At 38.9% G+C, this 72,089-nt stretch overlaps 2 protein-coding genes and 2 pseudogenes across 4 annotated transcripts in view; 2 read left to right on the top strand and 2 right to left on the bottom strand.

Annotated features, from left to right (window-relative positions):
* Window positions 1-24,389: 24,389 nt before the first annotated feature.
* Window positions 24,390-26,251, bottom strand: LOC141825162 (uncharacterized; annotated as a pseudogene).
* A 20,079-nt stretch (window positions 26,252-46,330) lies between these two features.
* Window positions 46,331-62,864, top strand: LOC141823812 (uncharacterized; annotated as a pseudogene).
* LOC141822905 (nudix hydrolase 16, mitochondrial-like) lies at window positions 51,770-55,913 on the bottom strand. Its single transcript, XM_074710206.1, has 4 exons — window positions 55,843-55,913; window positions 54,103-54,214; window positions 52,353-52,436; window positions 51,770-52,087 (listed from the first exon to the last, which is right to left on the bottom strand). Exons 1-4 carry the CDS (start codon window positions 55,911-55,913, stop codon window positions 51,770-51,772), a joined length of 585 nt encoding a protein of 194 aa, XP_074566307.1.
* Window positions 62,865-66,081: 3,217 nt separating the features above from the next.
* LOC141825260 (uncharacterized) overlaps window positions 66,082-72,089 on the top strand; it is an 8,319-nt gene continuing 2,311 nt past the window's right edge. Inside the window, exons 1-7 of one of the 3 annotated variants that reach the window (XM_074712647.1) lie at window positions 66,082-66,201; window positions 66,365-66,506; window positions 67,290-67,378; window positions 67,478-67,616; window positions 71,138-71,212; window positions 71,296-71,417; window positions 71,485-71,560. In XM_074712647.1, coding sequence (XP_074568748.1) covers window positions 66,429-66,506; window positions 67,290-67,378; window positions 67,478-67,616; window positions 71,138-71,212; window positions 71,296-71,417; window positions 71,485-71,560 — 579 coding nt within the window. In that variant the 5' untranslated portion in view covers window positions 66,082-66,201; window positions 66,365-66,428. Of the gene's footprint in view, window positions 66,202-66,312; window positions 66,507-67,289; window positions 67,379-67,477; window positions 67,617-71,137; window positions 71,213-71,295; window positions 71,418-71,484; window positions 71,561-72,089 lie in introns of all 3 variants that reach the window. The other 2 variants (XM_074712646.1, XM_074712648.1) reach the window with 2 other exon arrangements.

Here is a 72,089-nt window from a genome sequence, read left to right as displayed (position 1 = left end):
CATCATTATTTCCCTTGCATGCATGCTGCTAACTGAGGAAGTTTTCTTTGGATTTGTAGGAATACAAATACAAAAACTACTGTGAATTTCGAGACCAACATAATTGCTACAGACCAAGATAGGGAGCACAATTAATCTTAACATTAACTTCCAAGTGGTCTCTGGAGTTTAGACCTTGTTAACGTCTCACGTATTGGCCTCCCATCGAGAATGATGACCATAGATGATCACAACTAAGCTTTCTGTTTTCTTAATTGCCTAGGCAACAGCCACAAGCTAAGATTCTTTATCCCATTATACCTAACACCTTATGCTACTGAATAATGATATTCAGGATGTCAACCTGTACATGCCACCCAAGGGTGTCAATACTGATAATCCATAAGATCGAAGGGTTGGAATCCTCGATGGGGAGAATGGTGCCTCATGCAACCCATGATCAACCCTCTGAGTAGTCGAGGCACGCCGACGTGTACGACCACGACCTCGATTACTACCATCATCAGTACTACAGATGTGGCTATGGGCACGGCTACTGCCCCAACCACTATCATGGGTAAGTCCGCCTCGTGGCATCGCTTATAAAATCAAATAAAAACTTCAACAATCAATTATAATCGAGATATTTAAATACATAAAGGACCTCAAAATCTTATAGCTCAGAGACACAACTTGACTCAAGCAGAAAACAGAATCAAAATCCCTAAAATAGAGTTGAAACCCACAGACAGAAATCGCAAACTTCGCTCTGATACCAATAAAATTGTCACGACCCGGAGGTGTCGTTCCCGCCCATCGGGAGGTACCTCACTCGGTGACGATATAATAAAGGAACCAGTACAAGAACAGAGACATAACATAAAAGAGTCATCCATAATTTTATTAGACAGAATAACAAAAAAGGAGTTTGTACAACCATTTATTAAGTCTCATAGACAACTATCTGGACATATAAAGGAAAAGAAAACAACATAAACCATCAAACTAAAGTAAACCAAACCGAAACGCAGCACATCAAGGTCTCTGAGCAACTCTAAAGAAAACTAAACCAAGGTAGTATTAAATCTATGCCTGCAAATTTGGAAGCCAAAGAATATAGATAGTTAGTCAAAGGCTAAGTGGGTAATCAGAAAAGATGTGCATGAATTTAATCTTAATTAAGAAGCCAAGAAATTAGAGTGGATCATAATTTTATATTGTCACTTTAAATTCTTGTATAGTTCTCCATTGGTACATAATATATATATGTATATATATATTTATCATTCTCTTCATTTATTATTATCTGAAATCAAGTAATCTTATTATTATTTATCATCACCAGTATTATCTCAATATGGTCAAATGTTATAAACAATATCAACAGTTATATACTTAATTAAAAAGTGCACAACAGAAGTCAATATCATTAGAGTGTAGTAATATCTCATATATATATATATATATATAGGCTAACAGCCTCCTCAGAATATATCAATCGCATACGTTATCTAACGTACGAGCTAACAACCCTCACCGGTGGAAGACAGGATAAACACTGACCGTGACCTCTGCTCTACCACAATAATATGTGGGTGGTCAGTGCTCTGGACCGAGGGCTACATCACGCCACCACTCCTCAGGTGTACGGTCCAGTACTCTGGTAAAACTCTGGTATAAAAACTAGGCTCATAGTTAACACCTTTTAATATTTATCATTTTCTTTTATCTCATTTCACATTATATCTTTTCATCAATTATCATCATTATTACATTCTCAGTATGTATCTTCTCGATTTGGTCTAAACGACCAACTCAAATCAAATTAAATCTTATTTATTTCTTAAGGTATCACCATAAAAGTTTACATGTAAAGGCTAAGTATCAACAGGATGAAATATCAACAATATGAGAAATAAAAGATCAAGCAGTATAAAGACATGTATCAACAGGTAGAGTAAATGAGAATATCAGTTTAAATTTTGAAAACACCCTTTCCCATTTTAATTACCCCCAAATGGACCCCATGTGTGAACAGGAAATAAAATCAATTCTTTACCCTTTAGTGATTTAATCATTTTAACCCTGTTTCAATATTTTAAGAGTCATTTTAATCCCCTTTTGAAAATAATTATAACACATATAAATATATCTATTTATTTAATTTTTTATTTATTCATGCACAAAAAAATATACGAGTCAAAGGATAGAATGTACCCACATTTGTGTCTACCAAGCTCCGAGTGTCAGCAGATCAGTGTGCTCCACTCTAACCTGTATCTATACATAATATTAAAATACTTCAAATAATCAGAATATTATCCAATAACACAATCTAAACATTATAAATACCCTAAGTCGAATAATCATTTTTTTTTCGCTTCCTCATAGTATTTCTCATTCTTACTACCTTTATCCTATAATCTAATTATTTATCTATACTAACTACACATCAATTAACAAAAAGTATACCTGCAATTTCCTTTTAAACTATCCCTATTGTTGGAAATGAGCCAAAGTAAGGAAAAGGGTTTCGGGTTTACCGCTGTTGGAAGAAGAAAACGGCGAAAAGCAGAGAGGAGATCGGCGGACACTGAAAAGGACCCGAACTAGCTGCTGCTCGGTCGTTGCTCGAAAAGAGGGTGGAAGGGGTGCCGGAGACGGAGGGTTGATGTTGTTCAACGGAGAAGAATGATCGGCCTCTAAATCGCAAGCCCTAGAAGAGGAAATCGCCGGTTCACGACGAGCTTCGATCGCCCTCACGAAGACGACGCGTCGCACGCCTGTCTCTCCCCCTCGCAGCCGAAACAGGAGCCTCGCTCGTGGTTGGCAGGCAGCGATCGACGGCAACGATCACAGGCATAGAGCTGAAGGCGATGGCGTTGCGTTAGGGCAGAAGAGGGGTGGCGTCGGCTGTGGGACGAGGCAGCTAGTTCCGCTCAATCCCCCTTTTAAACAGCATCTCTCGCGATCTCTTCTCCGAGGAAAGTGGAGATTGTGATCAAGTGTGCGTTCTACTATTTTTTTTCCAATTCTAACAATATAACCTTTCTCGTAGGTATGAACACACTCTCTCGATTCCAGCTACTTCATGCACTTCTTCTTCTTCTTCTCTTTTACTGACTTGAGCGTCGGAGTAGTTTGACGGGAATCCCTAACACCCTACTAATCCGTTCGTTCAGCTTCCCTCTTCAGGTTCTTTCGCCGGCAGGATCAACATCGAATGAGGTGGTAGGTTCTTGACTAGTGGCTTAATCGTCCACGGCATCTAACCAGAACAAATTGGCACCGTCTGTGGGAATACTGAACTAGACACCGCGATGGTTAACACCAGACGCATCACCGACAACCGTGATCTCGTTGAAGAGAGATACCACGAGGAAACTGTCACATTGACAAGGGAAGACCTTAACCAACTCATTCTACCTGCCTAACCCGACCTTGATCGTCAAATGGTTCTTCTTCGAGGACAAACTCAGAGTACTATTCATTGAGGACACGAGGAAGTCTTAAAATATTTCTTTTATAGATTTCTTAGCATTACAACCAGAACAAACAAGAGATAAAAACTGTTTCATTCCGTGGCCGCGTCTGGTTGCTCGGCCTCCGTAGGGGCCTCAAGTTGCCCGACTATAGGAAAGTCTCCCTTCTCGATGTCGGGAAGGTCGTTCCACACCTTTCTAAGATCTAGGAAGCTGAGGTTAACCCCCTGAGTGACGATTCTGGCCTTCATAAATTGGAGGATGGTGCCCTTGAAGCTGTACTCCATCATCTTCCCCGAGTGTTGCGCCAACAGGTTGAAGAAGTCCTGCGATGCCAAGAAGGACCATTGGTGCTCCGCCAGTCTGGCTTCCCCCTGCGCCTAGAAGTCGGCCAACTTGGCACGAGCCACCTCCAGAGCTATCCGAGCTGCCTCCAACTCAGGGCCAAGCTAAGCTTCCCTAGCTCGGACTTTGGTTAGTTGCCGGCTCAACCACTCCTTGTCCTGGCGCGAGTCAGACCTCAGCTGTAGGAGTTGTGCCTCGACTGTAGCCATTTCTACCTCTCAGCAAGCCACGACGTGCTCTTCTTGAAGTTAGGCCTTGCGGGCCTACTTCTCCACCTGGAAGGAATCCTCGACCGTAGCCTTGGCCCGAGCGAGCTCTTGCTCTAACTCTTGAATGTGGGTCGAATGACCCTGGGCCTTCAGACGCCACTCTTTGGCCATGACCTCTGCCTTCTTCTAGGCTTAGAGGGCTATCATCTGCTCGACTTTAGCCGAGCAGATGATAGCCCGATCGACTGCCAGCAGAGCTTCCAACAGCCCACCCTCGATCGGTTGTAGCCCGTTGCACCAACTGCTCCCGGAGATGGGCGAGCTGACTCTCCATCTGGGCATGATGCTTCCCAACTCAGATCAGATGTCAATGGAGGGCCTTCTTCTCCATCTCGGCCTATGAACAAAGAAAATATGTCAAGATAAAAAGTGACAAAAAGGAAATCAATAAAAAGAAAATGCATGCTCAACCTTGACATGAGACTCACATAAGTTCTCACTCAGGTTGATCATCTCGAGCTGGGGGATGACCTCCTCTTGATAGGCGCCAAGGCATTCACCGATAGTCTCGGTAGGTTCTTGAAGCCTCTCATCACCGCGGAAGAAGCCCGATTGGCTAGCTCCGGAGTGTTAGAGGGAGGTCTCTGTCAGAGTCGAGAGGCGTTGGAGGGATGCCTTGCTTCGACCCGACAGTTGGGCATCACTTGGTGGGCCTCCGGTAGCCCCTGAAGAACGAGAAACCCTGGATCCTTCACTGACCCTCCCCTTGCCTTTATCTTGGGGTCCTTGAGGGCGCACAAGCATAGTCTGCGCGGGGGTCGGCCTCTCCGCAGAAGCAAGGCGCTTCCTCTTCTTCGAGTGTTTGGCATTCGTGGTCCCACCTCAGGAAGAGCCTTTCTTATGCTTGTGGACCTCCTTCATAGGTCGGGTCCAGGCCGAGCCCTTAGCACTTGACGTTCCCTTGGCTTCTGCCGTCCTCGACGGCTTGTGGGTCAGTTGCTGACTGGAACCAGCTCCCTTTGTCTTCGGCTGGGAAGTGCCTCCACCGACAGATGGACCCGTTGTGGGCAGTTGGGTTGGTGGCAACGCTCCAGCATCTTCAACAACATCCCCCTCAACCCAAAGACCTTCCACGGAGGCCAAATCCCATTTCAAGGCTTTGTTCATCGAAGCATTCAGCATGATTCAACCTGCAAAATAAAACAGAGCTATACAGTGAAGGGGAAAAACATTAGACTTACGTAAGACTTACTCAAGTGGTCCTCTAAGCGAATGGCGTTGGGACTCAATCCTGCTCGATACAACAGGGCCTCATTGTCGACTAAACTATTGACATTAAATTTGAGGTCGCTCAAAATTTCAATGGCCTCCTGGACAACTTGGGATGAATGATACTGGCCGATCGGGGGTGTAGAAGGTAGATTGGGAGTTCAATGAGTCAGCCAGGTATAAGGGTGTGGAGGCTTATATAAAAAGAAATGTCCCTTCCAACCCTTGTGTGAGGTTGGGTATTCACTTAAGAAGGTATACCCGTGCCGAGCAGTGAAGTAAAACACTCCGCACTCGGCACGCCTCATGCTAAAGAAGGTATTGAAAAGGGAGGCATTCAATGGGATCTGGTATAATCGACATACGACGACTGTCCCGCAGATCAACCGGAACGAGTTTAGGTTCAACTGATAACAAGCAGCCAAGTCCTGAATGAAAGAAGGGATTGGAAACCTTAGACCACTAGTTATTTGGCTGAGAAAATAAGTGATATGGCCAGAGAACGATTTGTGGGGGTGGTGCTCGGGCATGGATATGTAGATAGAGTGATCGACTGGGATGTTATATTGTAGGCAAAGAAGTCGGGCAGCGTCTCTGTCATAGACAGAGCGCTGATGTTCGTACCAAGGTGAGTCGGAAGCCATAAGAAAAACTAAGGGAATTGGAACTTACGTCAGAAAGATGAACGACAGCAGGAATAGATGACGACATGAGAAGGATGAAAACGAAAGGAAAGCAGGAAGTAAGGGTAATTGAGAATATGAACGTGATGGAATATGAAGACGCCGATGAAGTCCCTTTTATACTCTGATCGAGGACACTGTAGGGCTGACGTGTTGGCATTGGCGACTATTGGATCAAGGCGGTTATTTCTTTGCAGTTAGATCCACACGTTCGACTAATCCGATTGGCTCAACCTCTCTCCGTCTCTTCGTCTCAGCCTTAATCCTCCCTTAATCCGCACCGAGCCCTCCACCCTCGCCATTGGGAGTCTAACAAAGACACGTGGCCACCTGACGACAGATCTGATCGTACGAATCTCGTCATCAATATCGCACGCTAACATCATTAATGCAAAGATACACACACGGTCTCAAGGCAAATCGCGTATCCGGTGTAGGGTCTCCAAGGATGTTTGTATCTCCGCAATGGCATGATATTGTCCACTTTGGGTCTAAGCCCTCATGGTTTTGTTTTTGGGCTCTCCCCAAAAGGCCTCATACCAATGGAGATATCTTCCATCCTTTTAAACCCATGATCTTTTCTATGTGTTTTAGATGTGAGACTATGTTTGCACCTTTGCAACCCAACAATCCCCCCCCCCCTCAAACAAAGGACCATAGGCCCCCCCTCAAACGGAAAGCCTTCTTTTGATGTCCGAATCCTCGACCCACCAGGACTTCCTGCCCCTCGGTCCACCCTGACCTACTAGGACTTCCTGCCCAGTCGCAACCAGGACTTCCTGCCCCTCGGTCCACCCTGACCTACTAGGACTTCCTGCCCAGCCGCAACCAGGACTTCCTGCCCCTCGATCCACTCGACCTACTAGGACTTCCTGCCCAGCCGCAATCAGGACTTCCTGCCCCTCGGTCCACTCGACCTACTAGGACTTCCTGCCTAGCCGCAACTATGACTTCCTGCCCCTCGGTCTACCCGACCTACTAGGACTTCCTGCCTGGTGTCTGGTCCTCTTGATTCAAACACGGGAGCCCCACTTCCTTTGTTTTTAAGGTTCAACCCACATGGTTAGATCCGGATCATGGCTCATCCGACGGTTAGTCCAGTGAAGAGCGGCCTCGCTCTGATACCAATTGTAGGGTCCCCAAGGATGTTTGTATCTCCACAATGACATGATATTGTCCACTTTGGGCCTAAGCCCTCATGGCTTTACTCTTGAGCTCTCCCCAAAAGGCCTCATTCCAATGGAGATATCTTTCATCCTTTTTAAACCCATGATCTTTTCCATGTGTTTTAGATGTGGGACTATATTTGCATCCCTTGCAACCCAACAAGCCCCCCTCAAACAAAGGACCACTGGAAGCTCCCCTACCATTTCTCATGATCCGGCTGTCATATCCTCATGGTCCGGCTGCCATGTCCCTCATGGTCCGAGCCTCCCCTACTTCCTTTATTTTTTTCCGAGGGTCCCCACATGGTTAGATCTGGATCATGGCTCATCCGGCGGTTAGTCCGGTGAAGAGGCTATGACCTAGGGCCAAATTATCTTTGGACTTAACATAGTCGTTTGAAATTATTTTATTCGAGATCAACTGCCTAATGGTATTGTGTCTACGACATATATGTCGTGACTTACCATTATACATACTACTCTGCGCCCTTCCAATCGTCGATTGACTATCACAATGTATAAGTACAACGAGCATAAGTTTCGTCCAGCTCGGAATATATTCTAAGAAATTTCGCAGCCATTTAGCTTCTTAAGCTATTTTGTCTAGTGCTATAAACTTGGATTCCATAGTTGACTGAGCAATGCATGTCTGCTTAGTGGATTTTCAAGATACCGCTCCTCCACCAATCGTGAATATATATCCACTAGTGGATTTAGAATCTTTTGTATTTGATATCCAATTAGCATCACAATATCCCTCTAAGACAGTGGGATATCTTCCGTAGTGTAATCCGTAATTCATAGTATATTTCAAATATCTAAGAACTTGCATCAATGTTTTTCAATGTGTGTCGTTTGGATTACTCGTAAAATAATTTAGCTTGTTGATCGCGTAGACAATATCCGGACGTGTGCAGTTTGTGAGATACATCAAGTATTCCAATTGTGATATGGTTTCACCATGATTTTTCGCTAAGTGTTGACTTAGATCCGTAGGTGTTTTCACTATAGAGAGATCGTACGTATTGAACTTTTTTAATACCAACTCTACATAGTGGGATTATGTTAGAAATATCCCATCAGATGCCTTGAGAATTATAATTCCCAATATAACATCTGCTCGACCCATATCTTTCATATCAATATTTTTTGTTAATATTTTCTTTGTACTCATGATTATTTCATGATTACTGCTCATTATAAACATGTCATATACGTAAACATAGACGATTATATGACCTTTAGGTGTGTTTTTGACATTAATGCATTTGTCATATTTATTTATTTTGAATTCGTTTGACAGCATTATTTTGTCAAATTTTTTGTGCCATTGTTTGGGCACTTGTTTAAGTCATTATAATGACTTAACAAGTCAACACACTTTTTCTTCTTTTCCTAGAGCTACAAACCCCTCGGGTTGTTCTATATAGATTTCTCTTCCAACTCATCATTTAAGAATGCAGGATTAACATCCATTTGATGTATTTCAAGGTCATACAGTACTGCGATGGCTATCAGCATTCTTATGGACGTAATCTTTGTCACCGGTAAGTATCGAAGTAGTCAAGGCCTTCCTTTTGCTTGAACCCTTTGGCTACTAGTCTGGCCTTATACTTGTCAATCGATCCATCAACTTTATATTTACATTTTAGTATCCACTTACAACCTAATGGTTTATTACCAGAAGGAAGATCCACTAATTCTCAAGTATGGTTATTCATGATGGACTCTATTTCATTATTGACAGCTTATTTCCACAATGGTGCTTCGGGACTGGAAAGAGCTTCGCTTAATGTTCTTGGATCCATTTATCAACATAAAAGTCATGAAATCTGGCCCAAATAATTTCTCAACTCTAGCCCATTTGCTACGATGTTACTCTTTACTTTGATCGTCAATAGTCCTTTTATGACAACAAAGTTCAGAAATGTCATTTTCGTTAGAACTTCCGTTGCTATTACTTTGAACGTTTCCCTTCTTATTTGGGAATACGTTTTCAAAGAATATCACATTCCGAGATTCTGTAGTTGTTTCCACGTGAATATCAGGAATGTCTGACTTGTGAAGTATGAAACGATATGCACTACTGTTATGGGCATATCCGACAAATATCGCATCGAACGTTTTAAGTCTGATCTTTACTTGCTTTAGCTTGGGTATTTCAACCTTTGCCAAGCACCTCCACACTTTTAAGTCTTTGTACAATGTCTCGTGACCTTTCCATAGTTCGTATGATGTTTTATAATTTTTTTGTGAGGGATTTTATTGAGAATATGATTTACCGATAATATAGCTTCCCCCCACAAGTTCTGGGGTAAGTCTAAATTTATCAACAAGACATTCATCATTTTCTTTAGTGTTCGATTTTTACATTCGACAACACCATTCGATTGAGGTGAGTAAGACGTCGTTGTTTAATGGATGATGCCAAATTCTGAACAAAACTTATCAAACGGTGCACCATATTCTCCACCTCTATCGCTACAAATTATTTTAATTCATTTATCAAGTTGATTCTCAACTTCTATTTTATAGGTTCCGAAAGTCTTTGAGGCTTCGTCTTTACTACTTAAAAGAAAGACATAACAGAACCTCGTGCAGTCATTGATAAAAGTAATAAAATACTTTTTACCTCCTCTAGTTTGCACTAATTTTAAGTCACATAGATCACTATGTATTAACTCTAGAGGAGGTGTTGACCTTTTCATCGAATGAAAAGGTAGTCTCGTCATTTTTGCTTCTACGCACACTTCACATTTGTGTGTTTCGTCAATATTGACGTTTGGTAATAAATTTAATTTGACGAGATATTTCAGAATATTATTATGCACATGTCTGAGTAGATCATGTCATAAATTAAAACACTCAACAACGTAGTTGGAAGCTTTTATTTTATTACCATCTAATTTGCGGAGTATAGTCATTACATTCATTTTGAACAGACTCTGTTCTAAGTATCCCTTTCCTACGAAGACATCATTCTTTATAAGTACAAAGTTGTTTGACTGAAACACTAGTCTAAAGCCGACCTTGACAAGTGTCAATCCAGAAACTAGGTTCTTCTTGATGTCGGAAACATAGAGCACATCAATGAGCATTAGCTCCTTCCCAGACATCATTTTCAGAACAACTTTTCCGAGTCTGACAATTGGCGATGTCATGGAATTACCCATATAGAGCTTTCTTCCACTTATTGGAGTATACTTGGAGAACATCGCCTTATTAGAACAAATATGATGTGTTGCTCTAGTATCGATCGACCACTTCTTCGGGTTGTCCTCCACTGTGTTGGCTTCAAACACGACCGCAGTGAGATCTAGTTCCATGTCATCAGAAGTTGTGACCTAGTTCGCAGCATCCTTCTGACCCTTGGTTAGTTTCTTCGGCCGTTTATAGTCTTTGGACATGTGTCCTGACTTTCTGTAGTTGTAGCACGAGCCCTTGAATTTCTTGCTTTGAGTCTTCTTTTAGAATTACTTCGGCTTTTTGGCATTCGGCTCAACTAGGTTGGACATCTCGTCGACAGTCTGCTTCATTCCTTTAGAGTCGGATAACTTTCGATTATCCTCCTCTATTCGTAGCCTCAGGATTAGGTCTTCAAGCCCTATCTCTTTTTGCTTATGCTTGAGGTAATTTTTAAAATCCTTCCATGACGGAGGAAATTTCTTGATTACCGCGGCTATTGTGAATGACTCATTCAACTTCATGCCTTCGACGTCCAGATTATGCAGTATCAATTGCATGTCTTGGACTTGAGATGTCATACTTTTGGAATCCACCATCTTGAAATTCAGAAATCGACGTCCAAATTATGCAATATCAATTGTATGTCAGTGGATGCCAGGGAGGATGCAAACTAATATCAGATCATCGAGGCTAGTGTTCAACACTATCTCCATAAAATGATATTGTTTCGCTACATGTGCTTACAGATAGCAGCAATTCGTTTCCCAAGATACAACGACAACGTCTTGAAATAGTAACATTTCAAATTTCAAGACCAATAACCTTTTTCGTAGGCTTTTTGGACTCCGAATGCAAAAGATGAGATGCATGCTTCTTTAATGATTCAATGGATGAGTTGATTTGATGATGATGATTCGATGAATCGATAAATTTTCAACATCTGGAGGGACCTATTTATATAAAGTGAAGAGGTAGGGTACCTTTGGTGAGTGACTGTGACTTTTAGAGCAGAATTTATTTGGGTCATTCGATCTGGAGGGTTGTAACCCTTCAGATCATCCTTTAATCTCATCCGTCAGATCTGGAGGGTTGTAACCCTTCAGATCCCCTTGTGTTATCAACCGTTAGATCTGGATCTAATGATCCATTCGATCTGACGCTTTAGATTAAGTCTCATCACCAATGGATATCAGATCATCAAGGCTAGTGTTCAACACTATTTCCGTAAAATGATATTGCTTCACTACATGTGCTTACGGATAGCAGCAATTCATTTTCCAAGATACAGCGACGACGTCTCAAAATAGTAACACTTCAAATTTTGAGACCAATGACCTTTTTCGTAGGCTTTTTGGACTCTAAATGCAAAAAATGAGATGTATGCTTATTTAATGATTCAATGGATGAGTTGATTTGATGATGATGATTCGATGAATCAATGAATTCCAGCATCTGGAGGGACCTATTTATATAAAGTGAAGAGGTAGGGTACTCTTTGGTGAGTGATTGTGACTTTTAGGGCAGGATTTATCTAGATTGTTCAATCTGGAGGATTGTAACCTTTTAGATCATCCTTTAATCTTATTCGTCAGATCTGGAGGGTTGTAACCCTTTAGATCCCCTTTTGTTATCAATCGTCAGATCTGGATCTAATGATCCATTCGATTTGACGCTTTAGATTAAGTCTCATCACCAATGGTCAGATTGTGACTTTTCGCGATTCAATGCTCTAGATCGCATCACATGTGATCCATCGCACCTCTTTGATCCAATGATTGCCATCCGTTCGCCCAGTCAGCAGTCTAGTCATCTCTCCCTGCCCACCCGAATGTCACATAGGCACTATCACGTCACATGTGAAGCTGACATGTCACCCGAGTGCCACGTAGACATTGATAACTGACATTTTTATCGAATAAATTGGGGCTAGACTGGATCGATTTGGACCGTATTTCATATCATAAATAGGAATTTTAGACTATTTCTTTATTTTGGTGAATTTTTAGTTTTTATTGTAAATTGCATTAATTTATGGAAATTTTTGGATATTAATTTTGTGGTCTTTAATGTTTGCAGGAATTAGAGTGATGATAATGATTAATTGGAGGGCTAAATTGCAAGAAAGTTCAATCCTGATTCGAGTTGGGCTCAATTCAGACTCAATTTGACTCAACCAAACCAAAGTTAATTGGGTTCAGCCAAACACAAGTCAAACCCATGCTCAATCCAAATCAAATGATCCTTTAAATCAATTCAGCCCAACACTGTGCAAGCCCAAAGCTCAGCCCAGTGGTCCGGTTCAATTGCAAATTCCGGCCCGGTTCAATTTGGTTCGGTTCAGCAGCTTCGGTCCATTTCCAATCGCCGGTTCAGTGGCTCCGCGTTAAAAGAAGGCCGGTTCACCGCAGAGAAGGCAGCTCACGATCTTTAGGTTTATCTTCTCCCCCGATTCTTCTCGTCGCAACGTCGCCACCGAGCTCCGGCGTCGCTCGGTGGCGACGGCCACCTCTTCCCCCGTTCGATCAGCAAAGTACAAGGGCGTCGGCGGCTTCAATCGACTAACGCCGAAGATCCGAAGGGAGCGCCGCCGACGTGGTTCGAAGGTGGCAACTCCTCAGTTCCCCGTCGCCGCGGAATGGAGCTGTGAGGGTCCTCCAGCACCAGTTCACGACGATCGCCAGCACAGTGAGCAGCCGTGAGGGTCCTTCGGTGAGCTCCCTGGCGCTCCGCATCCACCGAAGCTGGGGTTGGGACGCCGGCTGTAGCTTCGACCATCTACTCCACCGAAGAATGCATGGTAAAGATTTTCTTCCCTTTTTCTCTGATTTTGGTTTGCTGGTTGCAGCCGAACAGAGGGCAGAGGAGGAGTCCGTTGCCTGCATCTTCTCCGACAGTGCCGCTGTGAGGGTTCTCCAGCGCGCATCACTTCTCCCCTTTGGTGTGAAATTGATTGAATGAAGCTGATTCCTTGTTCTGTGCCGAGTTGGAAGAGGGAAGAAACCCTAAACTCTCCATGATTCCACTGTCATCCATTGTTTTCCTTCTTTCTTTTCTGTTTGCTGTTAGGTTGCTTCGTAGCTGTTAATTCTGATATCAAAACCCCCATTTATCACTGTAAATATCGTGTAAACTCTAACCTAAATCCCTAATTGTGCTTTGAACTTAATACTGATTGTAATTCTGAATCCTAATCTCATTGCCAACCCTAATTTCTAACTCTGATTTTAACACTCATCCTAACTGTGAACCTAATTCCTAATTCTGTTCTGTGTTGATATTGTGTTGTTATTGTGAATGAATCAAAAACCTTTGTTATGTGATGTTGTTAGGTTGTTAAGGTGTGAAGTAGAAGGTGATTTGTGAAGGACGGTGGAATACAGTTTGGTTAATAGCTTTAGTTGTTGAACGTGGATGAATTGACAATTGAGTAGTTCATTTAGTTGTAATCCTATATTCTATGTTGAATTGGATTTTGTTGGTTATATGGACATGTTGCTGAGTTGTGGGAAATGAGTGAACCGGTTGCATATGTATGCTTGTCATGACTTAATTGTGAATGGATCCTGTGAACATGAATGCAATTGTTTTGTTGAACCATGATATGTTGTGTAATGTATGTTGTGTATATAGTGTTGTATTTTGTGTGCATGTAATTTATGTTGTATGCTATATGTTGTATGATGTTAAGTATGTTGTTTTATAACTTGTAAAATGCACGTATACTGTGTTGTGTGATTAGTGTAATATTTGTGGAACTTAGTGTAAAGATTATATGGGTTAGGTTGTAGTGTGAATAGAGAAGTGTAGATTGTAAATTATATGTATGTATTTGTGACTCATTCATTGTATGTTGTTGTATGTGGAAATGATAATTCATGTTGTATGTTAAATGAATAGAATTCATGTTGTATATTGAATTTTGTTAATAAAGGTTACTTTTGTATCATTGTTTTAGTAAATGTAGGATTAGGAATGTGCACTTTGTATACTTAGTATTCTTTTGTAAATTGTAGGATAAATTGTCAATAAATAGAGTTGTATATAGGAATGAATAAAACAAATAAAAGATCCCGCACCAAATGTAGTCTAGAATAAACATCCAGTCATTGAGTCCGAGAAAGACGACCTGGACCTCTCTTACTACTTAGGACGATAATAAAGAGGTTTGGTAAATAAATAATTAATTAATTTTGATGGGTGTTAGTGACACATTCAATAAGGGAAAATGTATATAAATAACAATAAAATTCTCATACAAAAAAACACCGCATCAAAATTTTAGCGCCGTTGCCGGGTACTCAAATGATGTTTGTTTATTTTAGACTGTAAATAGGTGTTCTTGTTTGTTTATTCTTTCATTCATTTGTTTGTTTATTCAGTGATTCATTTATTCATTTGTTTATTCTTTATTATTTAATTCTTTGATTCTAATGATCTTGAGGTTGTTGATTTTAGGTGCACTATGACTTCGTCGTGACTTGTCTATATTGGAGAGGTGCACGAAAGTGTAGGGAATTGCACTGAGTCCCTAGGATTACTTTCATTGATGATGTCTGGATCTGTCTGCAGAGTTGAGAACCCAAGGCGATCAGGAATCAAGGGACTCCTCTAGCGACGATCCATCTTCCCAGGGAAAGGGGAGTAAACTATTTCTTCTTGCTTTTCTTTCTTTTCTGTATATATATTTATTTTCTTTTCTTTTGATTCTTTTCTGTAATTAGGATGTGAATATCTTATTTTTTCTGTAATTAGGATGTGTATAGTATTCTTTACTGTTTCACATGACTTGCTTAGCCTAGGTTGTATATAAATAACTTAGCTTAGGGTGTGTAAATAAATAACTTAGTTTAGGATTTTTGTATTTATTCATTTATGATTCTTCCCCAATAAATTTTCCTCCCTTGCATGACTTAATCATCTTAGGAATTGCAATAACTTAGTTATCTAAGTTTGTCGGATTTTAGAGGTTTATAGACATGAAGGAGTTCTTGGATTATGTGAGGATACAACTTAGTGATGGATTTTGCCTTAAATAGTTGAGATGATAACTATTTCTTATACCTAGTGAGGATTGAGCCTGATTTCTATTATTGTGGGGCACTTATGGTAAATGTTACTCTAGAACTTGCTCTGATTCTGTCGAGACCACATTACCATAGGGTTGCATAATTTTATGAAGATCATTCTTTTATTCTTTCATTCTTTCATTCTTTTCTATTAGTGTAGGGTATTGAATAAATCATCTCTTGTGTATCATATTTTTTCCTTACCATCTCTTTCATCACTATTTTCCTTGGATTTGGGAACCTTGATTACTGAGATGATATTTTGCCTGAGACGGACAAAAATGTAAGTGTGGGGGTATGTATAGAGAGAGTTCACCATCGACAGACCATTTGTTTGCTTGTAGATAGTTTTTCATTTTTTTATTTTTATGGTATTTTTTTATTTTATTCATTTGTAGATAGGTTCAAGGTTAAAAGAAAAACAAAACTTCTGTGAAAAAAAAATTGAAAAAAAAAAGAAAAAAGAAAAAAGAAAAAAATCTGTTGTGGAAAAAAAAAAGAAAAAAAATTGAAAAAAAAGAAAAGAAAAGAAAAAAAGAGTTTGGTTCTTTTTGTAAATAAAAATAAAAATAAAGTTGAGTTGGTGAGATTTATTTGGGATAGTTGGTAGTGAGTTTTTAGCGATTTTTTATCTTTCCTATTAAGAGCTTTATTGTTGATATTTTAGTGTCTAGTAGGAGATAGGAGTTGTTACCTTACTACTAGCTCCCCACATTAGCTTGGTTTGAGTTTTTCCGGGCATGATTCCATTGACTCATCTATGAAGCATGTAAATTTTCCATTTCTTTCACTTGTATCTATTATCTTCATTTTCCCTTTACACACATTATTTTCCTTCCATTATTTCCTTTATTCATTATTCCTTATTCTTTTATTCTTTATCCATTATTCTTTTGCAATAAATCTTCGTGGATTATGTGATTTTATGCATATGATAGTGGTGGAGATTAGAAGAAGAGCAAGCATATGGTAGTGCATGAACCATAGGTAGCATGAGAGAGATCCACCTTTCACACGATTATGAGGATGAGCACCACACTATTTATCCTGTGAGGTTTTTTTTTGTAGTCATCATTCTCAATTTATTTAGGGTAGATTGAATTTGCTATTTTGTTGATCCATGTATGAATTGAATTTTGAATTTTAGATTGCTTGTATTTCTAGGATTTGACACTCTTGTTCAACTGGTTGTTGCAATTTTCTTGATTTGATTGATAATGTTAGGGTGGAAAATAATGTATATTAGTTTATTTTCACGGGACGTGAAAGAATAAGTGTGGGGATTTGATAACTGACATTTTTATCGAATAAATTGGGGTTAGACTGGACCGATTTGGACCGTATTTCATATCATAAATAGGAATTTTAGACTATTTCTTTATTTTGGTGAATTTTTAGTTTTTATTGTAAATTGCACTAATTTATGGAAATTTTTGGATATTAATTTTGTAGTCTTTAATGTTTGCAGGAATTAGAGTGATGATAATGATTAATTGGAGGGCTAAATTGCAAGAAAGTTCAATCCTGATTCGAGTTGGGCTCAATTCAGACTCAATTTGCCTCAACCAGACCATAGTTAATTGGGTTCAGCGAAACACAAGTCAAACCCAAGCTCAATCCAAATCAAATGATCCTTTAAATCAATTCAGCCCAGCACTGTGCAAGCCCAAAGCTCAGCCCAGTGGTCCGGTTCAATTGCAAATTCCGACCCGGTTCAATTTGGTTCGGTTCAGCAGCTTCGGTCCATTTCCAATCGTCGGTTCAGTGGCTCCGCGTTAAAAGAAGTCCGGTTCACCGCAGAGAAGGCAGCTCGCGATCTTTAGGTTTCTCTTCTCCCCCGATTCTTCTCGTCGCGACGCCGCCACCGAGCTCCTCCGTTGCGACGGCCACCTCTTCCCCCGTCCGATCAGCAAAGTACAAGGGCGTCGGCGGCTTCAATCGACTAACGCCGAAGATCCGAAGGGAGCGCCGCCTACGTGGTTCGAAGGTGGCAGCTCCTCAGTTCCCCGTCGCCGCGGAATGGAGCTGTGAGGGTCCTCCAGCACCAGTGCACGACGATCGCAAGCATAATGAGCAGCCGTGAGGGTCCTCCGGTGAGCTCCCTGGCGCTCCGCATCCACCGAAGCTGGGGTTGGGACGCCGGCTGTAGCTTCGACCATCTACTCCACCGAAGAATGCATGGTAAAGATTTTCTTCCCTTTTTCTCTGATTTTGGTTTGCTGGTTGCAGCCGAACAGAGGGCAGAGGAGGAGTCCGTTGCCTGCATCTTCTCCGACAGTGCCGCTGTGAGGGTTCTCCAGCGCGCATCGCTTCTCCCCTTTGGTGTGAAATTGATTGAATGAAGCTGATTCCTTGTTCTGTGCCGAGTTGGAAGAGGGAAGAAACCCTAAACTCTCCATGATTCCACTGTCATCCATTGTTTTCCTTTCTTTTCTGTTTGCTGTTAGGTTGCTTCGTAGCTGTTAATTCTGATATCAAAACCCCCATTCAGTCTATTATCCTCAAAGCAATGGGCAAACTGAAGTAGTGAATAGAGAGCTCGTCCAAGGACTGAAGACCAAGCTAGATCATATAGAAGGGTCATGGGTCGATGAGCTCTCCGACATCCTTTGGGCCTATCGAACAACGCTGAGAGATAGCACGAGCCTCACTCCATTTCACCTCGTCTATGGGGGCACGACCGTGGTCTCAGTCGAAGTCGGATGCAAGTCAGCATGGGTCGAGACCTACACCAATGTGGAGGATAATGCCATTCCGAGAGTCACAGAACTGGACCTCATCACATAGACTCAAAAGTAAACGAACACACGACTCTACACCTACCGACAGCGCATGAGTTAGATGTACAATAAGCGAGTGAGGCCTCGCTCATTTCATGTCGGCGACTTCATCTGGAAGAAGAAGAAGCCCATGGAGGGAGTGGGAAAGTTCAAGTCACGATGCAAAGGACCGTACCGAGTCATTTGTTGACTCGCTGACGGATCATACTACTTAGCCGACCCACAGGACAAAGAACTCCCGAGGCCTTGGCACGCTACTCACCTGCTGCCCTACAGCACTTAAAAGGGTATTATACGCTCTTACTGCTCTTATATTTGTAACAACGACATATGAGAAATGTAGGCTTCCACACAAACCTCATCTCGACCCTCTCAGCCCTATCGTTGATGGCTCTGCCTTACGACAAGCTCGAATTGCTCAGACCTTCTATGACCTCTCAGCCTTGTCGCTAATGACTTCGCATTACAACAGGCTTGGATTGCTCAGACCTTTTCAACCCTCTCAGCCTTTTCGCTGATAGCTCCGCCTTATGACAGACTCGGACTGCTCAGACCTTCTTGACCCTCTCATCCTTGTCGCTGATGGCTCCGCCTTATGATAGGCTCGGATTGATCATCACTCAGACCTTCTCGGCCTTCTAAGCCCTGTCGCTGAGGCCCCATCATCCTTATCGCTGACGGATCCACCTTACGACAGGCTCGGATTGGTCAACACTCAGACCTTCTTGGCCTTCTTAGTCTTGTCGCTGATGGCTCTGCCTTACGACAGGCTTGGATTACTCAGTCTCTCAATACTCATCCTCTCAATAACCCTCTCAGCTTCATTCAGTAACTCAGTTTCCCGAGCACTCAGTCTCTTAGTAGCTCTCTCAGCTTCACCCAAGGCTCAGTTTCCCAAGTACTCAGTCTCTCGCTCAGTACTCAACCTCTCTGTAGCCCCCTCGGCAACACTTAGCAGCTCGGCCTCTCGAGCACTCGACACTCAACAGCTCTCTCCCGAGAATTCGATCTCTCAATAGCCCCCTCGGCTTCATTCGTTTGAAAACTCAAGCCTAGCCTCTCAGTCTTTCGCCACACGATATCGCAAAAATTAGCCGATGGGTCCGGCTCGGCTGCAAACCCTGACCACGATCTAGCTCGCAATCAACTAACCTGCTCACACCGAGCTCACGTGTTCGGCTCAAGAACGGCTTCAAGTTCGCTCACTTAAATCAATTATTTAAATACATTTTTACGAAAATATTACTCTAGACGCCCCGACCTTGCTCAGTCAAGTAGTTTGATTACCCACCTGCTCTGCACTCAAGCTGGCCTCGGTCTCACTCGGTCGAATTGTTCCCTTCTTTAAAACTCCCGAGAAGCATTCGACTCAGCGGTTACTCTGACCTCACTCGATGATCTTACGCATTCAAATTATTATTTGACTTACTCGGATAGTTCATTTAAGAATGATATGTTAGTCAGATATCTCATGCAAAACTCTCGGCTCACTCGAGCGGGTCCCTCACTTGGAAAACTCATTTGCGATAACACTTCACTCACCCGAGCAACTCGCTCAGCTTGGTTTCATTGGTCCGGGGCCTGAGACCGGCTTGCCCGGCTAAGTCATTTACCTTGTCGGAGCCGCGCTCCCGCTCAAATGATTCCACTTGTCTGACCAATTCGCTCACTCGCTCAAATACTTAGCATTACAGAAATCACAAACGTTGAAAACAATAATAGAAAATTCTAAATTTCCATTCCACAACAAAAAGGAGATTACAAAATAAAATAAAAAACCCCGCGATTAAGTTGTTGGGGCTGGAGGGTCGACTGGCTCTACTGGGCGATCAGCAGGCTCAGACAAGACCGGGCGTCGACTAACTCGGCCGGTGCTGGAGGGTTAGCTAGCTCTGGAAGGTCAGTTGGCTTTGTCAAAGCTAGAGGATCAATAGACTCGATCGCGGTCAGCACCTCAGTCCATTCGATCGATCTCGTGGGAACTTCAAGTCTTTTAGTCTCCTCGGGGTAATCCCTTCAGTCGACCTCAAGCAAGTCGTTCCATGCCCTCCTTAGGTCCAGGAAACTGAGGTCGGCATCCCGAGCAATGAGTCTCGACTTCAAAAACTGTCGAATGACACCATTGAAGTCGTACTCCATCATTTTGCTTGACCTCAAGGCCACCAAGTGGAAGAAGTCAGGCGAGGCCAGGAAGGCTCGTTGGCGCTCCGGCAACCGAGCCTCCTCACTCATTTGGAGATCCTCTATCTCCGCCTAGGCCGCCTTGAACTCTGAGATGAATTGCTCTTCTTTCGCTCGGGCCTCCGCCAGTTGCCCATCCAACTGCTCTCATTCTTTGCCGAAGTCGGCTCACAGTTGGAGAAGTTAGTTCTCAGCAAGTTTCTCAGGTTTGCTTCTCCGATTGGCAGGTGTCCTCAGCCTCAGTCCTGACCCGAGCCAACTCCAGCTCTAATTTATGGACCCGGGCCAGATTATCCTGGGCCTTCGTCCGCCACTCCTCCGCCCTCGCCTCCACCCTCTCCCGAGCTCCCTGAGCCATAACCAGCTTAGCTCGGGCTCGGTCAACGTCCATCAAAGCTTCTTCCAACCCCCTCTACATCGGGGGTATGTCCGTCAGCTCCACCCACAGGCGAGTTATTTCGTCATTTATCCAAGCGATTCGCTTTTCCGCTCGGACCAGATGGCGGTGGAGAGCCTTTTGCTCCATGCCGATCTGCAAGCAAGCACAATTGGTCAAAAATAAAAGGAAACAAAAATAGACACTAAGTATAATGAAGCACCCGACTCACCTTTATGTATGACTCGTACAAGTGATCGCTCAACGCGACCATCCCGAGTTGCGGGATGATCATTTGGTGTGCCTCAAGGTGTTCGCTTGCCTCCTCGCTCAACTCCCGAGCGAATAGACCTCCCGAGTCAACTCGGACATGCTCGGGCAAGCTCCCCATCGGGGGTGAGGGGGAGACTAAGCAAGTGCGCTTGACCCCTCCAAGGCCGCGTCGCTAGGCTGGGCGGCCAGTGCAGACCGAGGTGCCTCCGACTCTTCGCCGAGTCGGTCCTTGCCCTTGCGCACCAGCGGCTGGGTCGGTGGCATCTGCTCCAAGCTCGTCCCATCAGCGGACGCAAGGCATTTCCGCTTCTTGGACTACTCGACCTCATCGGTGGGGCTGCGGAAGGGGGTCTTCTTCTTCTTCTAGCCCTCCTCGATCGGCCGGGTCCGAGCCGAGCCCTCGGCACCCAGAGTCTTCTTCAGCTTTGGCGGTGCTCGACTGGAGCTGACCCCCTTGGTCTTGGGTCAGGGAGCATCGGCGCTAGCTGGTGAACATGTTGATGGCATCCCTGTCATAAACAAGGCACCAGGTCTCGAACCACGGGATTTTCAAAGATTTGGGTGCCATAGGGGTTGGGATCTACGAACGAATGGGTCAGGGCTAACAGAAAAAGGGGTCAGACCTACAAGATGATTGGTTGAGACTTACGGAAAAGGGCTCGGACGTGCTACGAGAAAGGATGGAGAGGCACTTAGATTCGATAACTTCAAACACGCTGACGACGTTCCCCCTTTATAGGGCCCAACAGAGGTGACGTGGTCGCCTTAAGGCCATTGGATTGTGGCGGTTATGCCCCGATGACCAGATCTACACTGCACGTCCGACCAATCCGATTGGTTTAGCCTCTCTCCACCCTCTCTACTCAACGTCAATCCTGGTCCTTGCTTCTTGCCGGACCCCTCATCCGCACCGTCGAAGGACTGACAATGGCGAGTGGTCATCTGACGTCGGATTTGATCGCACGGATCCCATCGCAGATCGCGCACGCTCTCTGCCATCAATGCGGAGATACACCCCTTACATCCATGATGATTGCGTATCTTGCACATTAAGTATGATTAGACCTCTAATCCGACCCCAGTGCACACATCGACCCACTACATCTACTCGGCTAATGTACGAAGCCAAGTCGACCTGCCTCGCATTCTTAACTTGCCGAGGCAAAAACCCTTTTGGTTTGGGCAAGGCAAAGCATTCTCTAACACGCCTGTCTAACTCTACTATCTCTAACTCTCCAGCCGAACTCCAGTCCACACACTGATTCACTACATCCACTTGGTGACACTCACCAAGCCAACCTGCGCCCAAGCCAAATCAAAACCCATCCAACGCTTGTTGACTCATTATGCTTGGCTTAGCCGATGTTCGCCGACTTGCTAGGATTTGCCTGATCGACAAGGGCCGATCCTTCATCGTTTATGCAGTGCGAACACAACTCACTAATTGTTTGAACACACGCTAGACCCGAGCCAACGCCCCCTTGACCTGATCCATGTGAAGGATACTCGAACTAATTGTTGTCTAGTCAGTCGACATACGCCTCCTTCGACTAGACTTGATGGAGAGGCTTTGTGATATGGCAAGCCTTTATTGGTCTGACATGGTAGAATAGGTTAATAATCGATTCGAGCTGGCATCCGGCGGGTCAACGGTCAAACCTTATTTTGACTGGCTCAGTAGCGTTTTGAATGACCCGATTACAATAACATTTGGCCCGGACAGTCTCATTCGGTCTGACCCATCAGACAGTTCGGCCACACAACTCGGCTATCTCGTCTACATGCTAAGTCAGCTCGGACTCAGCTCTCCTACCACGTGCTCACATAGCTCGACCATCTCGTCTACATGCTCAGACAGTTCGGCCACACAGCTCCACCATCTCGTTTACATGCTCAGTCAGTTCGGACTCAGCTCTCGGCCACATGCTCCGACAGCTCGGCCGCTCAGTTATACACCTTGGCCACTCGTTCCTGATTTCATCCTCAAACAGTCCGACCCATCTATTTGGCTTGGGTTCAGTCTCTCTTTCGGCCATGTTTGGTACTAGAAGACAACCTAGCATGTGGACTATGCCAAAAAGATAAGGACAGTTACTAGGTTCCAAACCTGGTCCCCTAGATCCCCACACACTTGTACCTACAGCCATCAGATGAGAATAATTAGCTCTGCCAAGCCGCTGGATGGGTAGAGACCGTCAGAGATGGTGCCGTTAATGTCATATTACCCGTTCGTTTGACAGCGAATCACAGGATTTGCTTCCCTAAAATATTGCATAATTTGCTCCTCTGACAGAGGAAATGTTCCCTTCGACTACTATATAAACCCCCGCATGTACGAAGGGCTCTCTCTCTCGAATCCTCTTCAACTTCATATATTTCTTCTTTATTCTTGCTCTTGGCTGACTTGAGCGCGTTAGCCTGCCGGGAATCTCCGGTGCCTCGCTGACCCCTTCGCTCAGCTCTTTCTTTTCAGACTTCTTTGTCGGCGGGACCAGCAAAGGTTGAGGTGGCATATTCTTGACGGATGACTTAACCGTCTACGACATCCAACCGGAACAAAGAGTAAAAGTTAACTTCACAAAAATGCTCCTCTAACCATTTAATCATCAACTCAACGGTCTTGTCCCCACGGTCATAATCGAATTGGTAATCGGATGATAGATTGTCATATGAGAACAATGATTGAATCTCCGAGAAAATAATTTCTTGGAGAATAAAATCCATCCCATTTGAAGAAGTCATTCAGTCACTATGATTTATTTTCTTCCAATCACTATAGAGCTAACATTGAGACACGTTCAAAATGAGCATCTCATGTTTTACCATATCAACTCATGGATCTTAACACCTATATTCTTCTTTACTTATTTTTATATGGTATTAAAGTCATAATTTTTTTCTCTCTCCATCAAGCCAGGCCTATATCAGTTAGCCTTTCCACGAGGTCATGATGAGCACCATCTCATTCCAAAACGTTTTGGAAACTTCCTATAGTGGCAGGAACACCGTGCATGGTGACCTGGACGACATGCTTTTCTTCCCCATCAGCAAGAAACTCCTAAGTTATAACACAACGATAAAAGGTGAGATGAATATTTTACGCAACAAAAGTTTAAATCTTATCTAAGAGTACATATTACACTAAAAGAATTTAAAATAATTTATAACTTTGAATTGTCTCTCAAAATTCATTTGTATTTCCTGATTTATCTTTCGTGGTCGATGAAAGACTTTTATAGAGACGAATCAATCATTTCTAGAATTAATCAGGATCGCAAGAATTATATAACTGAATTACAAAATATATCAGAGTTTCTCTCAGTAATTGTAGTTGCTCTATCACCTAGCTGTCAAGTACAGATATTCTCAGTGTCCAAATGCATCAAGCAAATGCAAATTAGGTTGCCAACCTAACCCTAACCCTAACACCACCACCTGATGGCCACCCACCCCAATGTCCACAAGCACAACAAACACAAGAGCTAGTGAACTCACCCATTCAGTGGGCCATGATTTTCAGTAACACATTTGAACTCATGATACACAACACACACATATATATATATGAAATTAAAAAGAATAACGTACGTAACAACTCTCTCCATGTTCTTATTCTCTTCATGGTAGGACCAAGCTTACTTGCATTGCTAGCTGTTTCCCTTCTTCCTCACATGATTGAGCAACCGTTAGGGTTCTCGTCGCTGAACATGGTGTACGGATGCGGTTGCGGCATGTACCCTGGCGGCGGTCCGTAACCGTAGCCCATCGGTTGGAAGGCGGCCGGTCGGTCAAGCTCATTCATCATCATCCTCTGCTGCTGCTTCTGCTGTTGCATGAGTGCTTGTAGGTACTGCTGTTGGTAAGGGTTCACGCCGCCGGCCATTGTATCCGGCGGGAAGTAGGCTCCGGCCGGAGGGCCCTGAGCATTATTGCTCCCCATTAAGCCCATGGGCGGGTGCATGTTACCGAATGGAAGGCCCCCTCCCTCGCCATTATTACTTCCCACCACCCTTGTTGGATGATGGTCTGCCATTATGAGCATGGCTCCCAGCAATGTTCTTGCTATTGCCATTGCCACCCTTGTTGTTGTTTGCTCCACCACCATTTTTACCGCCACCATTAATTCCCTTCTCTCCTCCCTTGTCTTTAGCCACTCCACTTCCATTTGGTTTCGTCAGCAGCTCATCATCAGAGTACTCATCCAAGTCGCTGAGATCCTCGTCTTCATCGCCCTCGTCGTCGAAATCGTCTAATTCGTCATCAAATTCGCTGTCATCATCGAGCTCCTCCTCGGGGGAAGGATCCCGTTTGGTTGCTGCTTTGCTGTTGTGCTTCTTGAATGGGATCTTGAGGTCCTTGAAACTTGGAAACTTGAAATCTTTGAACCCTTTGCCCTCCTGCTGCGTCTCTGCCACCGGCTGGCCTTTCTGCACCTTCCCACCGCCGCCGCCCCCCTCCTTTTGGGCCTTTCCATTTTCCTTCGTCTGATGCTCAAGCTGCAGCTTCTGGAGCAAGCCAGTGAGGCTCTGCCCCTTTCCACCACCGCCGCCGCTGCCGCCGCCCTCCTTTTGGGCCTTTCCGTTTTCCTTCATCTGATGCTCAAGCTGCAGCTTCTGGAGCAAGCCAGTGAGGCTCTGCCCCTTTCCACCATCGCCGCCGCCCCCGCCGCCGCCCTTAACAGACAGCACCTCTGCATGTTTCCCGGCCTTGTTGAGCTTCCTAACCAGAACATCCGGCTCGACACTTCCTGTCACGGTCACCTTCCTCTCCTCCACGCTGATCCTCACATCGTGCACCCCTACGCCACCAATCAAAATCCCACATTTACAAACAAACTGCAACGCAAGATCTGCAGAAGGGAATTCTAAAAAAAAAACACGCATGGCACACACCGTCAGTCTTGCGAAGCACCTTCTTCACCTTCCTCTGGCACCCGTCGCAGCATATGTTCACTCTCATCACGCAGACCTGCAGTCAGTGAGGAAACGACAGAGCATCCCCGAAGGCATTGAGTTGAGGAGGAGATGCAGCAAAGGAAACAGAGTGTGAAATTAATTAAGAAAGAAACAGTAACCTGCGGCGGCGTTTTGAAGAATTTGAGGCTGTCTCCTTCTTTGCTCATGCTTCCACGTTCAACAAGCACAGGAAGGCCTCTGCTCTGCCTAGCTCTGCGCTGCCAGTCACGAAGAGAGGAGAGGACGGGGGATCCAGAGGAAAGAGAACGGAAGAGAGCAGAAAGCAGTGCCAAGATTGGTGAAGAAGGCAGGGCTGGAGCCTCAAGGAGCTCGACTGGGGTGTTTATATTGTATATTTGAGGATTGGTACGTGTTGAAATCTACGCGTGCCAAAGAGAAATCGAGATCTAGTTGTCAACTTGTAAGTAGTAAGTCGGTCGCTGGGTCGATCGGTTAGATAATTAGTAACTGTAAAAATAAGGAGGAAAAAACATTATTTTTCTAGAAAAATATAAACTATGATCATTTACTAAATTGCCTAGTCAATTTTTTATAATACTAATTTAATTTTCATATTTATCAAAATACATAGTTATTTTTCATTATACTCCTCCTTTATCAACTGTCGACTGTCTATAACTCATGAATTGATTGTTATATGAAAAGTCGACTGTTCTAGTTAACCGTTAAACTTTCAATGCTCTTATTATGTGATAGTCTCCTTATGTTAATTTTAGAAATTCATAGTTCTCTATTAAGACTATGAAATTCATGTTTGCGAGCATGATTATACTCAAGAGGAGGTAAGAAGTGCAATGAATTTTATTTAAAGTATTTCTAAGGTATTTAAGGTCATCCATGAGTTTTGATCAAAGTTTATTGATGGTCATATAATATCCAGAATTTCAAAATCTTGATATGATTTGAACATTAGTTAGGACTCCTTCAAGTAAATTGTCTAGTCAAATTTTCATAATACTAATTTAATTTTCATATTTATCAAAATACGTAGTTATTTTTCATTATACTCCTCCTTTATCAACTGTCAACTGCCTATAACTCATGAATCGATTGTTATATGAAAAGTCGACTATTCTAGTTGACTGTTAAACTTTTAACGCTCTCATTATGTGATAGTCTCCTTATGTTAATTTCAGAAACTCATAGTTCTCTATTTAGACTATGAAATTCATGTTTGCCAGCATGATTATACTCAAGAGGATGTAAGAAGTGCAATGAATTTTATTTGAAGTATTTCTAAGATATTTAAGGTCATCTATGAGTTTTAATCAAAGCTTATTGATGGTCATATAATATCCAGAATTTCAAAATCTTGACATGATCTGAACATTAGTTAGGACTCCTTCAAGATGCAATTAAATTCTTCATTCAACATTTAAGAAACTACATTCAAAATGTTAAAACTCAAAAACAAAAATGGTTTCAAAATCAATTCTGGATGTATCATATTCTAGTTTCAGAAGTTGAATTTGAAAGAGTTTTGAATTAAATCATGAAGAATTGAGCCTAGGTGAAAGTTTCATTTAGCACTCAGATGATCGGAGATCGAATGGATTGGAAATCGAATTTATCATATTCTAGTTTCAGAAGTTGAATTTGAAAGAGTTTTGACTTGAATCATGAAGAATTGTGCCTAGGTGAAAGTTTCATTTAGCACTCAGATGATTGGAGATCGAATGGATTGGAGATCAAATTCAAGCTGTTGGTGGCCAAAAAATAACACAAAATAGTTTTTTACCCCTATTAGTTCAGTTTCTAGAACCAAGGGAGCACTAGGAAATATTTGATAGGCTTGGTAAGTAAGTATAATAAACCTAGACCCTTTAATGAGCTTGTGCCAAATTATTTCAAAATTGTAAAAATTTTAAAAATCCATAACTCTTAATATAGGCTATGAAATCCAAGTTTGCGAGCATGATTATATTTAAAAGGCTCCCAGGAGTATAATAGTCCTAGTTCGAATAGATTTTGAGGTTCTTAAGGTCATCAACGAGTTTTGACCAAAACTGGTTGATGATCCTAGAGTATCTAAAATTTCAAAATTTTGATATGGTCTAAATCAAGGGAGTCTTACAAATTTTTTAGTGATGTCAGTGAGTAAGTATGATAAACCTAAACCCTTTAATGAACTTGTGTCAAATTATCTCAAAGTTGTGAAGAATTTAAAAATTCATATATCTCAATTTAAACAATGAAATCCAAGTTTAAGGGCATGATTATAGTCAGGAGGCTTGTAGGAGTGTAATGATCCTAATTTGAAGTGATTATAAGGTGTCGAAGGTCATTAATGAATTTTGACTAAAACTCATTGATGATTCTATAATATTCAAAATTTTAAAATATTGACATGGTCTAAACCAGAAAAATTCTAGGAATCCTTTGGTAGTGTTGGTGAGTAAGTATGAAAGCTTAGACACTTTAATGAGTTTGTGTTAAATTATCTCAAGTTATAAAAATTTTAAAATTCACAGTTCTAAAACTAGATTGTGAAATCTAGATCTAAGGGCATAGTTACACTCAAGAGGCTCCTAGAAGTGTAATGATCCTGATTTAAAGTAATTATGAGATTTATAAGGTCATCAATGAGTTTTAACCTTATACGCTTCAAAAACACTTTAAATTAAGCTCATTGCACTACTTGTAACTTTTGAATGTAACCATTTCCTCAAATATGAATTTCACAGTCTAGATAGAGAGTTGTGAATTTCTGAAATTGACATAGCTTTGAATTATTTTATCATGAATTCATTAGACTGTCATATAATGGGAGCACAAAAAGTTTAGCAATTGATTGATGAATTTTAGACAATTAACTACTAGTAAAGGAGGGGCATAATGGGAAATAGCTATATATTTTGATAAATATGAAAGTTGGGTACGCATTTTAATATTACATAAATTTAACTATGCAGTGTAGTAAATTATCTTATAAATTATGTTCAAAGGGGGAAAAAAAAGGATATAATTCCACCCTTAAAATATTATAGGAGAATTTATAAAGAGATTATTTGTTTTGTAAAAATTATTTTTTTCTCTAATCTTTAATATAATAAGAAATTCACATTAGATAATTATATTTAATAATATTATATGTTTAGCTACATCTAAAATAGAGTATCTAGTAGTTTAAGTGATGCTTTTAACTCAGGGATAATAGGTTCTAAGTTGTAGTTTCCTCCTGCGCCCCTAATAGGGAACTTCTTTAGCAAGAAAAAAAATCTCTTGTCGGAGAGAGGTCATTAGGTATTGACAGTATGAAAATTACGATCAATCTAGGAGGGGCTATAATTCTTTAATTTTTATTACGCATAATCCGATCTCCTTCTCATCTATGAAGACTACGATGCCCTAGGATCCTATGTCTCTGCTCCCTCAGACAACCACTCAATGTTATGCTTTGCCTCTTAGCCCTTTTTGACCCTTTTTGTAGTCGCTCGACATTGTTATTTGCCCTGACCTCTCTTCTCTCAGAGAATGATCTTGTTGACATTTTACTCTATCTTATTTATCTTTTCCAAGCTTTATTTTAGCTTTGGGCTTGACATAGTGTTTTACCTTGTCCCACTTACCACACTATGCACTATTAATATCCTTCTAATGTTAAACTGTAATAAGGGTGAGCTTGTAGTTCTTGTTATGTGAAAACACATTATCAGGTACTCTATTTCACATCAAGGTCGAAAAACTTGTGTTTGAGAGATAACTGTCCATACACTACAATTAATCTCAGTAGCTTTGCATAAGCTTATGAGGGTGTAACATGAGTGAAGTAGGATCTTTGAGCATATTTAGTCGACTCCAAGTGAGACTTAATTAATTGGAGTGTTCAATCAACTCAAGTATTGATCATTTCAAGAATAGAAAATTTCTATTTGGGCTACAATGAACTAGAATTGAATCTAGCTAATTCGAGGCATGAGCAGTCGACTAGATATAATTTTGAATGAACTACCTAGTTAGCTGTTGGTTGCACAATAACTACTTTTACTTGATCAGTCAACCAAAAGCACTCAAATTATAGTCATTGGTCCCAATTTATAAAAGCTCATGGAGAGCATTGAGCTAGTAAAGGTTGCTATAACAAATTTCCAAAACCCTCCTCTAGTGTTGTGCTTACAATGCTCAAAGGTCTCCTAAGGTTTGGACAATGTCAAAAGCATACTCAAGCTCCTTGATAATCTCTCTTGTATATAATTAATTTCATTCATTGTATTAAGTAATCACATCTCAAGCAAAGCAAAGGTCTCCAAAGGTTTAGACAAAGTTGAATGCATAGACTCAAGCTCCTTATTAGTCTCTCTTGTACTTAATTAATTTCATTCATTGTATTGAGAAAGGAGTAATCATTATAAACATCTCAAGACCACTTATAAAGGGGCAACTCATTAAAAAACATTCATACAACAATGCATGCGCCTTATGGTAACTAACATTCTATTTGTCCTTACCAAAAAGAAATTTTAATTTGCAAGCTCAATCTATTCACCAACCTATCCTTAATCAAAATAGTCTTAGCATTATCTCGATTCATGAAATTTTGAATAAAAATCAAAAGAGCATCCCATATTTAACGAATTATTAAATGGACATCCTTTTTATAAAAAGTCAAAAAAATCCCATCAAATATTTCTTTTATCAAAAATACCTATTATTCCAACGTTGTTGAGTAGCTACTACGACTTAAAATTTATTATTTTATTTTAATCAAAATTAATATACATAAAATATTATTATATCATAATATTTTTTATCAATTTAGTTAAAATTATTTAAACTTCATTAAAATTATTTTAAAATAATTATAACAACTACATAGGTAGCTACTTATACAATTGTGACTAAATCTTAAATCTTAAAATTTTAAACTCAAAATGTTATTATATCAAAAAATTCTAGTCAAAATTATTTAAATTTTATTAAAATTATTTTAAATTAATCAAAATCACTTAAAAATATTTATAACAACAATTAAATAATTGTTACAATTACTAAATAATATATTGTATTAATTGTTATATGTTATAACAGTTAGTTGTAGATGCTAGAATAACGTTAGAAGTAAAAACTGATATAATATTATAGCAGCTACATAATATGTTACAGTAATTAATCATAGATATTATAATAATATTAAAAGTAAGAATATTTTCAAGATAAAATATCGAGTAGAATGCTCATTTGATGATTTTTTTTATAAAAGAAGTGCTCATTTAACTATTTATTAAACGTGGGATGTCTTTTTTTTTATTTTTATTCTAAAACTTTTAAATTTGGATTCATTATATATATATATATATATATAACCAGACCCCGGAAATGCAAGCCCCTCTGGCTCATAAAGTATAGCGCTGCCATGCAGATCCTTGTCTCCCCCTTCCAGTGGCTCCCTCCTCAGCAAATCCGCCAGCGCGGACACACCGTCGGCGTCCATCAGCGCCGCTGCTGGCACTCCTTCGTGGCACCTCTTCGTGACGATTTGATGAGGTATTTGACGTTTTTAAAATATGAAAACTTCAACTATTGTCATTTCCTATTTACATTTTTGTGTTTTTCGTTTCTCGTCTCCGAATTTTCAGACCGCATAGATATAAAGTGAAAGTGGAATTTTGCCATATTTTTTTTCATGCATCATAAAATTATTTTAAAATGTAGATTTGGATAAGACATGGTTTGGGTGTTGAAGTAATAAATGGAGTTATCCTGAGCAAGAGCAGAGCAGAGTTGGTTGGACAGTGCAATGGCAACAACTCCACGTTATCAGTAATGCAACTGTACCCCTGTCAGGGGCTGGGCCCACCCAATTTCTCTTTATTATATTTTTCACATATTTTTTTTATAAAAAACTTAACAAATTTTAATTTTCTAATCAATTATCCGAACAATAAATAATTCGCTCTATCACATGGGCTCACCATCCGATTCTTCCCTACTCGTTAGGATGGTAATAAGTAATGGATGAAATTTGGATCGAATCTATATTTTTTATCTCTATTTTTATTTATTATATTTAATTTTCTAATTGGATATCCTTTATACTAATAATTTTTTATTCTTTTTAATTATCATCATTTAACAAAAATATATTAAATTTAATATCATATAAAAAAATATAATTTAACAAAAATAGTAAGTATAGAATATGATAAAAAAGTTAAAAAAGAAAAAGAAAAGATTATATTTATTTTTTTAAATTGGTTGTAGGTGAAATGAAAAAAAAATTAGTGGATATATATATATATATTATTTAATCAGATATTCGAGTCGGATATGAATTTTTACTAAACCCACCCCATACCCATATATGAAAAATCTCATATCCGATTACTTAATTATTTAATCAGATCTCAAAAATTCTCTCCATATCTTCCTCTATTCAGGTTGGGCATCGGATCCTTCATCAGGTTTTGAAGGAAATTGTCATCCCTACTACTCGCTACCCTTTACTCATGTTCAACTTTGATTTCTAGCACTCTCATCGGATAAATCTGAAAGTACAAGCGACTCTTCACCCAATAAATCACCTTAGATTTTTCATCCTATAAAAGAAAAATATTCTACAATATAATATAGTTGAGATTTGATTTGAACTCATGAGTACTTGAGTACTTACTTAGTGCCTTGCTATTACACCATTTGAACTTCTTGAGATAGGGCAAATGAGATCGATATTTCGATTATGATTCTATGGATTGAGTTGGGGAGGACAGTTGGTTTCATTAACCAAATATATTAAAACATCATGCATGACATATATCCGTGGCCAATTTTGATAGTTTTTATAGCATAGTTACCTGGTTTCACAGATAATCATGGGGCTAACCATTTGAATATCAATGAAATGGTAGACAATACCCTCCTTAAAGAAAAATTAACTGACAGTTTTAGAGTGCCTTCATCAACCAAATATATCAAAAACATCATGGTATGACATATATAGGATTTGAGTTTTAATTTTGAAAATCATCTACAAATATCCTTTTGATGATCTTACTCATAAACCACATACATTCTCTACGAGTTCTTTTATTTTATTTTAAGTAAATACTCTTTGCAGGCTTTAATTTGTGTACGTTATATTGATATTATCTTTATGATGATCTTACTTTTTCTTATTACAATTAATTAAGTTTTCTTTCTCATTATAATTACTTTAATTTTATCATCGTAATTACTTTATTTTATTTTATCACTGCAAGTTAATCATAATTTTTTTTCTTCAAATTTTAATCACCCACCCTTCCGCATCAGTCTTCCTCTTCCTTCCCTTAGTGTTCCGCATCAGTCTGACTTGATGAATTTCTTAAGAATCTTATTCACATAATGATACTGAATTAGAACAAGTCTTTCTGATATTCTAAGAAATTTTATTCTTAGAAGCATATCAAGACTCACATCTTTCATATTAAATCTTGAGTTCAACATGATTTTAGTAGATCTAATCATCTTATCATTGCTTTCAATGATAAATATATCATCCACATAAAGCCATAAAATAACACAGTCATTATTGTGGCTTTCATGTAGACATATTTATCATATTCATTGATTTTAAATCCACTTTCCTTTATAGTATTATTGAATTTTTCATGCAACTACTTTAGAGCCAAGGTTGTCAAAAATCGCGATTCCAGTGTCGACTCGATTAGGGGTGCACAAACTCGTATCGTAAATTCGTATCATAAACTCGTACGAGTTTACAGATAATCCAAAAAAGAGTTATAAAATGTCAAATAATATATATTTGATCATAACTTCATAAGAACAATCACTATTTCACATATTAATAAAAAAGCATAAACATAGTTATCAACAATCTTGCTTCAAGTCATATAATAACTTCACTAATCTACAACCTTTGTTTTCCTATCCTAGCATAGAAAATCTTTCAAGTTGCTCCATGTAGATTTTCTCTTCTAAATTCCTATTTAAAAAAGTCATTTTTACATCCATTTGATATATTTTTAGATTTCATAGAGCAATAATAGCCAATAACATTCTAATGGAAGTTATTCTCATTATCGGAGAACATGTATCAAAGTAATCAAGACCTTCACGTTGTCGGTATCCTTTAATTACCAATCTAGCCTTATACTTATTAATTGTGTCATCTGATTTTATTTTCTTCTTGAAATCTACTTGTAATCTAGTGGTTTATTTCTCAAAGGAAGATCCACTTGACTTTGCAATCTAGTGGCTTTTTCATTGAGGTTTAGAAGAGTTTACTGCTTCTGAGTAATTTTAGGGTTCACTTTCTAACATGAAAGTCTTAAAATCCATTCTAAAGGATTTCTCCACTTGAGTTCTTTTATTTCATCTGCTCAATCTCAATTAGTTCATCTGCTTAGCTTCTTCTTCTTCTTGTGGTTCAAATTCCCTTTTTGAGGAACTTTCCTCTTCTAGGTCTTATAAGGAAGCACATGTTCAAAGAACAAAGCATTTCTTAATTCAATAATCGAGTTCTTATGTATATATCAACATTTGAGACTCATACATAAGGAACCGATAAGCATTGTTATTATGTACGCATATCTAATGCATATGTAATTAATAGCTTTTGGTCCTATTTTAATTCTTTTTGGATTATGCACCAAAACCTTTACAAGACAGTTATACACTCGTAAGCATTTGTAGAATGTTCTTCCGTTCCACAACTCATAAGAGTTCTTATCTATTTTCTTCTGGGACATCTTATTTAAAAGGTAATTAGCTATTAATATAACTTCCCTCCACATGCACTTTGACAATCCAAAGCTTAATAGAAGAGCATTCATCATCCTTTTTAAGTACGATTCTTTCACTTAGTAATACTATTTTATTGAGGAGTATAGGGAGCTGTTATTTTGTATCTGATCCCATGTTCAACATACTACTCAGCGAATGGTGATATATATTCACTGTCTCAGTTATTTCACACCAACTTAATCTTTTTATTAAGTTGATTTTCAACCTCATTCTTATAGGGAACAAATTTTCTATAGCTTCATCCTTACTTTTGAGAAGATATACATAATAATATTTTGTGTTATCATTTACAAAAGTGATGAAGTATTTATTTCCACCATGTGTTAGTATTAGGTCACACACATAGGTGTAGATTAAGCCAAGTGATTCACTACTTCTTTTAACATGTTAAATGGATGACCTTGTCATTTTCGCTTCAACATAAGTTTTACACTTATGTTTTAGGTCAAGGTGGAATGTAGGTATGTTTTGCATGTTAATTAATTTATATAGCACATCATAGTTAACATGCCCTAATCTACCATGACATAAATTGGAAGTCTCAAACATATAAATTGAAGAGCTTTCACTTTTAATGATCTTAAGCCTAATGACCATTACACTGAGCTTGAATAACCTATCATTTACGTAGCCCTTCCCTACAAATATTGCATTTTTAGACAGAACAACTCTGTCCAACTTAAAAATAATGTAAAAGTCATGCTTGCTTAAGTGATCTGGATATCTGATTCTTTCAAATCTACAAAATATATAGCACATTATTCAAAGTCAGCTCCTTTCTCGAGGTCATCTTCAGTACCACTTTTCCTTAGCCTTTGATGTCCGAGGTTGCTGAGTTTCCTATGAATAACTTTTTTCCATCTTTGAATTCTTCAAAGTTATGGAGCATCTCCTTGTTGGAGCACACATGTTGAGTGCCACTGATATCAATCCACTGTTATCTCAGGTTTGAAGCCACCAGGTTCACTTTAGACACCATAGTGCAGAGGCCCATCTTTGACCCTTTGATTTTGTCCACCAGGTTGGCCTGATGCTTCTTCCTTGACTTATTATATTTCGAAGACTAGTGACCAACTCGATCACAATTATAGTAGTTCCCATAGAATTTCTTCTTGATGCCTCCTTTGGATCCCACTGTAGCCACTTTAGAAGATACGGGGTTCTTTTGTTTTGAGCTTTAATTATGCTCGATCACGTTGACTTTCACAGTAGCCTGAGAGAATAATTTCTTCTCTGAACTCTTGTTGTCTTCCATAATGCAAAGTTTAACAATGAGTTCCTTGGCATTCATCTCCTTTTGCTTGTGCTTTAAATAGTTCTTAAAATCATTCTAGGTTGGTGGCAGTTTATCAATGATAGCAGCTACTTGGAAGGTTTCACTCAGCATTATGCCCTCTGAGTGAATTTCATGTAGGATCACTTGAAGCTTGTAGACTTGGATGATCACTGTCTTATAGTCAACCATTTTGTAGTCTAGGAATCGATCAATAATAAACTTCTTGGCCCCCGCATCCTCCGTCTTGAATTTTTTGATCTAGGTACTTCCATAGTTCTTTACCCGTTCTATTTGTGTTATACACAGTGTATAGTGAGTCTGCAAAATAATTAATGATGTAGTTTTGGCATAGGAACTCTGAATAGTTCCATGCCTCCATTCTACTGATGGTCTGGACATTAGTAGTATCCTTAGCCAACTTGGGAGGTTCCTCTATCAAGAACTAGGCCAGGTTCAACGTGGTCAGGTAGACGAATTCATCTTCTGCTGCCACCACTTGAAAGTCAACCTAAAGAACTTCTTTGGCTTCTCCCCATAATTGATTAGAACATTTCTAATTGGGTTTAGGGTTGTCTAAGTTGTCGAGTGCTAAGTCAATCATGTAGCCATCTATCGGACTATCGAGTGGACTTCCTCGTGCCCGAGTGGGATGTTGCTAGCCAAATGATGAGTGCTTCTAAGTGTCACGAAGTTCGAGGGGACCGAGTGGTTCCCAAGAGCTAGAGTGCGAAGCTGAGTGCCTTACAAGTGGGTTGCGTTGCGAGTGTCGAGTGCTGCCTTGTTATTTTGATATTGACACGGATTTAAGTGGGTTGCGTTACATGACTTTCGACTGTCACATCCAATCGAGTCATACCTATTGTCATGAGTGGGTCGCCACTGCTTGAGCGCCGAGTGCTTACCACATCAATCGGAGCGGAGTTTGGCTGGTTGGGAAGTGAGGTTCTCTAGACCAGATGGAGTCGGTTCTCTATACCGAACTAGGTCAGAGAGGGCTCGGTAGCTCGTTCTTTGTATCAGATCAAAGAGGGCTCGGTAGCTCGTTCTCCGTACCGAACTGTCGTCAGAGAAGGCTTGGTGACTTGTCTCCAGATCGGATCATTGTCAGAGAAGGCTTGAGAGCCTGTTCTCTGAATACATGGTCCATTGTGGTTGGCTCAGGTGAGACACGAGTGGACCAGGTGATTAGATTGTGAGTTCACTTGTAATCGGTGGGTGGATCGATTAACCAATGGAGGTAACCTTGAGTCTAAGAGACTAAAACTTTTTTGAGAAAACAGAGAGATTATATGGAGTTTTAATCGATCGTCTGATCGATTAAGTCATGCTAAAATCGATGGTAATCGCTCGATTATGGCTAACTTCTGGCACATTTTTGATTTTTGCTCTGATATTTGATTCGCTGTGATTTGTTTGCTGATGAATCTCTGAGTTTGCAGATATCTAAATTCAAATGAAAGAACAGGGAGAGTCAAGGGTTGGCTTTCTATTCTATCAGTTTGTCTTATATCCATTTTCTGGAAAACGTCGAATCTCGGCAACTGGAGGAGATGATGACCTCAGTGTGTTGGAGGGCTCAGCCATGTGCTCGACTGACAAGTTTTATGAATCTGTGGAAAATTGAGATGCCGAGGTGCTGCATGCGTTTGACACAATTTTCTTAAAATAGGTTCATCCCCTCTAACAGTGTTTTGAGGTCACGTTGGACGTTTGTTTGTTATGATACAACATTGAAACCATGATCGTGACTGAGACTTGAGAGCTAGCTGATATGTTTGAGTGGAAAATTGAGATGCTGAGGCATGTATTTGACATAGTTGTCGACTCTTGGCGAAACTGATCGCGACCTAGCATAAGTCCGAATACTACTCGAACACTATCAGAGTTGTCGAGCGGATTGCATGATAGAAAGAATGAAATGAGGGGGAACAAAAGTGGATGGAGTTTCTTTTCTTATGCTTTTATATGTCTATCTCCTCAGCCTTTGGTCGCAGCTTCCTTATATAGGAGCTCAGTACCTTGGCAGGATTAAATAGACAAATAAAAGTTATTTATCACCTTTGCTCGCTTGCTTGAAATGGCAATCGTCGACCATTAATGATCTGCCGTTTCATTTAGGTGATTACAGATTCTCCATTAATCGCTTGACCGTTTCATATCGTCACATTAATACTTATACATCCACGTGGTAAAATATTAATTGATTCACTTTGGACAATTTGCCTCAATTGATCCCCCATGTGTAATAGTGCTCGTACAAGAGTCATTTGGGCATAATGCAATCCAAGCCCTAAATTTGCACTCTGTCCTTAATGTGTTGTGATTATAAACCGACTTTAATACCACTTAACTTTCAATGTGGAACTTAACTCCTCATCTCCTTCCATGAGACCCGATCCACTATTTTTTTCATTCATATTTTTCCAACAGAATATATAGCAAATGAAAAGGTTAAAAATTTCCTATGGAGTGCTCTTCTAATATAAGAGATCAACCGAGTTTGAACATATTTTTGCACAAAGAATCTTTCTACACAAAAGAATATCGAAGCAAAGTAATTTGCTACACACTCAAGTAGAAAATGTGGGATAAATGCATGCATGGTACAAGGAGCTCATCATAAACTCACAAGCATCAAAGATCAAATTGAGATCTACTTCAAAATATAATGTGCTAAATGCTTTTTCAATAACACATTGATCATTGGGCATGGATGGTGGATGCTTTCTACATATCCAAAAATATTGATAAGTATTCTAAAAAGAATAGAATTGTTTTCTATTATCAAATTACATGAATCCAACTATGTAAGGATGGAAAAGGAAAGAAGAGGAGTAACACTCAAGACACAAAAACAAGAACAAAAGTAGGAGTCCCACACTATCCCCATCATCTTCAGAAAAAATCATTCAATTCAAAGTGATGAAGAAGCTTTCAATAAGTGAACATTGTGGCTAGGGTTATGTAAGCTCTTGCAAAGTTTTTGACACCTAGAACTCACTATTTATCATCTTAATGGATGGTTTAAGCAAGATTGAGAGGGAGATCTGTAAATCATGTAAAAATTCTTATATCAGTATGCTTTTTTAATTAATTAATTGATTTATTTTATTATATTTTTAACATTCTATTCATCACTCACACTTGCTATTGATCCATGAATATGAATTTGTCCTTTTAAAAAGTACAAGTGCATGAATACTGGACCTTGGACATCTACTCAAATATAATACTTCATACATGAGTAACTATCCTTAATTACATTTTGCCTCACTATATATACATTTATCTTTCATCAAAAAGATGAATATGAATTTGTCACTTGTAGGAATTGATGAAAATTGGGTATTGTTTATCCAATCCCTATCTAGTTGGTCATTGATCCAAAATCTACTAAGAAAGAGATGACGAGGAGATGGGCGAGAAGCCTAATGAGAGATTTATGGATAAGTCAAGTCATCAATTAGAGCAAATGATGCTACCTCCTTCGCAAAAGTTTGAGCACCGAACCTACTCCCACCATTCAAGCTAGAAGAAAACCTAAAAGGGGGGACGGGTGTTGAACACCTAGTTACCAAAGCACTCGGTATGGGAGGGGACGAATAGGGTCATTAAGGACAATTTTACTAAAAAAAAAACTTTTATGCAACTTGTGATCACAAACAACTTATTCATAAGTTGTAAGCTTGATGAACAATTTTCAACTTATATTAAGTCGAAAGTTGGTGATATGGTCAAGCTCTTTGACTAACTCAATTAGGCAAAGTTCTTAGATCTATATAAAGATTACCTAAGCTCCATAGAAGTTCATAGTTCAAGCTCTAGCAAGATTCTTAATAATGTTTGGAATTAATGTATAGATATCCATATCAATTATGCGAATAACATGGCATGTTGGCCGAAGCACATGCCTACAAACCTTCTTGCTTCAATCGCAAGAATGATTGCTTCTCTTCCATGTGAGAGGGCTCCATTTGTTTCTTGATAGATCACTATGCAAGAATGATTGCTTTGCAAGTATGAAAGCACATTTATTACCCTCCCCTTGAGTCTCAACTTGGTTTTCCATAGGAATGTTACATTGGCAACTTCTCGATCAACCGATCATGATTCATACATTTTCATACCTCAATTATCGCATACTCATATCTTGCTACAAGCAATAATATATGTGAGACAAATAAAATGAAGACTTAGATGTGTTTAGTCGAGAGGGTGGGGTAGATACAAATCATATCTTTGAGAGGGAGGGGAATTGTGCGCGCGGTAAGTAAGAATTGACGGTTATGTTGTTTATAGTAATGGTTGCGAGAGAGGAAAATGAAGCTCGAGATAAGAAGTGTAGTGAGATTCTAATTTACTAGTACTAAATTTATTTGGTCAATTTTGAAGGGGCTTGAATTCTAAAGGCTATTTAGGTCATTTTGATTTGTTCAAATTTAAATAAATTTTAAATTGTATGAAGCGAAGAGTTCCAAAATCATTAGACTCGAAGTCATTTTGCTGGTTTTAAGGTTTACCTTAATTTGAAAGTTAGTTTAGCAATTTTATATGGTAGAAAATTGAATTTTGTTATATTTGAAAGAATTTTATGTCGTTAAAGAGCATAAAATCTTATGTAAAATTAGTTCAACATTAAATGAAACATTAAAGTTTTTTGTAAGTGCGGAATATGATTTTGAGTTTCTTGAATTATAATTTTTTAATAAGTTTCTTTATTTCATGTGATTTTTTATTATTATTATTTTTTAAAAAATACCTATTTGAATTTTTAATATTTAAAATTTATTTGTGTTTTTTTTTAATTTTTAACTAGGAGTTTTGATATTCTTAAAAATTTTGTGATTTTATTTTTAAAACATCAAAACCCTTTAAAATCATTTTTTTGGAGCTTCATATTTTTTAGATGTTTCGATGAATTTTCAATATATTCAGTATAAATCTTCATAATTCTAAACTAAAGTAATATTTTAAAATTGCTTTTGAAATCTGAACATTATTTTCTTTTATATATCTTCTTGAATTTTCTAATATCTTTGATCGATCTAAGATCAAGGGATGGATTGACTCCTCGATGTATTCGTAGCCTAGCTCTTTTGATAGGTCGGATGTCCATCAGGTCAGATTTTGTTGGGTCGGCTCCTATCAGGTCAGTTCTTATTAGGTTGGATGGTTGTGAAGTCTTGCAATTATCAAGTCAGTAGTTGTCAAATTTGGTGCTTGCCAAGTCAACAGTTGTAAGATCGAGCAACACAAGGACTCCCATGAAGGTCTCTGGCAATGGTGATGGCGACTGAAAGGAGTGAACAAAGGTTATAAGGAAGGCCAAGACGGATCTTGATGAAACCTCTCTGACGCTCAAGTCGAATTCTGAGGAGAGTTTACAAGAGAAAATAATAAAGAAGTGAAAATAGTAATATCTCATGTACTTTTCTATGTTGTCACCATTATTTTATATATAGAGTGAAGAGTGGTCAAGATTCCCAAAGGATGTACCTCTTTCCTTTTCACCAAAAGAGCACACTCTTCTAGAATTGGCATCATTATAACCATTGTGTTGCATCCGAGGGCGGAAGCGATTTAAGCTTGATCTAAGTTTGGCTAACTTGAATGTGACTCGGGCTAACTCGAGTCGAGCTTAGCTGTGAGTCGACTGACTTGACCTAGGTGCATTATCTTGGGCCTAGTTGACTTGAGTTGAACTCGAAAGAGATGGTCTAACTTGACTTAAGTTTGTCGTAAGGTAGGCTAATTTGACTCGAGCTCCATCTTAAGTTAGACTGATCGGGGTCCGTGTTGACTGAGTCTTAGGCCTACCACGTGGCCTCTACTATCTCCACCACATCATAAACCTCTTCTCTAAGTCTAGTTGAAGGAGGAAGTAGTCCGACTGACTAGGCGATTGTTGTGTTAGAGACTCTGGGGCTTCTGACATCAACGCCCATGTGGCATACTCTTCTCGGAGATTAAAACAACCTCTGTTGGGGTTTTTCGCAAGATACAAATATATGTTTTTGAAAAACATATAGCGGAAGTGAAATAAATTTTCTTAAAAGTTTTGTGCATCCTGATAAACAAGATCATAAATGTAGATAAGAAATAGCTATTTAAAAGTCATACCTTTCCTTCCCAAGCCACAAGTTACCTCTCCGTTTGGTACTAGCCAAATCAAGGAAATGACACAAGAGAAGAGAGAGGTCAGTGACTCCAAGGAGGAAAATCGGTGGCTTTAGGAGTTCTTCCTTTTGAAGACGATCCAAGTGAGGAAGAAAGAAAAGGGAGAAGGGCTTGTAGGCGGCACAAGAGGGGGAAGACCCTCTTGATGGGCAGTGCCAACAAAGCAAGAGGAGAAAAATAAAAATCCTTTTTTTTCCATGGAGAGGTATTTATATACCTCTTCATTAAAGGCTTGAGAGGCAAGCCCAAGCCCATATCACATAAGTAGCTTGACTAACCTACAAGAGGTGTAAACAAAAACCCAAGTCCATGTCGAATGAGTAGGCCCAACTTACATGGATGAGGCATGGCCCATAAGCACTTCCAATGCGGGAAATACTTTTCATATTTGCCCTGTGCCTGGTCCAATCAGACTTAATCTCTTTGTCCTTGAGAATCTTATTCTCTAATTTATTTTTAAGTCTTTAAGATATACTCATAGTATGTGTGACCTAATAGGTTTTCAATTATGTTGGTCATTCATAATTAACTATTAATTATGAATAGATCATGAGTGTCACTTAATAGTAGATCATGACCCCCAATTGATCGAAAAATCATTGTTGATTTTAGAACATATTCTAAACCCTTCAGCAGCTATAGTTATTAGTATCTCTGTTCATTTCACCCATCTTATACTCACTTAGTTCAGGACATGGTCTATGTGTCAGTCCCCACTAGCCTGACTATGTTACATCTAACCCAAGTAGTAGTTTCTTGTCCTGTATATTCAAATTACTCAAAAAAACATATCCAAAAAAACCATCCTCTTGACATGTTTGTTTTGGCCAAAGACTTATGAGTAATAATCCTAATAAGACGCCTAAGGTATACGTCTATTTATAAAAGGAGTGGTGAATCCTTTGTGTGCTATTTAAACACCTTCAAGTATATTGACTTATACCTGATCATCCCAGACCTACACCTCCTAGGAGATATTTTCCTAAGATATCAAAGTATAAGTCTCCATGACCAAGATGATTTGAATACTTTAAGTCTAAGAAAACTTACACTCAAAATGCAATGAGATTTTCATTGACATGTAAAGAACCACATGAAGTCTCATTGTAGGTCAAATCCGATGAACTAGTTACCCTTAACTAGTATCCACATGTTAACTCTCAACATCCCTATGTTTCCAACCAGGAAGGATCGACTGCTTGGATAAAACAAGGAGTATAACATGTGCTAGTCTCATAGAATTGATGATGTTCAGTTTCATCAATTCATTGACTAGGAAAGATTTTAATATACATACATAATTACACATGATGAGATACTCACTAATTATAATTCAATCACAATTTCTCTCATGCTATGATTTGTATTATGGATTTCATTAATTGAGTTTAAGATTAAATCACATACATATAAAATGAGCACTCAAATAGTAAATTTTATTTATCAAATAAATAAAATAATATTTAAGATGATTGCCTTTAGGACACCTTGATAATTGAATTTAGGACAAGCTAATTTAGGACTTTATCTTGATATTTTGATCCTCTTTTATATCCTAAATTACATTTCTAGTATATTTTATTAGCTTGGATTTATTAGAGGTTTTCATCTTAATTCCTATTGATTTGAGGTAATTCATGATTATTAATTTATTATATTTAGTTTTACCAGAAATTAGGATGAGGATAATAACTTGAGGAGAATTGCAATCGAGCCTAATTTCACATGGGAGAAGCCCAATTACAAGGAATTGAAATCAAGACAAAAATACAATTCAAAAATCCTAACAAAAAGTCCAATTTGGAAAAAACCAATTTGGTTCAGCAGTTTGATTCAAACCCGGTCTGGTTCAATAAGGGTTTAAAAGCTTGAATCTAGTTCACTCAATGCGGGCTCGATTTATGCTAGGTCATTCCCAGATCACGATTTCCTTCTTCTTTCTCACAATTTCTTCATCGTCGAGATCCCGTTCTTCTCGATCGATGACTAAGAGCAGCCAATGGCATCCTTTGAAGGTTGATGAATGTCGATGCATCCGCTAGGAGTTCTGCCGGAGTGGTCCAACTCCAACATGCATCGTCCTCACACCTCCGGCCATCTGTTGACTACGACCTAGTTAAGGCTCTGGTAATCGATCGTGGTCGGCTGTACCACACCATTTAGGGACTCAGTCAGAGTGGTCTAGCTTCGATGAGCTCCCCTCCCCTCTTGCATCCACCGGAGCAGCATAGGGCTACTCCTCGCCGACGTAGTTCGCGAACGCGAAGCTATCCTGTTCAGCTTCAACTGCCTTCAGCCACTGGTGAACTTGAGGTAAGGACTTCCGATTTTCTATTCTAATCCCCTTTTCTTGGTTGCGACAATGGATTAGGGCAAACGATCGACGTTGGATCTCACCTTCTCAGATCGGGTCTCACCGAAGTGGTCCAACTCCAACGAAGCTCATCTGTTCCAATCGGCGTGAAATGAACTAGAAGGAGTTGTGATTGCACCGGAGTAGCCAGGTTTAGCTTGGTTCTCTGTTCTAATTTCTAGAACCCTTGTTGTTCCTGAAGTGATTGCTTTCTTGTTCTTGTTTTGATAACCCTAAATTTTATGTTATTCCTGATTAAATCAAAACTCCATGTGATTGCTTTCTTGTTCTTGTTTTGAGGTTAATTGAAATTGAACTGAGAATTATTTGTGTTCTTGTTCTTGTTTGACCTTAATCGTAATGGATTTGATAAGTGTTCTGTTTGAGCTAAGTTGTGAGAATTGCAATGGAATTGATATTGTGTTTGAGCTGTAAAATTTGAAATTGAATTGATAATTGAACCTATTCTTGGTTTGAGGTTGTTTAAAATTGATCTTGTTCTTGTTTTGAGTTGTGGCAAATGAACCTGTTCTCGTTTGTTTTGAAGCTATGAGAAATGGAATTGATTTATGGTTGTTTAAGCTGTGAGAATTGAAATTAACCTATGTTTGAGCTGTGAGAATTGAAATGGAAATTATGTTTGAATGTGAGCTTTGAGTTGAAGTGAAACCCTAATAATTGTGAAGTTACTTTTTTGGAATGGAATGTATTAGTTCTGTTACTAATTGTAGTAATTGAATGTGAATTTGGTTGAAGTGAATTGAATATTTGGATAATTTTGATTTAGTTGTAAGTGGTTAGTTAAATAAAGTATGAATTTATGAAAATATTAGACTTTAATATAAATGTGTCAAATGTTTAGATTTAATTGTAAATGTGTTAATTGGGAAGAGATAGTAAATTTGGTTGTTATTTGAATGAATTTGTAATTAGGGTGTATATATGGATTGATTTATGGATTATGTATAGTCGATGTTCATTATTGAATTTTGTATAGTTGGATACTTGTATGTTAAATTCATTAGTGAATTGTAATCTTGAATTGTTAATAATGGAATTATGTTACTATTTAGGATAAGTTTGTTATGTAGGGTTAATATATTCTTGGATTATATTCTTAGTTGGTAATAATGTGCACATGGATGTATTTGATCAATGATAAATTATATATTCATTTGTATGTGTAGTTGTTGTTTATTTCAATAATATTTAGTTAAGTGTCTCCTTATTAGAAGTGTTGTGTGAAGATTTCTTATTTGTTCCTTGTTAGAATAAACTTGTATCGTAATGCCTTAATTGTTGTTAGATATGACCCCTTTTCTATGATTGGATAATGTTAATAAATAAAAATCCCTTGCCATGATGTCTAATACAACTCTCTATCATTGGTTTCATGAGAGAGATGACCTGGACCTCTACTATGCTATTTGAGTGAAAATGTTGTGGTTAATTACAAAATATAAATTTTGAATGGTGTGTGTGATAAATAAAATAAAAATAAAAAAATAAAAAAACATCTTCACATGTCATCAAAATTTTGACATCGTTGTCGGGGAACTAAAATGATGTTTTATTTGTTTTAGACTGTATATTGATATTGTTTGATTCTTGTATCTTCATTTTCTTGATTTATTCATTTATGTTGATTCTTACTTTGTTATTTGATAGTGAGGTGTATGACCAAGTCTTCTTACGCTAAATAAACTACTTGAGCTAGACCTAAGATAGATAGGGCATTTCATGCTTTGTAGAGGATTTAGAAGAAGTCATCTGGTGTTCTGAACAGTAGCTCTTTAGATTTGGAAGTAAAGATGACAGATAACAACAGAACCTTGAAGGAGCTTGCAGCACCTGATGTTACTTATCAGTACTCCTGCATTAGCTATCCTATGTTGGAGGGTGATTTTGAGCTCAAGTCTGGTATTATAAAGTTGCTTCCTAAATTCCATGGATTGTTAGGAGAAGATCCCAATAGACATTTACATGAGTTCCATGTGGTTTGTTCTACCATGAAACCACATGGCATTTTAGAGGAGGATATCAAACTGCGAGCATTTCCTTTTTCATTAGCAGGAGTAGCTAAAGATTGGTTATATTCGCTTCCACTTGGATGTATTACATGTTGGCTTGATATGAAGAGAATATTTTTGGAGAAATTTTTTTCAGCTTCTAGGACTACAACTATCAGGAAGAGCATCTGTGGCATTCAGCAGATTGTGGGGGAGACACTGTACGATTATTGGGAGAGATTCAAGAGATTATGTTCGAGTTGCCCCCAGCATCAGATCAGTGACCAGTTACTTGTTCAGTACTTCTATGAGGGACTGTTCCCATGGACAGGAGTATGATAGATGCAACCAGTGGAGGTGCATTGGTGAACAAGACTCCAAGTCAAGCTAGGGAGCTCATTGCAAATATGACAGATAATTCACAGCAATTTGGAGTAGAGCTATTGTGACTTGAGGTGTTAGTGAAGCTCAGTTGGCATCTACAGAGCAGCAGGGGATGAAGAACACTCTACAGGAGTTGACATCTTTGGTGAGACAAATGACATTAAATCAGACAGTCCACCCTTCGACTATTCTTGCGTTAGTTATGAAGGTTTGTGGTATTTGTTCTAGTTCAGAGCATTTCACAGATGTATGCCCATCTCTTCATCAAGACGAAGTTTATGTGGTGGCGAATCAGTTTCCTTCCCGTCCCCAGTACCAGCAGCAGTACAAGTATGATCCTATATCAGCTACATACAATCCGGGTTGGAGAGATCACCCGAATCTGAGGTATGGGAATTCCTTTCAGCAGTAATATCAGCCACCACCTACATTTCAGAGGTCAATGTGTTTCACAACAACCCAGTTGCAACCAGTTCACAGCCACAGCAATTGCCAAATCCTGCAGGACCCAAAATTGAAGATCTTATGCAGCAATTGATATTTAGCAGCAACAACATCAGCAGAGGACAGATGCAGTTATACAGAACATAGAAAGATAGATAAGTCAGCTCACTTCTAATCTAAATTAGTTGCAGTCATAGGGGTCTAATCAGTTACCTTCACAGTCCATTCCGAATCCTAAGGGAAATGTCAGTGCAGTTATGCTTTGGAGTGAAAAAATTACTACAGACCCTATTGCATCAGTCCCAGCACCAGACCCAGTCAGCTCGGATCAGATCATAGAGTTGGATTCACAGCCACGATGATCAGGGTCTGGTGTACCACTACCTTTCCCTCTGAGGCCAGTGCAGCCTAGGAAGAGTGTTGAAGAAGAAAAGGCTAGGAAATTCCAGGAGCTTGTGAATTTGTTTAGCAAAGTGGAGGTGAATGTTCCTTTGTTGACAATGATCAAGCACATTCCCAAGTATGCAAGTTTCTCAAGGATCTGTGTGTTCACAAGAAGAAGTTGAAGGGGAACGAGCTAGTCAGCATGGGGAAGAACATGTCTACACTCATTCAGTCACTACCCCAGAAGTGTGAGGATCCAGGAGTTTTCATTGTACCATATGTTATTAGGAGTTGTGTTTTTGAGGATGCTATGTGGGATCTAGGTGCCTCGATCAATGTCATGCCGAGATCAGTCTTTCAGTCACTTGGTATTGGACCTTTGCAGCTTACAGGTGTTGTTATTCAGTTGACCAACCATAATCATGCTCACCTAGCAGGAGTTATAGAGGATGTTTTGGTTAAGGTGAGAGAGCTTATATTCCTTGCAGATTTTTACGTTCTATATATGGAGGGTGAGTTGTCTACACATAGAGTTCCACTCATTCTGGGCAGACCCTTCCTTAAAACTACTAGAACCAAGATTGATGTATATGCAAAGACACTTTCCATGGAGATTGGAGATACTGTGGTTCAGTTTAATATATTGGACGCTATGAAGTATCCAATGGAGGATCATTCTCTTCTTAGTATTGGTTTATCTGATAATTTGGATTGTATGGATATGTTGGTTGAGTTTGCTTCTCATTTGGATATTTTTGATATTTCTGAATTATGTATTGATTTTGATGACTTTGATGATGATGATAGGAGCACAGTTGCATCAGGGTCTTATCTGTGACCCTTTTCATTTTGGTGAAGAATATGAAAATGTAGGGACTTGCGTTGGAAGCAACACCCCAAGAATCACTTTCATCAGTTGTTCAACCACTGAAGCTTGAGTTGAAGTCTCTACCTGTGCATCTGAAATATGTGTATTTGGAGAAGGACAAGCAACTATCTATTATTATTGTTAGAAACCTAGAGTTAGATCAAGAGCAAAAATTATTAGATATTCTGAGGCAGTACAGAAAGACTACTGGGGGACACTTTCGAATATACTTTTTTTAAATTAACTAATTTATATGCATGTAATAGTTTTGATCGAAACAGTTACATAAATCCAAACTACCACTAGAGTCATTCTATGCTTTTAGTTCTGTTATTTAAGTTCTACAATATAGATCATATAGTATAATTGGCCAAAATGTTGTATATAATTAAAATGATCAAATTTCAAATGACTCCTATTGTGTTCTTTGAAGTCCCTAGAATTATTTTATATTTTCTAATTTTGACCAACTTAAATCCATTCATCTTTTTTAACCAAAATTATTATATGAATCTAAACTATCTAAATTTCACATACAAACTCTTCTTTCTATTCCTTAGAGCCCCTAAAGTTATTTGTCTTTGTTTTTCAATTAGATCCATAGAAATTTTGTCCAAAACTACTAAATATACTTAAATTGCTCAAATTATACTAAAAAACTCCTTTATTGTATTATGAAGTCCAAAACTACTATACATTTTTGGACTTCTATAAGTTTAAGTGGGTCGAAAATTGTTTCTATGCGGACGACAAATAACAAACACAAATAAATAAAAATAAAGAAGAAACAAAAACAAAATATCTAGGGGAAAAAATGATAGTGTAGATTGAAGGAAAAAAGAGAGAAGTCCATCAATAATAAAGAGAAAATAAACTATATTTACATTAAAAAGAAACAACATTTGTAGTTTATCTTAGGATTTAAGAAAAGTTACTATTTCTATAGACGTACAATACTATGTTCTTGGGACATTTATAAGTTAGTCGATAGGTTAAGGGTTTAGCTAAAAGAGGATCAATAAGATCTTTTTAAACAAGCAAGTGAAAAGTAAATTTAACAAAAAAAATCAAATAAATAAAAAAAATAAAAGCCCGTTTAATTATATAAAAATAGAGAAGTGACCCTAATTTTAAATTTTTACTCAAAATTCATCTTTTGGAGTATTGTTGATAACGGAGGTGCCAATGATAATATGTTCAAAAAGATTCTAAGTTGAGATAAATCTTTATTTAAAGTTATAAAAAAATCTTCAAATTTGAACATGAACCTAATTCTCTAAATTACAAAACAATTTAGAGCAAATATCAAAATGACACTTTTATTTTTATTATTATCCAAAAAAAGGCACCCCATTTTGATCAACGGGGTGTTTTATTTTTCGTCGGAGAAATACCCTTTCTCTAATATTATTATAGTAGCTTCGATCAAACCTTTATAACATACAAAAATAAATTTCAATTTGATTAAAATTATTATACATAAAGCACTATTTTATATATATATATAGGGATTTATTATCCCACACCTCTTACCTCACACATCTCGTGAGCATCTCAAAATTTTTTTTTTTATACTTAATACTATAATTTAACCCCTAAATTCTATAATTAAAATCATAAATGACTTAACCGCAAGCAAAAAAATTAATAAAAAATAAAAAAAATTCGGGCGATCCACATGCGTACACAAAAAAATAATAAATCCCAGTCAGTCTTATGGACTCAATCCCTGGGGGTGGTCATCCCGGTCCCACGGAAGTTTCCCACCGACCACCAGGGTAAATCGGGAAGCGCATACGGCGGCCAATCCAGATGCCCAACATCCTTTGATTGCGTTCTCCATTTGGAAGAAAATTCTTGCAAATACACCGTAGTTGGGGATCGAACCGCGAGTCCTTGGATCACAACCCGGATGTCCTACCGTTGCACTATTGCCTCGGGGACATGCACATGCGTACACAAGCACGCATAGTATATCTCCCAAGATAACACTATATATTTATTTATTTATTTATTTATTTATTGGTCAAATAGCTCAAATTTTATCTACTACATGAAACAATTTGACTAAAGTTAGTTACTACTATGTAGTAACTATAATCTTACCTACTATAACGACATGGGAAAAAAGGTGTTTTTGAAGTGTAAAATAGAATGAGACATCTTTTTGGCAATAATGAATGAGGGGATCTTTTTTATTTTTGCCCAACAATTTATGCTTGCAAAATTATTTTAAAAATTAATAACTTTATAATTTATTAATTTTTTAAACTTATTTTATCTTTATCAATAATAACTATACAATAATATTCTTCTATGTTTCACATAATGATTTGATATTCAACCAATCAAAATGAACTTCTTTCACATTTTTATATAAAATTACTCGAATCAAACGTTTCACATCCTCAAACCCAAACCTGAATTCCAAAACTTCTTAGTCAATTCGGTTCTCTAATTAGATTTCAATATATATATCAAGTTGTTCCCAAACCTAGTAGGTGAGTTCCTTTCCCGCTTCTTCACACAAAAGTCATCCTTCAAAAGAAAAGCTTACCTCTGAGGATTGTGTTCAAATTCATAAAATGTTCCTCTTGAAGTTCTAATCTCAAGATCACCATGCCCGGCAATGAGAGTTATACCACATCTCGTGAGACTCCGAAAACAAATGAAGACCCGTAGGATTGTCTATCTATCGAGTGGTAAGTTCCACAAAAGAGGAGTCCAAATCAACATGTGTCATGAGCTACAAAAATGAAATTAATTCATCTCTTTAAATTCACTGATAAATCGATGAGTAGTACAACACAACTCAAACCATTACCAAAAGAAACAAAACAGTCTAATACCTGGGAGCAAACTAGTGAACGTAAAGGCACAATGTTGCTTCCTACAAATCCATGGATGTCAAGGTATTTTTGTTTTTGCAATTATCATGTGATCGTGTCCATTCTCTTCAGTTTGTGAGCATGCTCAGATCAGAGCACACACTAACATCACAAAAAAAGCTTTGAAGGACTATGAAGAAATCTATGAAATGCATATTATAGCATGCATGACCTAAGAAAAGAAACTAACAAAAGCAAAAATAACTGTTGGAGAGACTTGAGGACTATCAACTTCAAATAAATGGAGGTATATTTTAAATTTTCACAAAAGAATTATCTTTCATCTTCTAGGTTGCCATCCTCTGGAGGTCTATCATTTTCTCCCAGAGTGGCTTCACCTTCAACCCTTGTTTGTATACCTTCATGCCATTTTGAGAATCCCTCAATGAGAGCATCGCGCATCCAAGGATGTCTACATTGCTCCACGGCTTCAGGTAAGGTAACCCACGACCTGCAACGGGTGCTCTGCTCTGGCCATGACTGTAGCTCCTCTCTCACTTGCAGAGCGAAAATAGCCGCTTTACACAAACCTTCTGGGCTGAATTCATCTTGCAGGGTTTTGCTTTTGAAGAGATAGTCCCCCAAGAATGACTGACATTGAAACATAAGCTGTATCATTGACTAAATAAATAGAAATAATGAATAATGCATCCAAGGGGGAAATAAAAAAAGTAAAAAAGAAACTATAAAGTTTCTCCAAAATATCATTTTTATGCTTGCACTATGTAAGATTATACTAGGGTGCCATATCATAAATTTGTATGACATGGTAATTACCAATAATAGCATAAACAAATTTTGGATCACCAAAGTTTTTTTTTATCGAGAGAGAAGGAAATATAATTCATTAAATTACCACTATGTCTCCTCTGACTCCTGCTTCTTCTACGGCTTCTCGTACAGCTGCCTCTTCGACTGTTTCATCATTTTCCCATCCTCCCTGTAAAGGGGCAAAAAAGGATGCAGATCACAAAACAGATGCACAATGTCTATCAATATAATAAATTGATAGGATCCAATTGTATAAATAGTTAGGGGTGTCTCTGTAAATACACAAATGACATGAGCATATACTTAAAAAGTCAATAAGAGCGAGAGACCAAATATTTTTTACTTCCTTTACATTTTGCATACCTCAAAAATCAAGCAAATACAATTGTACATTCAGGATGGTGACTTAGAAGAAAGTGATTCTAGATTTCTACCTCATTGATCTTCACATAACCAATGTGTTATCCACCACCAAATGCAACTTGGACTAGAAATACGTTATGTGCAAAGCATAGCATGTCCATAGAGTATATTGTGGCATTTCCAAAACTGTTGGCACATGATGACACAATAAGAAGTAGTCCAACCTATTCTAGTGAAGGTGTTCGCTATTTGGATACACACATTAGTTTGTGATTCGTTGGAGATATACATAAAATTTCAATTTACATTTCCATGTTAGCACGATTTAAAATACTCAACTTTGACTTTAAACTAATGTCCGTTAGTGTTTCAAAATTACCTTCTCGAAATCAATCTTGAAGAAGAATATGTGACTTGGGTTGAGTTTATGTTATGAGATATTGTGATGTGATGAGTTCATAAGATCTCTTCTTTGAGTTGTTCATGACATTGAGTTAGGATCTTCATTATTTTTTATCTTCGCATTTGATATTTACAAGTAGGAATTGCTAATATATTTTGGTTGGGAGTATGTGAAGTGTAATAAGTTATTTGGTTCTTTGCTAGAAATTCTCGATAGAATGTCTTGCTAGATCTTCTGTGTATGTATCTTACACTTTTTTCTTGTTTTTGGACTTTTGTGTACGACCAATAGACTCGGTGGTCTAGGTGGCAGGATGATACTGCTACAAAGGGAGGAAGGGAGGAGAAAGAGTATGAAAAAGAATGTTCCACATTTTTTGAATCCTTGCACTGCACATGAACCCTCCATTTATAGATAGATTCCTAAGGAGATAATTTCTAACCAAAATATTTTGTAAGTTGACTTCCATGGATGAGACAATTTCTAATTAAAGTTTTGATGTTTTATTTCCTTACCCATTAATGGGGGTAGGTTGATTCGTTCCTCTGAATTGGTCCCTTCTAAAAGCTTCCTCTTTTGGAACGACCTCTATCTAGAGGGGGACATGCATTGATCATCACAGTTATACAATAAACTAAATTGCATCAAAGAAAGAAGACTCATACAACTAGCAAAAGAGGAACCCATTGATGCGTCATAACAAAGGAGGCTACCAAAGTTTTCATCTGCTACAGTAGACATGATGAGAACTCACTAGTCAAAGTATTTTATGATAATTGAAGAGAAAGGGGCTCATCAACAAATTGGAGAGAAATGATCCAATGCCGTAATTCGTTCTTCTGCAACGAAGAGGTTGTGGCAAGGGAGGACACAATCCTACTTTGTTACTATGATAAATGTTCACCATTGTGAGTTAAAGGACTGTAGAACTAAAATACAAAGAAATAGAATGTGCTTAATGCTGACCTAGTAAAATCTTGTTATAGCAATTGAAGCAGTATTTATTATGCTTGGTATATGACTCGTGAAAACATAATTTTATACACTTTTCGCATTGAAAGTATCATACCTTTGGAAATAGGAGACCTGGTCCACTAGGTGAGTTTATCATGAGAACTTCAAGTTCCATATCATGTTTCCCATCAGAAGTATCAAAGTTCTTATACCTAAAAGGGATACACCTGCATGTATGTGGCATGTTAGATGGTTGATACTCAAGCCATACACAAGCAATATTTAAATGACTTTATATTGTCCCATAATCCACCATATAGAAAATTAAGAAATTCTTTATCATTACCGATGTCATATTTATCATTATCTTCTCCACAGAAAACTTCAGTAAGGACAAGTTCATTGTTGGGAGTGCATTACTAAAACTCTTACCTATTGAAATCAGAGTCACCCATTAACTAATCCCTCAAGTCTTCCTGATATTACATCTCGTATATTCAATTTTGCATCTACTTAACTATAAACATTTAGTTTTCAACCTTTGAATTTAACTTATTTACACTCATCAACTAGCAATATCTTGTTCACCAAATCTTATTTCACATCACTTTCTTTGACTTTCTCTAGCACAAGGGAACTTAATATTATACTTTCACCATATATGAAATTTTAGCATATTATCTGGCAATATTTATAACTATCTACCAACAATGTGTTTAGGATAGCTTTGGTCAAAATGTAGAAACAATGCATACTTATGAAGTTGCCCTACATCTGAATTTGTATATCTTTGTATCCATGCTAGAAAATCATGGATTTCAAGGCTGTTTGACATGAACGATAAGCTTGATACAGAAATAAAACAAACTAATTGAAACAAAACTCTGCTAAGACATAAATTTAACTATTTCATGCACTGAAAATTTCCTAGGAAATCAAATACCTTGGTAAATATAAGGATTTTAGAGATTGACATCTAGAACAATTTAGTGTTATGATATTCTAGATATTGAGCTAGTTGCATAGTTCCTATCAAACAAGTGTACCGACATGACACTAATCAAACCAATCTCGCTACTAAAAGTTGATCTAAAAATAAAAAAATTTCAGATACATCCCCATAAATTCATCATCAATACACAAAAAGAAGAATGAATGGTTATCTAAATGCTAAGTTGTTTTACAAAATCATTGAATTGAAGGAGACAACATGGAAGAAAACAGCTTTGACTTCACCCGATCAGGAAGAAAATGAAGGGCATTCCTAGTATAATGATATATGGATATAATTGGCCAGTTCTTTCGTGTATCAACTCAACTTGATCAGAAAGTATGCAAGCACCCTACCAAAACAACTTGTATGAGAAAGTATTCAACTGTCAAACCAAATGGAGCATATCTCGCAAAGGCACTAAGGAAATATTTCAGATGCAGGAAATTTCCTAAATCTCCATTATCATCCACAGCTAAAAGATACAATGGTAATCAAAATTCTCACTTTCACGCAACACCAAACCATCTAATTGCTCATTGGACTGACTCAGTTAAATGGTAGAAAAAGACAGGCACATAAGCATCGATCAGACTAGCAAGAGAGCTACAGGAGAACCAAAATCAACGCTTTTGACACGCTACCCGGATCAAAGACAACACAACAAAGGCGTAGGACGCATATTTGTTCTTGTATTTCACTTGTCCGAGATCATCAGGTACATGATAGGAAATGGAACGAAAGGGAGATCAATCAGCACATAAAAAATTGAAGCTAGGAGACAGAAATAGCGACCCTAGAAGAAGGAAAACAAAGAATAAAAATTCAATCTTGAAAAAAAAAAAAAGAAGGGAGAAGAAGGACCCGGCAACAAGGCGACAACCGGCCTCGTATCGCTGCTGATGTCGACCGGTGCGGGCCACCAAATCGCACATGCTCCCTCCCTTTCCGTACTTCCCTTATTCCACTCTCCTTTTCGGCCCCTTCCGCGCCCTTTTCTCCTTCCGACCTCTCGTCGTCTCCCTTCTCTATCCTCGCTCCTGCCTGCTGGAATGAGACCGCTGTCGTTGCTGCCCGATGCGGCGGCGAAAGCTGAGGCGGTGGGAGGGACGGCGAGCGCAGAGGGAGCGGATCCCACAACGGATTGGCAGCGGACCAGGTCAAGGGATGAGGCGAGGAGAGAGAGAGAGAGAGGAAGTTGGCGATCGGTGGCTTCGGCTTTGAAGGAGTCGGTGGACCGGAGGCGATGCGTGCTCTCCGTGCGCAGATGGCGCGGCGACAACCCCGCCTTTTCCTCTCCTCCTATTTAAAATTTTAAAAATGTAAAAATATTGAATATAAAATAAGATCCATTATAAATTGCAATATTTCTTTTTTTAAAAAAAATTAAGAGCCTTATTTTTTATAAAAAAAATAAATTTCTGCGTTTCTCTTATTTTCTATTATGTTTATTGGGTCTGCCCCTTGCACTTCGAATCTCCATGGAATGGAATGCACCTTAATGGATAGATGAATTAGAAGAAGATTGTTGTCTCTAGAATTAATTAAGTTTAAGACTTAGATATTTGAATTATAAAAAAATAAAAAAATAGAATGCACCTTGACACCTTGCGCCTTGATGCGGATGGTCAAGATGGATGACATGACTCTCTTGCGAGTCTTATGATGGTCAAAGTCCAGGCTGAAGTGTCAGCGCGAGTCCGCATGACTTTGACCCCATCTCTGACTTGTCTCGACCAGCAGCCACTCTCATCTCGGCCATTAGCTACTCTCGTCTCTGTCGGAAGCAGTTACTCTCATTTGTGTTGGAAGCAATTACTCTCGTCTCGAGCGACAGTTGCTGCACTCGTCTCGGCCATCAACTACTCTCTTCTCTATCGGAAGTAGTTACTCTCGTCTCGGCCGGCAGCAGCTACTTTCGTCTCGGCTGGCAACGACTACTCTCTCAGCCAGCGGCCCCTCTCGGTCGACTTCATCTAGGCTAGCCTTGTCTCGGTTGTCCTCGTCTCAGCCAACCTCACCTTCACATACCGTCTCAGCCACTCCACCTCACTCAGGCTAGCCCCTAGCCTCAATATGAGTCTTTGACACACTAGCCCTGAGTGTCACCGCTCGAAGAAGGACTTGTCTGCAGATAACACAAGTTTGGTTCCCTCTAACACCCCTCCTTTCTGAGTCACCGCATAAAAGGCATATCAAACTATTAGACGTGGCTTCTCTCTAGCCTCTTAGCTTGCACATACCGCCAAAAGGAATATATTGGTGTCAAATCCGATCTTCTCCTACGCTTTTTCCCTGCATACGCAGCCAAAAGCGGAGGGGACAGAAGGGAGTTGCTTTCTATAGCGTGTGGCGGTACGAGGCGTACGTCAACCGACCCTACAGACAAAATCCTAATGCAGATTATAAAAAGAGTAACTTACCATCATGCAAAAGGTTCGCTCTCTGAAACTCTGACTGTTCTTACTACTTGCTCTTCGTTCTCCTCATCCTCACCGAAACCCTAACGTGAGCGTCGGAGTGGCTTGTCAGGACTCCCCGGTGCTAGTCTAACCTCTCTCTCTTTGAGTGTGTTTCAGGTGCGATTCCGGTCCAGCTCTCCGATTCAACCTCTCCTCCGCATCTGGTCCTAGGATCGCCTTCGTTAGACAGTTCGTTGACTAGTGGCTTGACCATCTATGGTATTTAGCTGGAACAAATTTGCGCCATCTATGGGAACACTGAGCTAAGACAATGTGATGGTGAACACTAGAAGAACTGTCGACGATCGCGATTTTGTAGATGCAGGAACCCAAGCGACATGGTGTCCCTGACGCAAGCGCAGCTCGAACAGCTGATTGACCAAATGGTGCAAAAGACTCTGCGAAGTCACAACTTCCGCCACTGCCGGCCAGGGAGGTTTCCCACCCCTTTGCCGGTGGCCAGCCAACCAATCAAGTCCCTTTGCCTAGCCTGACCCTACCTCCGATAGTGGTCTCTATCCATTGGGAGGCGCCCTCCCTCGCGAGGACTCTCATGAGTTTAGGGTAGGGGAAGCCCCCCTGCATGATCGAAAAGGGAAAGCTCTGGCTCCCTCGTAGAAAGAAATGGAAGATACTCCCTTCTCTAGGGAGGTCCTTGACCAGGAGCTGCCTCCTCACTTTAGGTAGCCGCAGATCGGTGAATACACCAGTACCACGGACCCAGAAGACCATCTGTGCCGCTTCAAGAATGCGGCCTTATTGTATCGATACACCGATGGAGTAAAGTGCAGGGTTTTCTTGAATACCCTGTCCGGATCAGCGTAGAGGTGGTTCAAGCGCCTCCTAACCTCCTCTATTTGCACCTTCAAGGACTTCAAGGCTGCTTTCTTGCACCAGTTTGCCAATAGTAGGAAATATCAACAAACACCTCTCAATCTATTTACCCTGAAGCAAAAATCCAAGGAGACTTTGAGAGAATATCTCCAACGATTCGATCGAGTCGTTTGGGATGTACCCTCCATCCCCTCCGATATCCTCATTAGTGCTCTCACCCAAGTGTTGGGTTGCAAGGGTGCAAACATAGTCCCACATCTAAAGTACATGGAAAAGATCATGGGGTTAAAAAGATGGAAAGTATCTCCATTGGTATAAGGCCTTTTGGGTAGAGCCCAAGAATAAAGTCATGAGGGTTTAGGCCAAAAGTGGAGAATATCATACCATTATGAAGATATTTTGATTCCATCGATTTTAACAAGTGGTATCAGAGCGAGACCGCTCTTCACTGGACTAATCGCCGGATGAGCCATGATCCAGATCTAACCATGTGGTTTGAACCTTAAACAAAGGAAGTGGGTGCTCCCGTGTCTGAATCAAGAGGACCAGACACCAGGTGAGAAGTCCTAGTAAGTCGGGTGGATCGAGGGGCAAAAAGTCCTAGTTGCGACTAGGTGGAAAGTCCTAGTAGGTCGGGTGGACCGAGGGGCAAAAAGTCCTAGCTGCGGCTAGGTGGGAAGTCCTAGTAGATCAGGTGGACCGAGGGGGCAAAAAGTCCTAGTGGGTTGAGGATTCAGACATCAAAATGACGTTGGGGGGCCTGTGGTCCTTTGTTTGAGGGGGGGATTGTTGGGTTGTAAGGGTGCAAATATAGTCCCACATCTAAAGTACATGAAAAAGATCATGGGGTTAAAAGGATGGAAAGTATCTCCATTGGTATGAGGCCTTTTGGGGAGAGCCCAAGAACAAAGTCATGAGGGCTTAGGTCCAAAGTGGACAATATCATGCTATTGTGGAGATATTTTGATTCCATCAATTTTAGCACTTGTTAAAACTGATAGAATCAAAATATCTCCACAATGGTATGATATTATCCACTTTGGGTCTAAACCCTCATGGCTTTATTCTTGGGCTCTACCCAAAAGGTCTCATACCAATGGAGATACTTTCCATCCTTTTAACTCCATGATCTTTTCCATGTACTTTAGATGTGGGACTATGTTTGCACCCTTGCAACCCAATAATCCCCCCTCAAACAAAGGACCATAGGCCCCCCCAACGTCGTTTTGATGTCTGAATCCTTGACCAACCAGGACTTTTTGCCCCTCGGTCCACCCGACCTACTAGGACTTCCTACCTAGTCATAACTAGGACTTTTTGCCCCTCGGTCCACCCGACCTACTAGGACTTCTCACCTGGTGTCTGGTCCTCTTGATTCAGACACGGGAGCACCCACTTCCTTTATTTTTAAGGTTCAAACCACATGGTTAGATCTGGATCATGGCTCATCCGGCGGTTAGCCTGGTGAAGAGTAACCTCGCTCTGATACCACTTATTAAAACCGATGGAATCAAAATATCTCCATAATAGTATGATATTGTCCACTTTGAGCCTAAGCCCTCATGACTTTGTTCTTGGGCTCTCCCCAAAAGGTCTCATACCAATGGAGATACTTTCCATCCTTTTAACCCCATGATCTTTTTCATGTACTTTAAATGTGGGACTATGTTTACACTCTTGCAACCCAACACCAAGGACTAACTGAAGGTGATTTTTTCAGGTCCTTGGTGAAGAAGTCACCTAGTAGCTATCCGCAGCTGCTAGAACGAGCGGCCAAGTATATCCATTTGGAAGAAGCCCAACTCGCTCGCAAGGTGAACAGAAGCCCTGCCCCTCGTCCAGACAAGAAGTCAATCCCCCTTCGCCGAGGCGGGAGGCTCCCTTGAAATTGCTCAACTACAGGGATGGGCGCGTAGTCCAGGAGGTGGAGTCTGCCCCCCTCTTCATGGCGGAACCCAGTCATGTAGGAGAGAAGTCCATCCATTTTTGTACGTACCATCAATCCCATGTGCATGGTACGAATGAATGTAGGCAGCTCGCCCAAGAGGTGAGCCGCATAATAAAAGAAAAACAACAGGCTCGAGGAACATTTTTCCCAGCTCCTCAGCGCACCTCCGCTCCAGAAAGGCGGCGTGAGAATTTTCCTCCACGTCGCTATCCACCCCCAGCCAACGCAGCTCCCCGCCGAGAAAGAGATCAATGGCGGCGTCCCTCTCACCCAGGGCGAATCCCCGCCGCGATGCCCTTCGATAGGAAAACAACAGATGAGACCAGTGTCGCAACGAGCCTTGAGAGGAGCACCAACTTGCCCCTCGGGACGTGCAAGACAACACCGTCTACCGCGGAGATATCAACATGATCTCCGGGGGAGCCACAGACGGGGACTCCCATCGCGCCTGGAAGGCTCATAGCCGAAGTCTCAAAGCATACGACATTGAAGCAGGTAAGAATGGTCCCCTCATTCATTTTGGCCCGCAGGATCTGGCCGGAGTTTCCACGCCCCATGATGACGCTCTGGTCATCTGGGCCCACCATTGCCAACTACAACGTGGCCCAGGTCTTTGTCGATACCGGCAGCTTTGTCAACGTCCTCTACAAGGACGTTTTCAACAAAATACAGATCGACAGGCAAGAGCTACACTACATGTCTATCGCCCTCTTCAGGTTTTCAGGGCATGAGGTGCAACCGCTGGGCCAGATCAGCTTGCCACTGTCCCTGGGAGAGGAGCCCCTGCGGGGCACGCGAAGCATTATCTTTGTGGTGGTGGATGCACCCTCCGCCTACAATGTTATACTGGGGAGACCAGCCCTCAGTGTATTCCAGGCGATCGTGTCCACCTTTTATCAGAAGGTCAAGTTCCCCGTTGCTGACTAGGTGGGGATGGTGAGCAGGGACCAAGGCACTGCACGCTGGTGCTATGTGGATATGGTGCAAGTCGACCGTAAGAAAGTGGGGATCGCTGGAGGTGAGGTTCAAGCTCTCCATGAAACACCTCACTCTCTCGCCGCTTGCCAGAAGGAGGAGGTGCAGATTGTACTAGGGAGGCCAGAGTGCGTCACGCAAATAGCTTCAAATCTGGCACTGAAACTCAAGGAATCATTGACAGCGTGCCTCATCCAAAACAATAATGTCTTTGCATGGTCGCACCAGGAGGTCACCGGAGTCTCTCCTAGCCTCATGGAGCATCGCCTCAACATTCTTCCTGGTTCTCGCCCAGTAAGACAAAAGAAACGAAGCTTCGCGCCAGCACAAGACCACGTTATAAGGGAGGAGGTGAACAAGTTGAAGGAGGCTGGGCATATCCGAGAGGTGCAGTTTCCTTCTTGGCTCGCCAACGTAGTCCTCGTCCCCAAGCCTGGCAACAAATGGAAGGTCTGCATCAACTTTCGGGATCTTAACCAGGCCTATCCAAGGGACTGCTATCCCCTCCCGCGTATCGACCAGTTGGTCGACTCTACGGTCAACTGTGAACTAATATGTATGCTGGATGCTTATCATGGATATCATCAAATCCCTCTGGCTGTAGACGACTAAGAGAAAGTTAGTTTTATTACCTCTGATGGTACTTTTTGCTACACCGTGATGCCTTTTGATCTTAAAAATGCTAGCACTACTTATCAACGACTCATTGATAGAGTCTTCAGGCAGCAAATCAGGCGCAATGTCGAAGTATATGTGGACGATATCTTGATCAAGTCCACTTGAACCGAGACCCTGCTGTCCAACATTAATGAGACGTTCGTAACCCTAAGAAAGCATGGGCTCAAGCTTGATCCCTACAAATGCGTGTTTGACGTCAAAAGCGGATGGTTCTTGGGGTACATCGTCACCGAAAGGGGGATAGAAGCCAACCCAGAAAAGATTCAAGCCTTGCAGAACATGACCTCTCCCCGTAATGTCAAAGAAGTTTAGAGCCTGGTGGGGCGAATCACTGCTCTCTCGCGGTTCATTTCTCATTCAGTAGAGAGAAGTCTTCCTTTCTTCAAGATACTATGCAAAGCTTCCCGCTTCTCTTGGGACGCCAAGTGTGAGGAAGCTTTCACCGCCCTAAAGGCTTATCTGTTGACTCTCCCGATCCTGTCAAACCAGTTGAGCAAGAACCTCTGTGGATCTATTTGTCTGCATCTAAAAATGCTTTGGGGTCTGTATTGATCCAACAAGAAGGTAAAACCCAGCAACCTATCTACTTCTCAAGTCATCTGCTCAAAGATGTGGAAACACGGTATACTACTTTAGAGAAACTAGCTCTGTCACTGATTCTCACTGCCCTCAAGCTCAGACGTTACTTTCTATCCCACCCCATCATTGTGCTCACTAGCAGCACTCTGGGCAAGGCAATGACGAACCCCGAAGCCTCAGGCCGAATGATCAAGTGGACTACGGAGCTCAGTGAGTATGACATCCAATACCAACCGAGGGTTGCCATCAAAGCACAGGCTCTGGCCGACTTCCTCACTGAAGTACCTGGATCTATGGAGCAAGAAGCATGGAAGATCTATGTCGACAGATCTGCTACCAAAAGCAGTAGTGGAGTGGGTGTGCTCTTGCTAAAAAGCAGTCACCACCGCAAAGCGACTCACTACAGTTAGCTGTCAAACTACAATTCCATATCTTCAACAACGAAGCCGAGTATGAGGCCCTATTGGCAAGCCTCCAAGCTGATGATTCTACTTAAAACCATACATTAGCCCGTTGTTGTCTCATTCATTAGCTCATCATTCTACTTTTTTTTTTTGACCTTTTAAGTCTGTATGGTTTTGATTCCTAGAAGACTCAAGATCCTAGAGCTACTGATTAGTAGATTGCATATATTGTGGATTTATGTCATAAATATTTTTTGATAAATATTTGTATTTTGAAATTGATGATTTGAATATCATTACTAAATATTAAATTGATTGTTGTTGTAATGGTGTAGATTTGAATATAGTTACCGTGTGATATTATAATTTTGTACTGATTTTTATATCTATTAAAATGTATTGTACTAAAATTATGTTAAAATAGTGACAGATTTAAAAACTCCATTGCTAATTTAGCGATAAAATTTATATTTTGATCATTAAAATTAGCGATCGAATTTAAGTTTGATCGTTAATTTTAGCGATCGTAATATAAATTTAGTTGTTAAAATTTAATGATCAATTTTATTTAGGTTGTTAAATTAGCGACCGAATTGAAAATTTCGATCGCTAACCTTTAGCGATCCAATTGAAAATTTCAATCGTTAAGCTTTAGCGACCAAATTGAAAATTGTGGTTGCTAACTTTTAGTAATCGAAATCATAGCGACCGACTAAATCGATTAATAATCAGTTGCTAAATTTTTTTAACGACTAATTAGCGACAAAACTGGCCATTGTAAATCAATGATTTTCTTATAGTGGAAGGCTAATCTTCTCCATTTTCTTCAAACTCTTTCGCTCTCTCGTGCACTCACGCAAGCCTCCCACCTCAATCCATTACTAATTTGACCATCAAAGGGGTCATGCTGGCAATGTCGATCCTCGATTGATGAGCTTTGATTCTTAAGATATCTAGAGCGAACTTACCAAAGAACTAATACCTCTGTAGTTTAAAGGAAGAGAGAGAAAGGAGGAGCTCAAGCACGCAAGTGAAAAAGATATCATCAATTACTTTTCTGTTCTAGATCAAATGACCAATGATAAAATTAATTTTGATTCAATTGAAATATCAAGCTTTCATCTCTATTTTATCTTAAATAATGTTTGGAGTTTGTAAGTGCTTTCTACTTGAAGTAACCATGATTTATTTCTTTTAAGTTATTATAGAATCTGTCTGAGTGAGCCGACAACGGGCGGGTGTCACGTGAGTCACCGCGCATGAGGTTCTCACTTTTTTTTTTTGTTATTTTGTATACATATATTTATTGACATGCATTTAAATAGTTAATTTATGGCTACTATATCTCTTTTAATCCTAGTGTGGTCATGTTGTGATGCAAATATATTATTATTAATTTATATTAGGAAGCTATATAGCCATTTATTTTTATATATAAATTTTTTTAAGAAACTTCTATTTTATTTTATTTTAAATAATTTGCAATGATAAATTACTCTGTTAAATGAACTTTACATTATTCTAACTTATCAAAATTATTATATATATAGCGTTATTATATTATAATACATTTTAGTTAAAATTACTAAAATTTAATTAAAATTATTGAATTTAATTAAATCACTTAAATACTTTTGTAGCTAATCTTGAGTGGCAAATTTATTATTGTGCTATTATTAAGAAATTAGAGCATCTTTAAACATGTAATCAATCTACTGCGGCAATGGATTGGCCATTTTATTCCCTGAGAATAATTTTTAATATCTTCTAATATGCTCCTTCATAGAAAATTTAGGATAATTTGTTGGAGAAAATTGTAAAATAAATTCATTATTTTGTAACAGTTGAAAGATGTTTCCGGAAACACTTTCAATTTGCCTTAATGATAAATTAATCATTTAGTCGTTTTAATTGTGAAAAAAAATGCTCTTCGAACTAAATTTTAAATAATTAATTCTTCAATAAAAAAGAAATTTACCATCTAACTTTTTTTTTATGAAAGGTAAAATATATATCGTTAAAAAAATATACACAAGCATACAAAATAACCACATACTCTATCTCATATCATGTCTGACGAAATGTCAAATCTAAATAAGAGTCAATGGTGCATCATAACTGTGCTACATGTATACCAATACTATCAGTACGTCTCTCACACTCTCTATCATGCAGGTGTAGCTGTAGGAGCCTCAATCCTGCCCTGCCATCAGCGATGTGTTCCTTCTAGAGGGAGGCACCACCAGTACCATCAAAAGAGGGCATCTCGGCATCAATCATCATCCCATCCCAGGGCACCAGCACCAGACCGCCGCATGCTGCCTCCGTCATCTCTCCCCAATGTCCTCTACACCATCATGGCTCCACCTCCAACAGAATCATGTACACTTTTAGCAAGTGGCCAACTATCAACGGATTTGATATGTCTTTATCTTAACCGTTACTACAGACTAGATGAGCCAAATCGGTGGACTCATTCACCCTATAGGCTTTTTGATAAAGTCTCAGCCATCAACGACTTTGATGTGTCTTTACTGTAGCCATTACTACGGATTAGATGAGCCAAATCGATGGACTCATTCACCCTCCTAGATTTTTTGACAAAGCCTCAGCCATTAAAGTGTCTTTACCACGAACCGTTTATTGTGGACTAGATGGATCATCGAAGGTGGATCTATTCACATTTTTTTTTACACACGACTATGTATGTATGACCATGAATGAGATATGTATGTATGCCAAATGCTCAATTGATGCAAGAAACACAGATAAAAAATATTATGTACATATATATATATGTGTGGATGCATGACATGATTCTTTATATTGCTATGAAACCCAATGCTGAGTGAGGGTAACATAAGTGCATGTATACATAAGTGACAAAAGGTGCAAATGCTCAATGAAATTTAACATTTAACAATTGTATATGATCAATTCTATCATTATCAAGTATTACCTTTTATCGAGATTCAACCCTTATACACTTTAATAATTTTATTTCATCGTCCATTTCAATTATATCTTGAGACTTTAAATAATTAATTCTTGATTATTAATTTATTAGTTTAATTGTAATTGATAAATTCAGAAGAGAATAGAAAAGAGAAAGACGTGTTGGACACGGCATCGGTATGCGTTCTCTCTGCCCCCTCACCGCTTCCGATTTTTTTAGCTTTTTATTTTTTAATTTTTGTTTGTTTGTTTGTTTGTTTTTTTTTTTTTTTTGAAGGGACTTCGGGAGGACTCGTCGCTGAAGAAACGAGTCGGCGAATTCCGAAATCTTCGTCCGAGTTCTTCGCCTTCCACAAGCCTGCGTCGCTGCCCTTTCCGCCCCTGCGAGGTTCTGCTCGTTTCTTCCTCGTCTAATCGGATTCAAGTTGTTTCCAGAATCGCTTTGTTTCTACTGGCCGTCAAGTCCTAAGGATTGGTTCTTAACGTGGAATCATCTTAGGCGAGTTATACTTGGAGTTCGATTTGTTGATGCCGTCTTTGTGGTCTGCTAGTGCTGGATCCTAGGTTGAAATTGCAGTTCGAGGATATTTTGGTAGGAAGTGAAAGCAGTCAAGGATGGAGGGGAGTTTTGGTCCAAAGGAGCAAATTCTTTGGCCCCTCTCGGTTTTCTTTGGCATTGTCATGTGTATAGTTGTAAGTAGACTCCCTCCCTAAACCTTCCTTTTTGATTTCCCTTCTTTCCTCTTTAGTTATGTTGAGTTCTTGCTGTGACTGTTTCGTGCAAAATTGGTATGGACTGATAAGTAATCTGCATGTTGTTACAAATTATTATTATTTTTTCAGATATTAGTTTTCTTTGATCCTTCTTTGATGGAAACAATGAATTAGATTTCTTGGTTGGCTATGCACATTTACCTATGGAGTGATTTTGATAGATCGTGAGCGCTTCAATGAGCAGGGACGAGTAGCTGCTGCTGTGTAGTTGTCGTTTGACAGCTCCAAGTAGGTGACGTTATTAGGTTGTTACAATCCTGTCACAGTAGATGGAAAAAGACTTCCATCTACTGAAAATCAACTTGACCACTCATTTTTTATGGTTGAGAAATAAGTTGTTTATGGTCAGTTGAGGTCAAGTAGTTTTAGCAGATGATCTGTATATGATTTGTTAGCTATTTCTTAGTTTATTGCCTTGGTTGCATGACATGTATCTGTGTATCTTTAAAGTTCATTTTGATGTCTATCCATTTTTTTGGGGAATAGTATCAATTGGTAGTTCAATTACGTATCAGTGGAATCTTGGTTCATCCAATTCATTTTTTTTTTTAAAAAAAACTTTAGCTGATTGTTACCAATTGATTTTGCAAACAATGAATTTAATGGATTTTTTGTGCAACACACATGTAATAGAAAGAAAATCTTTGAAATTTGCATATGCAATGTTTTTCTGTTCAGATAGAAATTATTCTAATCATGTAGGTATATGAAGTGACACGTAAAGTCAGCATGGTCTCTTTCAAAGGATATAACAACCTCACCAAGTTACAGAAGATTGAGTGGAATAATCGGTAAGGTGAACTAATGCTGCAATTGACGCTTGGTAGTTCCTAGGCTAAAACTGTGCCTATATTTGTAGTTCACCATCTCCTATCAAATTCCATATGCAGGGGATTCTCAACTTTCCATGCAGTGGTAGCTGCTGCATTCTCATTCTATTTGCTGGTGTTGTCAGACCTTTTTAAGGGTGGTTCTGAAGAGGACTTTCTGGTTTTTAGAAAATCACTTCTTTCTGATGCTATGTTTGGGGTAGGTTGATGGCTTGTCTTTTTTATTAAACAATTAGAAATATAATGAATAATAAGTTTATTTAAACATGTTAATCTATGTTACTTAGACTCTTATATGAGCATCCAAAATGGGGTGTGATTTCAAATTTGAGCTTGCTACTTTGGTGGTTACCCTTTGAAGGGGTTCAAATCTTCTCTAATATAAATATATTTTTTATTTCATTTTTTTTTGAAATTTTATTTCAACTGGTCATGTATTGATAAAATAGATTTTATTATAATATAAATTTTAATAATTTATCATTAATTAAAATATTTTCTACATAACAATGTATGTTATAATTGTGATGTTTCACCCAATCAATTTATTATTATTTAATATATTTATTAAATCATATAAAATATTTTACAGAAATAATGGGATAAATATCTAGGTAACATGTTCACAACTGCACCAATGACCAATGTCGTTTTAGTTTCAAAACATTAATCATAGATTGATTGGAGGTGGTTTTGAGCTCACATATCTATTGGCATATTGTACTGTGATCAATGGAATCATTTAAGTAGATGGGAAAGATTTTTTACTTCATCGAACCTTTGTTTCTTTCAAACTCAAATAATTTTTTATCTATGTTTTCTTTTCTTGATATTTTTTTACAAGGACTATCACACCACTATAACTGTAAAAAGTGGAGCTCCAAAATTTCACTCCTTTTAGCATATATGACTCTTCCAAAGTTACAAGTGGTGTTGTTTGAGGGTAATTTTTTGAATAAGTATTGATTATGTTATATGACCCTATATAGTTTGTGTACCTCGTTGTCTATGAATTGCTTGCAACAACTATCAATTAAATAGGGACTTAAAATGTGCACTCAATCCTATGTTGTTATTGGGATTTGGTGTGGCAAATGTTTCCTCAAACACTTATTTATTATTTGACAAACTTTCTTTAATATATGTATTAGGTGTAAGATCATGCATGGCGCTAGAGGGGATTGCATAATGCAATAAAATCAATTTAGAATTTTTCAAAGTGAAAATGTGCAGTAGAAAGAAAATCTCAAGTGACATGAGTACAGCTGAAATATGAGATTAATCACAACGGAAATATTAGATGTCTTTTAGTTATTAGCACTATAGAATATAAATTAGTACAGTGAAAATAATAAGTTAGAATAACGAGCGAAATGAGAAAAAGAAATGATGAAGAAATAAAACTTGAGAATTTATGTGGTTTGAAATCCTCGATTTTTACTCTATGGCCTATGGACTCATAAATGAGCCAAGCCATGAAAATTCACTAATTTTCACCTTTTCAGCAACCTTTCGAAGGTAGAGAAACTTTTTACAAAAACTATTCTAGAAAATAATGAAATAAGTGCAATAACAAAGATTCTAGAAATATAGAGCTTTAAGGTAAATACCTCAAGCTCAAGAAATTGAAGTGAAAGACAATAGAAATAATAAAGCAAAAACTATGAAACTCAAACAATAATGAAAGAATCATAGTATGTAGATCTAGTACTACAACAACAATCAAGCCTTATAACACTAGATAGGGTCGGCTATATAAATCATCCTGCATCATTAGCTCTATCCCCGATTATATCCTCATCCATATTTAAATAAATTTTAACTTGTTTTATCATTGCTAACCAAGTCTTCTTTGGCCTTCTTCTTGCTCATTTATGTGTGTATTTATCATAGTGTCACATCGTTTAGTTGGAGCATGTATTGGTCGTCTAAGTGCATGTCCGTTCCATCTTAAACTCGTCTTTTAGAATTTTTTTCTCAATAGGCGCAACCTTAACTTTTGTTCTGATGTTTTCATTTCTTATCGTCCATCCTCGTATGTCCGCACATCACTTTAACATTCTCATTTCTGCGACTCTCATCTTTTGCTTATGCGAGTCAACATTCGAGTCAAATGTTGTCTAATTCGAAGTGCCTTTGCTCAATATTTATAGAGTGAAGTTGGTTTCCATAAGTCGACTAAGTCATCTTTATTAGTCAATTGATCCATTGTCCTTGGAACTATATCGGTCAACTCAATTCTCGCTAGCATATGACTATTTGTACCTTCAATTGACTCAATTGTATTCTAGTCGACTATTTCGGATCAGCCTTATCACGGTCTTGATCGTATCTTCTAGATCATAATCGGTTCACTTGGATCTTGATCATATGTCATTAGTTGATTGATCTAGATCAACTCATGATCGGTTCTCTTGGATTGCGATTGTTTCTTTTGGTGACTGTGTCATCAGTTGACTATTTAACCATTATTAGTCTACTCAAATTATCTAAATCTGAATCTTCTTATGATTGTTTCATCATATTTTGACAAATATATCACCAGTAGACTCTTAGTGATAATTGTTGACTTCTTTGGACAATATCCCTTTTAACGGTTACAATAATTTGAATTTAAAATCATCAATTGACTAGCTCGACTTCAATTGACTAACTTGGCTTCAGTCAGACTAAAGTGTCATTTAGTTGACTCAACCTGAAATAGAGGTTTTATATTATGAGTTTTTTTGCATTCAATCGACTAGCCATATCATGTAACTCAGTCAAATGACTCTTTGATTTTGATCCTAATTAAGAATACTACTCGTGCCCAAAATATATGTTGCTCATAATTTCTCACAATTCACATGACAAGAGTTTTATCTCTCTGAGACTTTTTGCATGCCAAGTATCTGATCGACTTGGTTGATCTACTAGGACTTCTCATTTGCCAAAAGGCTTCTCCTCCTGGTCTTCATCATCCGTCAAGTATCTAGTCAATGTCGACCTATTAGGTTTTTTTGTTTGGCAACTCCAATCGACCTCAACCCACTTGGATTTTTTTCATCTATCAACACATGCTCGTCTTTCCTTATCTATCAAATGTCTGGTCAATTTTGACCCACTTAGCCTTTAATCATTGCTCCTACAATGTAAATATCAAGTACGCTATATTTGCACACTTGACACGCAATATAAGTAACATAGAATAAATCTAATTATAAACCTTTGCCAAACACATCAAAATTCTACATTTGCACACTTGACATGCATAAGTAACACAAAATAAATCTAATTATAAACCTTTCCCAAACACATCAAAATTCATATGGTTAGACTCAATCACTTGGGGCATGATTGTATCAACGCCAGGAATGTTCCGCATGACGGATCCACTTTAGACAATGTTTTCTTTTTTGTTTTTCTAAATAGACAAACAAAGGAAGATCTGTAATTCCTAATTGGAAATCCTTTTATTTTGTTCATTTTATCTTGACTTTACTCTGTCAGCTTAAATATTAGTTGAGCTTTCAAAATCTGGAGTTCAATTAGATGACTCATGTCATTATTATCTTTAACTAGGACATATCTGCAACTTGCATCTAAACTAGAAAAGGAGAATCATTTTTTGTTTGATTTGACAGTTTTTTGCTTAGTGAATAGACTATCTTATCTAGTGACTAGATTGCTTAATCCTCTGTCTACAGTCACTTCTATTCTCAGTGATGTTGTTTCGTGCAGATATCACTTGGTTATTTCCTTTCAGATTTGGCAATGATCCTATGGCTTTTTCCATCATTAGGTGGCAAAGAATATGTATGTCTTATCTGAATAATTCAAACCTGTGGCACTTAAGTATCTTGTTTATATGAGATTGCTAATTAATGACATCGTTTCAGATTTTGCATCATGGGCTTTCCCTGTATGCAATCTCCGTTTCACTGATTAGCGGTCAAGCTCACATTTATATACTCATGGTTTTGTTTACTGAGGCTACCACACCATTTGTGAACCTTAGATGGTATGCTTGAGAAGTTTGCTTTTTTGCATCTGTTGTATTTGACATTTTTGATAAAAAAAATCTGCAGGTACTTGGATATTGCTGGGCAGAAGAATTCAAATATATATGTTTACAATGGTGTGGCTCTATTCTTCTGCTGGCTGGTAATTCAATACCCCCTATATTTCTTTTCGATTGTTGTAAGAAAATGCTAAGGTGACAACAAAAAGGAGTCAGATAATTTTTTATTATGTACTTTTGTAGTCTCTATATGTATATATTTTCATTCATGAAGATCCTTGTAGAAGGCTGGAAGCTTTTTAGAATTATCATTCATAATTTTGACAAAAGAATGATATCAAATAAACATAAGGGGCACTCCACAATTACATAAGATTCTGGAAGTAACTTAAGGGGCACTTTGCAATTACATAAGATTCAAGAAGCTCTTCTATATTTCAAACACCTATTTTTCATCCTATTAATGAGATATCTATTAATAGCTCCTTGTTGAATAATAAACCCAAATCTTAGTTACATGATTTTCATGTCCATCTAGTTTATCAAGTCCATTTTTTATAAATAAAATTAAATTTCATATTTTCTTTTTTTTTGTTTATCTTAAAATCTCTAGTTTTTAAAGATTTTCTCCACAATTCCATCATTGAATTTGGTTTAATTATTCTCCCATCA

Source organism: Curcuma longa, chromosome 3 (genome assembly GCF_044706935.1).
Source record: "Curcuma longa cultivar G26 ecotype Majalengka, Jawa Barat chromosome 3, ITB_CL_G26_1.1, whole genome shotgun sequence".
NCBI lineage: Eukaryota > Viridiplantae > Streptophyta > Magnoliopsida > Zingiberales > Zingiberaceae > Curcuma > Curcuma longa.
This window is presented reverse-complemented; position numbering and strand designations above follow the sequence as displayed.

What these genes read in the sequence shown, in the direction of transcription:
- LOC141822905 (XM_074710206.1), bottom strand. Translation starts at nt 55,913, where the DNA reads ATGTGCGATTTGGTGGCCCGCACCGGTCGACATCAGCAGCGATACGAG. An exon ending in GGTTGTCGCCTTGTTGCCGG is followed by an intron (nt 54,215 to 55,842) that starts GTCCTTCTTCTC and finishes ACATACATGCAG; the next exon opens with GTGTATCCCTTTTAGGTATA. An exon ending in CAGGTCTCCTATTTCCAAAG is followed by an intron (nt 52,437 to 54,102) that starts GTATGATACTTT and finishes GCCCCTTTACAG; the next exon opens with GGAGGATGGGAAAATGATGA.